This window comes from Centroberyx affinis, unplaced genomic scaffold (genome assembly GCF_046629955.1).
Source record: "Centroberyx affinis isolate AG114_WGS23_722 - 3 ecotype Tasmania unplaced genomic scaffold, CSIRO-AGI_Caff_v1 ptg000948l_1, whole genome shotgun sequence".
Taxonomy (NCBI): domain Eukaryota; kingdom Metazoa; phylum Chordata; class Actinopteri; order Beryciformes; family Berycidae; genus Centroberyx; species Centroberyx affinis.
In genome coordinates, this window is record NW_027279522.1 from 27,247 (window position 1) to 84,346 (window position 57,100).

General features: G+C 41.8%; 1 protein-coding gene across 1 annotated transcript; it reads right to left on the minus strand.

Moving 5' to 3' along the window:
• Window positions 1-9,329: 9,329 nt before the first annotated feature.
• Window positions 9,330-50,778, minus strand: mtmr11 (myotubularin related protein 11). Its single transcript, XM_071521992.1, has 17 exons — window positions 50,278-50,778; window positions 42,006-42,075; window positions 34,692-34,828; window positions 33,970-34,039; window positions 33,153-33,292; window positions 31,670-31,754; window positions 28,697-28,844; window positions 27,985-28,072; window positions 27,248-27,336; window positions 25,831-25,958; window positions 22,193-22,271; window positions 20,916-20,986; window positions 18,796-18,968; window positions 17,540-17,710; window positions 16,428-16,646; window positions 14,433-14,756; window positions 9,330-11,773 (listed from the first exon to the last, which is right to left on the minus strand). The coding sequence occupies exons 1-17, from the start codon at window positions 50,332-50,334 to the stop codon at window positions 11,321-11,323; spliced, it is 2,502 nt and encodes an 833-aa protein (XP_071378093.1). The 5' UTR covers window positions 50,335-50,778; the 3' UTR covers window positions 9,330-11,320.
• Between the last annotated feature and the right edge of the window lie 6,322 nt (window positions 50,779-57,100).

The window sequence follows — 57,100 nt, forward strand, 5'->3', positions numbered from 1 at the left end:
TCTCATCTTATCTCCTCTCCTCTCCTCTCCTCTCCTCTCCTCTCCTTGCCTCTCCTCTCCTCATCTCTGCTCTCCTCTCCTCTCCTCGCCTCTCCTCTGCTCTCCTCATCTCATCTCTCCTCTCCTCTCCTCTGCTCTCCTCTCCTTGTCTCTCCTCTCCTCTCCCCTCCTCTCTTCTCCTCTCCCTTCCCTTCCTCTCCTCTCCTCTCGTCGCCTCTCCTCGTCTCTCCTCTCCTCTCCTCTCCTCTCTCCTCTCTCCTCTCTCCTCTCCTCTCAGTCTGTGGCCCAGTTCAGAACAGATAGTGAGTCACTCTTCACCTTACAGTGATAAAACAGCATAATTGAAAGTGGCAAAGTGACAGATTATTTGCAAGGAGGGAAACTGAAGTTTCCCTCCTTGGAATCTAAAATCTAAAGGAAAAATCCACCCTACAACACTTTAACACTGTTAAAAAAAAACAGCTATTGGTGATGTACCTTCCATTTCTGGGTCCATTTTGTTATTTTGTGATGTATTTTTCTTGTTCTCATGGATAACTGGCCAAAATTAGATGATCTGAGATATTCGCTACAATGGAGTTTGGTTAAAAAAAAATGTTCAGCGATCCTAATCATCAACAGTAATCGTCAGGTTTTGGTGTCAGTCCCTCAGAATCAAACAGCGAGGGCTTCTTTCTAGAGCCGCCATTTTGCACCGATGTTCAACAATCATACATTTCTCCACTGACAGAAGCCTCAATAGACTAGAATGCAATGCAGCCACAAGGCAGATTGCATTTTGAGTATTAAGATTCTCATTTTTTTTGACTGGTAAAACTCTTACTATGCTATTGCTATCACTATTGCTCTCTCTACCTATCGCTGATGGAACTGGCACCATCCAAATGCTGGTAAAACTGGACTGGTAGCTGATAACTTGGTGGATGGTGGCTGGTTAATTTCCCACTGTGATTTAGGTAACAAACATGCCAGGTGATTAGAGTGACTGTCCCATAATCAGAGGTCAAAAGCCCAATCCTCACAAGAGCCAACAGATGAATATCAGATCCAAGAATGCCAAGTCGATGCTAATGTCCTTGTGGGGAACGTTCTGCCTCGGACAGAACAAATTTATCAAGAATGTGTGAGAACAGTTTGAGCTCAACCAATTAAGACACACACGTCTTCATTTTCCCATCTGTTTCAACCGGCTCAGTACTCGACTGTTGTGCTGTTTGGATGTGATACGTCAGTCTCATAATGAATCTTGGGGCTTCCCATATGTTTCTCGTCAGCCAAGTCACCATCCACTGCATCCTGATCCCTTATCCAAACTCGTTCCTCACTTTCTTTCATTTGGAATCATACCTCAGTCATTAAATATTACATCAACCACATTATAGAGGAAACAAGAACGCACTAAAACACATTTTGAGAAAGACTGAATGTGTGTGTCTCTCTGTTGAAGTGTCCTACTTCCTCATGTCTGCTCCTGCGCTCTGACCTTCATGGTGGAAATCATGTACTGTATGTATATATTTCTCAGAGGAACACATGAAGAAATTCCTAATTACACTGTGAGTAATATGACAATTTAAGTACTCTAAAATAGTGAGAGCACAGCGCAGGAAGGGACAGCCTGCCACCTGACCTTTATTGATGTTTTATCTCCTGCCATGTCCAGGAATATATCTGCGATGCTTGGCATCATGTTACCGCCCCGCCCCTCCCCTCCCCCAGCCTCACCACACACATGGGGGATTCTCTCCTACTATGCAGTATGTACTACGATGCGGCATGTATACGCACCACTTGGTCTACCAATCACATGCTGCACTGTTGGCGGGTGAGGAGTGTGATTGGCGGGGGTCAACAGATTCAGGCTCCCTGGGTGATTTAACCCACCACAACACACACACTGATGTGAGAGATTCACATGAGGACGTTGCACTCACATGTTACTGTAGCTCTAACTAGCTGCTGCAGAGCACACAATTAGGGTCAGAGAGGATTGTCTGGATTGCATGCACACACACACACACACACACTCAGGCACAAGCAAAAATGCACGCACACACACACACACAAGTGAACACACAAGAGCAGAAACACCTATGTGCCTGCATTTCATCAAGGCCTCCATGGTGTCAGTTAGTATTTTTTTTTTTTTTTTACCAGACAGCTCTAGTAAACCTGGAGCTCCAATAGCTGTGAAACACACTGTTAGCAAAATGTCAGCGTTGAATTTCAACACTATGTCAGTGTTTACATAAGTTCACATCCATCAGAGTTAATTTAACACTTTTAGATCATGTTGAGCAGCCGCCCCAGAGCCATATCAGCTCTGTGATTGGACAAACAACTCTCCAAACAACGCTTGTCAACGCCAAATAAATGTCACAGGAAAATCAACACTTATAGTAACACTGGAATCTTTGCTGTGTAGTGTGGATTTGGTCCGATCTTGGAAATCAGTCTTGATGACAGATTGTAGTTATAATCAGAAATGTACGCAGCAACTAAAAAAAAGTATCTAAAAGTGTTAAATTAACTCTCATGGATGCTGAATTATAGAAACACTGGCATAGTGTTTATTTGTACACTCTCAGAGGTCAGTTAACACTGGTGATTTTGGTGTGTACAGTGATTGCATGAACACAAGAGAAGGTGTAAGATTTTGGTTTGTATACTTTTAAACGCTCTATCTAGCTGTACCAGCTGTTTTTTGGCCCGAGAAGAATGAGCCATCCTGTTTCTCCCTGAGACATTTTCCACAGATGGCATGAGCTGCAGCAAAGAGAGAGAGAGAGAGAGGAGGAGGAGGAGGAGGAGCAACACCTATCCATCCCCAGCCCTGAAGAGGAACCTGTTGGAAAAGTGACGGAGCAGATCAACACTCCCACACAGCTGCACACGGTTCCCCCTGCAGCAGCCGGCAGCTGGCCCGGCTGCACACACCTGACACACCACATTACCGTCTTCACAAGCCAAAATGCACCTTAGAAATAAACTGCCCAGGCTGAGGCAGCTCTCAAGTGGCTGACAGTGAAGGGTTGGGTGGCGTGTGTGTGTGTGTGTGTGTGTGTGTGTGTGTGCGTGGGCGGTGTATTGTTATCTCCAGCTGTTGACTCTAATTGTTTTTTAATTATGAAAAATGTTGTCCTGTGTGTTCTCTACCTGCCTCGACAAAAGCAGAGTCGTGCCACTGCCAGGTTGACGCGTAATTTAATTTCCAAAGGGGATCCAATTTCCTGGGCACAATAAGGAAGCCGGGGGCCAATTTAATGACATCCTTATCTTGGGTTGTAAATGCTGTAATGAAATACAGTAGACTTAACTTTGTATGGATATAAGATTGTACAGGCTTCATGTGTTGAACAGCTTAATTAAGCTTGTAGCCTCAAAACTGTCTCTTAAAATCACTCTGAATATCAACCACGACAGAATATGACTCATTAACTCCCATTTCATTTCAATAAATCCCCTACAAAATAAATCACCATAATATTCTTATAATATTCCTATGATATTCTTTCTCTCTCTAGTACTCAACAGTGATTTTATGGTGACCTAATTAAACTTTATGTTATGTTTTTTTTTTTCTCATGCAGTATAAACATAGTTCTTTTTGTTAAGGGAGGAAATGATGAGATGTCACTGTAGTTTAGGCTCCTATTCCAACCTCAACCTCAACCTTGAATTTGCTCAGTTGCCGCTTGTGTTTTAGGACAGCTGCATGTCGCCACCTGCTGGTCATTTCAGGAAGTGGTGCAGAATCAAACGCATCATCATGGCCTACACGCCTACGTAAAATAACGACTAATCCAAAAATACATGGGTACAACACAAATATCACAGCAAAAATGATAAATATATGTGGGGAATATTATTAGAATTTTGTACTGACGCCACAGCAGTGGAGCTTAAAAATGCCTCAGTGTATGAAAATATAAACTTCGTACTGAGTAACACAGACATAAGTCCCTATATGGCAATGGGAATATTATAGGCTAGTGATACCATAGGATGTAAAAAATCATGTACGGTAAGGTCACTATAAACCAGTGGTGGAAAGTAACTAAGTACATTTACTCAAGTACTGTACTTAAGTACAATTTTGAGATACTTGTACTTTACTTGAGTATTTCCATTTTATGCTACTTTGTACTTATACTCCACTACATTTTAGAGGGAAATATTGTACTTTTTACTCCATTACATTTATTTCACAGCTATAGTTACTGGTTACTTTTCAGATCAATATTTTATATTTAAAACATTTGATCATCTTTATAAAATAACTATAAAATAGCATTGTTATAGATTAGACAACCCAAAAGTATAGCTAAATTGTTAAGATTAGCTTCACGTTGACAACTTTAAATTGCTGCTTACATGTATGTCAATAAATCAGTATTGATATTCCAATAATTTATGAAAAATATAACTCTCTAAATGGGGACAGTTTGCATAATGAGTACGTTTACTTTGATACTCTAAGTACATTTTGCTGCCAGTACTTTTACTTAAGTAAGATTTTGAATGCAGGACTTTTCCTTGTAATGGAGTATCTTTACATTGTTGTATTGCTACTTTTACTTAAGTAAAAGATCTCAGTACTTCTTCCACCACTGCTATAAATTTAGGCCTATTAGTGAGTGCCACACTTTAAGGCCAATACTGGGATTTTACTTGACTAGTGCAGTGCCCGTTCGCGCCGCTGCTGCGTTGAGCGCTGTTCGCCTGTTTATCCAAAGTTTATTAATATTGAACGTGTCGCGTGTCCAAATTGCACCAAATCCGACACTGCACTTCCTTGGGTCCCCAGCAATACACCCGCCAAGTGTGAAGTCGATCGGACAAACGGTTCTCGAGATATGCGACAGACACACAGACAGACAGACAGACAGAGATTCCTTGCTTTATAGTATGATGATAGTATGATGATTGGGATATGTGTTTGCCCTGCAGTAATATTATAGTGACATTATAGCGATGCATGCCATTGGAGCTTAAGAGGCCATAATGTGTCAAAATGTCACTATAAACTCACTATTGAGTTCCACAGACACTGTAAGTCCCTATAGGAATAATATAGGAATGTTATAGGAATACCATAGGAGATAAAAAAAGACTATTATGGGGATTACTGCTATAGGGAACTAATGTAGGCCTATGAAAAATTCACTAAATCAATAGATTACCACAGACACTAATGATTACTATTAGGAATAATATGGGCAAGTGATATACCGTAGAAAGATTAAAAAAAAAATAAAAATATGGTAAGGTCACTATAAAGTCACTATACACTATAAATCCAGCAAGTCAAGTTTCAATAGGAATATTAGGCTATATATGATTATATATTTGATAATGGAGATAAATAGATACCATAATGTACGGTTAGGTCACTATAGGCTACAATTATAGCCTACCACATACACACTATAAGTCTCTACAGGAATATAGTATTACAGACTACCCTGTAAATTAAGTATTATGGGTATTTTTCTTTTCTTTTTTTTTCTTTTTTTTCGGGAAATTCACCTTTAGTGCGCTGCTAGCACAAAAAAGACCAGTTTGGTGGGACATTATTAACACTTCGTTGTTGTTTTTTTCCTTTTCCAGGATTGGAGTTATTCGGGCTACTTCCAATCTCCTGCTCCACTTCCAGCTCATTGGCGAGGTCCGGTCAGGCGTCTCTCTCCCCTCTTAGTTGATGCAAATTAAAACACCTCAGCTGCGCCTCTCCGCGTCCAGTTTCTGTGCGCTGCGCTCCCGGGGAGACAACGGAGGCGCTATCGAAAGCAATTGAGCAGCGAGAGCGGGCGGAATGAGATGAGAGCGCTTTGTTTACCTCCATTCAAATGCCTTCGGATGGCTCGTTCAGTTCATTCGCATCCTTAAACGGCGTGTGAGTGTTCGGTGGGAGGGAGTTTTTTTTTTTATACAGACTCCAGTGTCGTGGTCTCTAAAATATGACGCTCCCCACAAAGCAGGTCGATGAAATCTTGGTTGTACCATGAGAGGAACCGGGATGGATCTGCTGTGGAGGATCCTCGCTGCTCTCAGCTTCGACTGCTTTAAAGATTCGTCGTCTTCGAGGTGAGCAGTGATTAGAAATGTTATTATTATTTTTTTTTACTCTCTGCATCATGTTGGCCATAACCCGTGTGATGAAAAATCACTGTATATATTCCTGTGGGGGAGTTACAGCGTGTCTGCAATACTCAATGAGTTTATATGGACCTTGTCGTCACTGAATGGATTTAAAAAAAAATCTCATATATTATCACTATAATATTCTTATGATATTGCTTTAGGGACTTTAAGTTTTACTGTGATATTTGTATAGTATCCTTCTAAAATTTTGCATTTCATTACAGTAGCTCTTTCTCTACTCTGGATAATCCTTAATTTGATCACTGCAAACGCTCAATTAATGAATGACTTTTTTTTTTTCACTGAGGGTAAATGTGAAGTGAATATGGAACAAAATGAAAGGTCAGTCCAGGCTTCGACTTGCCCATAGAGCAGCTTCCTGATGGCAACAATGGATTTTTGAATTGTGAGGAAAATATCCTCCTTCACTTCAGTTGTTATGACAACAGGTTTTCTGAGTCAGTATTTGCATTCATGCTGTATTCTCCCCGTTTGTCTCAATGAAGGCCATGTATGGTCTACAACCTAGAAATTGTAAATCTGAAATCATTAAGGATAACTAGAAAATGTTTAATTTATGCTCCATATTCCGTGTACATCTTATTGGAATTAAATGGAGGTCGGTGAATATTACCATAAACGATTTTTCTTGCTCATTAAAATGGCTCGAAGGTAGTCTGTGTAGCAGCAACCTACATTTATATTTCATGTCATATGTCATTTAGCTGATTTTCTCATCCAGTTCAGCTTAAAATGAGGGTAACAGTAGCCTAGAATAAGGTTCAATTTCTCAACAGGCAACATTACAAGTATCCATTACAACCATTAATATGGACAGCAAGGGTCAAAGGCAACAGATGTGACAGATATCCCTGCTTCATGAAGAAAGTCAGAGCCTAAACAGAAAGACAGACACAGTATACCAGCAGGGCCGTAGCTAGGAATGATGGGGGCCGTGTACATGAGGGCACTCTGGGCCCCTCTACACTATTCCATCTATGGAAAACATCTATGTTGACCCATCTACAACTCAAACACACCTCCACATATTCATTTACTGATCAATTATGGGACACATTCATAAGTGAAATTATGGATTTTTGGGTGCTATCCTGATAACTGGCTGCCGTGTCCAAACTTTCAGCAGTAGTCTCCTGTTCAAAATCTGTCTTTAGGAGGGCAGATTTGTTTTAAGTCTGCACAGGAAAATCCTTGCCAGACTGTAGTCCTGCTTGTTCCAGTTTGATGCAAATAGCTTAACGCAACAGTTGCTGTTTGATATTTCTGAGGATGTTTTATTTGCTTGCAAGTCAAGTCGGGTTTACTTCTACAGGCCTTTGTCACAAAAGCATGTCTCAAAGGACTTTACAGAAGACTAAACCTACCTAAATCTCAGTAATCAACAATCAGTCACAAAACAAAATGATGGAATACAGCATTAAAACAAAATCAAGCACAAAGAAAGAAAACAAAGCACAAGACACAAGATAGCATGTTGGACAACAACAGGCCGACCCAACCTGTTAGGTTGGGTTCTAGACTTAAAACTTAAATTTTGTAGATATCAACCAAACCCTGTTTCCTGAAATATTCATAAATACACTTGAGGACCACAAAATGCACTCTAGTTCAAGTTCAAGTGTGTTTATTTCTATAGCCCTTTATCACAAGCATGTGCCAAAGGACTGCCAAAGGATACAGAGAATGAGCCTAACTAGATCTAATTGATCTTGATTGATTGTTTCAAGTTGAAACAATCAACCAGAGAACAGAGTGATGCACCAGGAAGACCGAGACACACAAAAACAGATTTTTAGCAAGATTCTAGTCCAGTCACTTCAGGGGCCCTCTGTCAGCTTGGGGCCCTGGGAAGTCAGTAGGTACCCCTAATTCTCCCCCCACTATGGCATCTCAGTGTACAACCCTAACTGTTTCCCTCCACCCTCACCCCCCCCCATCAGGTCTCCCACCAAGCTGAGCTCCAGCCAGGCCGGCAGCCTGGAGAGCAGCTCCCTGACCGGCTCTCTGTCCCTGGGGCCCGACCTGCCCCACTGCCAGTGCTGCATCTCCTACGAGGCGCGCCTGAAGCGCCTGTCCTGCGGCCACCTGTACTGCGACCCCTGCAGCGACCAGATCGTCAACCTGGCCTTCGAGGACATCGAGGGCCTGTCCGACTACCCCTGCCCCATGTGCAAGTCCATCCGGCAGCTGGGGGGCCTGGGGCCGTCCTCCTCCGGCTTCTTCTACGGGCCCTACAGCATCCTGCAGCAGCCGTGTACGGGGAAGGAGCACGGCAGTCGGTGGGGATAAACCTGAGGCCGGGATGCAGAGTCTCTCAGCTTCTGGTTTTGGACAGATCCTTTTCGTTTGTTCCGCTGTGACCTGGTCGATTTTTAATGCACTGCCACGACAGCCATGTGGTGACTGTGGACTGCAGCAAATGGCCGTCCTAGCTCATTCTGTCTCCTTCGCTCTGTCTGTCCATGGTGGTACAGGTGAAACTAGTGGGAATGCATGACACTAACGTCCACACATCAGGATGAATGGTAGGAAACTTGCACGCGATCATAATAAATGAGGATGAGGGGTTCCTTATAAATAAGATGTCGGCCCATTTTATCTCAAAGTGCAGTGAAGCAAACGTTCTGATAAAGAAAAAACATCTTCACTACACACCTCTCATCCTAATTTTTAATAGCATGCAGGTTTCCCACCTACTTTCATCACCTACATACATAAAACCACTGAACTTAAGACATCAATTAAAACACAGTGAGTTTCATTCTACTCGAACACAACATTGGAAACTGGGAAGACCAAGCCAGAGCTTTACATGACTTAATATTGGATATTTTATATATTTAACAGTTCCTGTCAGGCAGTTCTTACTCTGTGACTTAATTTCCTGTGAAAGTATTGGACATTTGCACCTTATTCTTAAATTGTCTTATTCCAAGTGTACATAACATACCAGATGGTGGATTTTTAATTTTAACTCAAGAGTCCTATTGTACAGTGCCATGCTACTTGTAAAGTGTTCCAGATCATATTGTAAATATTTATTTTGTTAAAAAATAAAGTTTGTGAGCTGTGTAATGACTCTTAAAAGTGAGAGATTCATTGCAGTGATACAAGAGACTCAGATTATGAACACATTTGAGAGAGATTATGAACTAATATTGCCATTTATTATTCAGGATCATAACATGCTGATACAAAAAATATGTACATCTGGCAAATTGAAGTGATATTCGTACCAAAAACATTGAAATATACAATGATAGTACACAGGCTTGCATGCTTTAGAGTTCTTATAAATTTTAGAGCCACATCTTGACAGTCCATGCAACTGGATAATAATGACGTTGTGTTTTTCCATGGAAGACAAGCAAATGCATTGGCATCACATCCAGAAAGCTCTCGATATCAATGTGCCTTGATATTCAACAATGGATATTTACAAAAAATTAATAATTCATAGTGCTATCAAGTGAGGTACCTTTTGACATGAGAGAAGGTAAGCATCAGGCATACATCTCTGTCAACTATTATCCTACTTAAAAATATAGCAAAACGCATGCTGTTTCGATTACATACACAAAATTCATTCATCCACGGGAATGACGCCAGTGTATCTGCTTGACACCCACATCATGCAAACAACAACCTGTTTGGATTTAAAGGCGCAGGACCAAATACTTCCCTCTGTGCTTTAAATACAGTCAGGCACTTCCAAGTGCTTGACCTAAATGCCAGCTGCATACTAATACACCATCTGGCAGGAAAAGTGACGGAATGAAAGTAAACACTGGAGAAAATAAGCTTCCCTTCTCAACGTACCTTCCCAAGGTAGAGATAATCAATCGGCAGAATGACTGCTTGTTTCAATTCCACCACAAAAAGGATGGAGAAAAAAATGCATAATAATACTCTCAATTCGGTCAAAAACTATCATCACATTCATCCATTACATCAGAAATGGACCGATAATGGTCAAAAATACTTAAATATTCAATAAAGATGAAAGTTGAAATCAGATTGGTATAGATATACAACTAAAGCCGTGGCCCCCGTCGATCTCAGTCATGCACGCACCGAATCAAACTGCAATATTCAGCGGCTGTGGCCATATTCAGACACATACAGGCTAATATAACACACTGAACTGAATATAGGCCTCTCGCTGCTCCCAAGCATCCATGCAAGTGGGGAGATGTGAGAACAGTACCAAAATAGCTCTCATGCCCTAAATTCCACATTAAAATCACTGGTCACAGCGCCTGGAGTTCAAATATGAATTTTGGTTGTTGTTTTTTTTTTTCTTGGTGTTCACTTGCTGAACAATATTCTACTTTTCCATTTGGGCTGTAAACAACAGGGATGAATGTGTCTCTTTTTACACATTAGCACAAAATGTCACAGAGAGATTTAATAAGCTATATGTTCAAAAATCTAGGTCTGCTGCTGATCCAGTCAAAAGCTGATGTGTGTCCATCAGCAACACACTGAACCCCTATTCTGCTCACTCATTTTAAATTGTTCTGGATAAGAGCATCATCCAAGAGGCAAAAAATGTGATCTACAAGCTCTAAAAGCCTCTACAAACTTTCCTCCTTGAAGACAGACAGGAAATTCACAGAGATGTGTCAAGACAGTTTCTACTGCATTTTAAGATACTGCAAGATGTGCTTATGAGGCTTTTATGTCATACATTATTAAGCATCTTCAGCCCTTATTCATTTTGGGTCTCAGCTTCACTGCAATTGGATACATTTCATAAGTGGAATACTGAGTACTAGGATTTTTGTGATATTCACAAATATACAAAAACAGTTGTCACATTTTTGAATACTTTACAGCACAGACGATAAGTAGCAAGAGTCAAGAGCCCTTTTCGTGATGGGCTGCCCCAGTGCTTTGCAATTATCATTTCAGTACAACTGCGGCTCAACCTGCTCCCACCCAAACGTGTCTCCTTGTGGTTCGTATCACCCTTTAGTCAGTGAAATGGGCTTTGACAGGAAACTCACATCTGGGTCTCCTCAGTGTCCGATACCAGCAAGGGGATTGGTCAGTTTCACCGTTCAGAGGCAGGTGATTTGGTTATCGTCCCGAGTCATTGGGTGGGATGGTCTGTATCATATTTGAAAAAAAGCAGTAACGGGGGGATGAAATCTCAGGAACCTATTGAAGGCCCGTTGCTTTTAGGCAGCTTGACATTATTGGGCGCTGGGTAGTAGCGCTGGTCGGGACGGGCCTCTGTCACCGAAGGGTGCCCAAAGAGGAAGGTGTGCTTGTTGCTGCCGCCGTTGTCCTTGTGTCCGGGCCTGGGCAGCGGGGCTGAGGAGGGTGGAGCGCCCCTGGAGGTGTGGTGGTTGGTGGAGGTAGGAGGGGGTGCCGCTCGGGTCACACCCAGGCCCTGAGGCCGCGACGCCGGGAAGAGGAAGGTGCCGTTGTTGGTGTTCTGGTTCAGGTTGGTGTCGGTCCGCCGGGACTCGGCTCTCTTGGCGGGCGGGTTAGCGTCCGTGCTGGTGGACGCTAGCGCTAGCTTGTCTCTGAGCTGCTGCACCTCCCAGGCTAGCTGCTCCACAGGATGGAGGTGGTTGGAGGAGATGGGGTGGGAGAACGCCTGAGGATGAGAAGCAGCATGGTGAATCCCTCTGGGGCGATCACTCAACATAACAATCAGACCGGGGCTAGTTGCATTAACTTACACTAGGCTTGCATTCTCAGATTAGACTAGTCTAATTAAGACTGTCTATTGCATACATATTAAGACTGACTTATTTTGTGGTAGGAAAGTTAGCCTTCCCCCTGGCTAAGCTTGGGTTAAGAACTTGCTATGGCAGTGAGTAGGCCTAACTGTCAGAGTGAGAAATTTAAATACTATAGCTATTTCATACAAGACCTTAAAGGATAACGCTGGTGTTTTTTAATGCATTTCTTACCAGCAACAAATCCTATGAAAATAACAAAATCAACACTGCGTTTGCTCTACTCCCGTTACTTTCTGACTTCCCATATACCGTTTTTAGCCTTCAACCCGGAAGTGATTGGCTCCAATTGTAAGCTAAAAACCTTGAAATACAGCTCACAAAGACAGTTTCAATTTTAAAAATCGCTAACTGTTACCACGAAAAGTCAGGCTGTTGTAGTTATTACCAAATCAAATTCAAATGGGAACAAATTCTTCATTACGCCGGCGACTATTTTCAGTGCTACGGAACTACTTTCCTGAGATCGCAAACATGTTTACGGTCGACTTATTAAGTTGTTTGAAAAAAAAAAAAGTCGCCTGGCCCGGTGCATCGCAATGATGAAATATGCTGCCCAGAGCAACGGCATGGCTCTGTGACGTGTTTTTAATAGTTTTTTTAATACAATGGAGTTCTATGGCTATTGGGACATAGCTTCATTGGGCACCGGCTACATGGACGAGACTTGTTGGCAAAACAAAATCATTGCTAATTTTGTTATTTTCATAGGATTTGTTGACGGTAAGAAATGCATTAAAAAACACCGGCGTTATCCTTTAAGAAGAGAGCGAGTCTGTAGAGACAGAAGCGATCCATTATCTACATCTACAACAATCAAGAAGCAGTGGAGCAACTGTGATTTCCTAGAGAAACTATCCTTAAATCTGACTTAAAGTGATCATTGCAAAGCACTAAATCTAACTTAAAGTCAGATTTAAGTCTAAGACTAAGTCTGTCTTAATGCAGCTGGCCCCTAGTCATAATGATCATAGCTAGTCATAATGATCACAGCTAATCATAATGATCACAGCTAGTCATAATGATCACACCTAGTCACACCTAGAAAGTTAAGACATCTGGAACTTTTCAGGTTAGAGAGAAGATTACAAACCAAGACATTTTACAGCAACAGCAGCTCACACATTCAGGTAATCAAAAAACACACTACTTTCCCTACTCTCTCTATATTAGAGAGAACTATCTATAGTATATTTTGGAAGGTCTTCGTCCCTGTACAGCTCCCTTGGCTTTGACTAAAATAGATGAGCGCTCCCACCCACACACCACTAGACCGCTCTAAACATCACCATGGGGACAGGGCGCTGATGTACTGACAACATCACAAAAGCTCTACCTCATCAAAATCGGAAGTTGTCAATTAACACCTCCGAATAATCTGCACGTCAAAGAGTCGGCGTCATCCACTCAACATACAGTCATGGTGTGAACGGATGTAAACAGAGGAGGCGATCAGGCTGTATAAAGCCAACTCCAAAAGGTATAAAGTAGTGTTTGTATGCTCCCTGTTTGTTAGCAGTATGTTCGCTGGTATATTGGTTGTGTTTGTATGTTGGTATAGGGGTTTGGCAGCCTAATCTTATCCCTAACCCCCCCGTACTCGTACCCCTCCCCTACCTTCATCCACACGTACACACACACACACACACACACACACTTCTCTTTTTCTGGTAATGCAGCTGTATTGAGCAGGTAGACGTTACGCATTCAGGTATAAGGTAGCAAGTGTTGAGTCTGCTGAGAGCGGATACTGTTGAGCCTTCTTCAGGTGTTTAACAAAACATCAGTGAAGGTCGGTGCCCGCTTGATAAACCCAATGACAAACACGCACTCACACACTCAACATTTAGATTAGGTGGTGAATGCTTCTGCCTGTCTGATGGTCCTGTAGATTTCATCACTTCCACGTCACTGGGCTTCTGTATGAACGCTCGCCCTCGTTACATCACATCCGGTTTACTGGTGAATGTTAGGACAAGTGGCACATCCGCTCTGAACTCGTACTGCTTTGAATGTGCAATGATTTCACACAATGGCTCTCGGGTTGAAGTGGACACTGTCAGCTTAAATGTGAGGGTATTTTAAGCCACATCACATGAGGAGTTAAAGTGCTTCGTCCAAACCAGTGGGAATAGCAAGCAGCTATTATACTCTAGTCCATGGTTGCCCAAATTAGTGTTGAAAGTGTTTTTTTGGCCTTAAAAAGGTTTCCAGAGAGTCATTCCAGAGGGATTTTTTGTTTGGTCAAATTGAATGCAATGAATTATGCTTGAATTTTTACAAGGCACATAAACAAACACTCTATTGATATAGTAATTACAAAGATAATTCCTACTTGTCCAATAGATCCAAATCCAATATAATTTTTTAGTCTGTGGCCCAAAACCAACACAGTACTTAGCCCTACATTTCAAACACTTTAGGCACTTCTGCTTTGATAGATCTTGGGACTGTGTATACTTTGCTTCTAATGAACTATCCCCACCCGCCTACAGTACACTTCCCCCCCAATACCTGTGCATGAAGCGCCCCCCGGAGGTAGCACTCCCTCCACACCCCCACACAGGGCCCCAGGAGGAGGGGCAGTAAGGGCTCGTAGGGGTCAAGGGGCCCCTGGGGTCCGGAGGTGGAAGGGAGGCTTTGGGGATACTCGGTGAGGGCCCAGGCCTTCAGCAGCCGGTCCAGGCCGGGCACGTTCTCGGAGGACGGCGCCCTCCGGTGGCTCTTCCTGTAAACGCCCGAGCTGCTGCCGCCACTGCGCCACGGGAGCAGGTTAGCGGGACAGGTGAAGGTGCCGCGAGAGAGGAGGAACACCGAGCCGGGGATGGTGTCGCTCAGCTGAGGGATGGATGAAGAGGAGGGGGGAAGAGGGGTGTGAAACAAAACGGAAGGAAAAGTGGGGAAAAAAGAGGTTGTTAGGAATTTAAGTTAATGACACCTGACTTGAGTGAAAACCGATTCATAGTTTGATTCATGGTAACAAGCTACTGTCTAAAGTCAAATATATATAATATATATAAGTCAAATAGTGCATTATCACCAACGGGGGTCTCAACACACTTCACATAATAAAGACAGCACTAATAAAATAAAAAGTGCATATAAAAGAAAAGTTAATACACACACATAATACACACATATATTTACATACAAAATGAGACAATGTACATACATGACACATATCAGTCTGTCTAGTACAGAGGTTCACAGCCATGTGTCATCAAGGCCCAAGAGTCTGCAGGCTTTCATTCCAACCAATCACATCACTGATCTACATACCTTCAGCCACAGAGGAGGAGATAATCAGTGAAATCAGCTGATGTAGCATTTGGATGGAATGAAAACCTGCTTTTGTGCCTCACTGTGCTTTGTTCTTCAGTATGAATTGTATTCGTTGTTGATAACCACCACAAGAGGGAGCAGTAGTCTTGTGCAAAGACTCTGGAGCCTTTGTGGGAGCTCAGTTTGGTAAGGAGGTTAGACAATTTCCCACTAACAAAACCTTCAACAATCCTTCATGCTGATGTCCAGTTCCTAGTTACAGACTTGGTTTTTACCTTTATTTGTCATTGGAAGGTTTTCTGAGGACATACAGTGTGCTGTATTCTAGCAACACCCTCCTTCATGTTCATAAATTTACACACCTTCACATCTGGGTGTTGCCCTGCACAAACAGAGTCTCATACCTTTAGCCACTAATCATCTCCAGTGAAGCAACTGTGGGTTAAATGCCTTTCTCACTCACATTACTTGTTGGGGGAGGAGAGGGCCTTCACTGATTCACTTTCCCCATCCAGATTTTGCTAGCTGGTGCAGGGTTTCTAAAAAAAACGTGTCACAAGTCTCCTAGACACTACATCTGGCGCCAGCATGGAGGTCCAGGGGAGAACTGACTGCACAAATAATGTCTGGATATATAACGACTGGGCTAGAAAAAGAGATGTGGGTGTAGGTCAATTCAGTAATATTATAAGTAAAAATGAATTAGTAGATTTGTTTCTAGATTTATCTAGATTTGTTTCTAGTCTTGTTTTGCCACTATCAACACTAGCTTCTACTAGATAGTGCTAGTGCAAAATCAGATGTGTTTACAACAAGACAGTGATTGTTAGCTGACCTGTGGTTAGCTAATTAAGAAACTAGCATTATCTAAACACAAAATCAGTGGCAAACTGATCAGTTCCCAGTCAGAAATGAGCCACGTCTATTCAGTTCTGTTGAGATATTTCTAAACGCAATTCCCAGCCACTGTTGCCCAAGAGCTGTGGACCTCCACTCCGGCCACTAGAGGATGCACTGCGTCACCAAGAAGCCCTCTATAGGCTACTGTCACCAGAGAGAGACAGAGAGAGAGAGAGAGAGAGAGAGAGAGAGAGAGAGAGAGAGAGAGAGAGAGAGAGAGAGAGAGAGAGAGAGAGAGAGAGAGAGAGAGAGAGAGAGAGAGAGAGAGAGAGAGAGAGAGAGACAGAGAGAGAGAGAGAGAGAGGAGAGAGAGAGAGGCAGCCTTACCCTGAATGCGTCTGGGTTGGTGTTGAGGTTGCCGTTGAGTAGCGGCTGGAGCGAAGGGGTCGGGGGGACGGGCTGGGTGAAGCGGGTCCGTTTCGGGCTGCTGTACTGCAGGGCCCAGTCCCACACCGGGGGCAGGGGGGGGTCCGACGGGTCCTGGGACGAGCCTCGAGGCAACACGTCTCTCCAGCCGTTCACTGGGGTGTAGGACTGGGACAGGTGCTGGGGAGAGCAGAACACAGGGATAGAGGGTTTATTTTTGTATCAGTCATTTATCAGTTATTACTTCTGTTACACAAAAGCTGCCTGTTGGATGGAAATAGATGTTTTTCAATTAAATGTTCTCATTTATATCGGCTGCACTCATTTGGAGAGTTTCTCTAGGACAGCAACTTTATGAGTTGAAGATATTTATATGAAAACTAAGCAGTGTTTTTCCTTGCAAATACAATCTATGACATACAGAAAATGTGATATCAAAACATCTAGCACTGCCAAAGTTTATCAGTTACCTCACCAATACAGCTGTAGACCCAGAAATACCTCTACACACGTAGCAACTGATAATAATCACCAGTTCACGTAATAATGCGATGTTGTCAACGCATTTAGAGCTATATTTTTATCCCAAAAAGTATTACATTATCTGGCACTTATGGCATTATCAGTTGCTACAACACATCAATCTACCTTTTCAGTCACAATCATCACTGGAATTGGAATAATATTGAGTGCCATATCTTGTTACCTATGGTTCTCAGATATACAACACTTTATGATACTGTAAAAAATGGCAAGATTACAACTCAAAAGACAAAGCTTGACACAGGCGGACAGGTTTTAAATGTAGTCCTTAAAGGGTTAATTGCAAAGTATGTTACATGCCCCAGGAATTAGTCCTGTCTATGCTCAACCGATTGATTGATTGATTGATTGATTGAATTGAATTGTATTTGTTCAATTAAAATACAGTACACCAACATGCATAAAGGATGACACAACAAAGCTGCATGATCAGAGTGTTCATCAGAACGTTTCACAGACCAGCAGGCCTCGCTGATTCCTATAAATAGAGGCTGCAGGTATCAAAGCCCCCCCCACCGGGCGTCCAGTACCTGCGTGCGTTTGCATCTCTCCCGCTGACAGTTGGCCAGGAAGCTGGAGAAGAGCGGCAGGTGGACGCTGTCGTGGAGCGCCAGCAGGAAGTCACCTGTCAGCTGGAAGCGGGAGGGATACTGGGACCACAGCTGCCAGACACAGTCCAGGAAGAGCAGGAAGACTGGGGCCTGGAGGGAGGGAGGGAGGGAGGGAGGGAGGAAAGAAGGGAGGTGGGAGGGAGAGAGGAAAGTTGAAGGTAGAGAAGGAGGGGAGGAAGAGGAGGGATGGACGGAGGAAGGGTAGAGCGACAGAGGGAGAGAGGGCGGGAAGAACGGGGGAAGAAGGGAGGGAGAGGAAGGAAAAGTTGGAGGTAGGGAAGGAGGTAGGTGCATTGGGGGGATGGATAGATGGAGTGAAGGAAGCAAGAGGGAGGAAGATGGGTGGGAGGGAGGAAGGAGGGAGAGAGGGAGGAGAGAAGAGAGAGAGAGGTAGGGAGAAAGGAGAGAGGTGGGAGACATAAAGAGAGGAAGGAAAGGGAAGAGAAGTTGGAGGGGGGTGAAGGAGCAGGGGGAGAGGGAAGTTAGAGGGACGAAGCACGGCATAAAGATGGAGAGGAAAATAGAAAGGAGGAGAGAGAAGGGACAGGAAAAACAGGAAAACAGAAGAGATTGGAGAAGAAAGAGAGAGAGAGAGAGAGAGAGAGAGAGAGAGAGATGATGATGATGATGGATGTACAGAGTGCAGTAAAACTCAGAGGCAGGTGTCTTAATTTAGCCTTGAGGAAGCAACAACCGCAGCAGTTCTGGAACAAAGCCATGCTGATACAAAGGACAATAAACATACACACACACACACACACACAAACACAACACACACACACCTACCTACACCAGGCAACAGTTATCAGGTTTCAGAAAGCCAAATTTAAGACTTTTTAAGACCTATCTGGAATTGGATTCAAGTCCAATTTAACAACCAATACAAAGAAACAAAATGCTGGCAAAAACAGACTATTTCTGATTGAACATAGCTAATGAACATCCTGAAACTATCTCAAAACCACCAGGATACCAGGAAATTAAACTTTTAGGTGATGATAAATGATGCCCAACATATTTGGCAAGGATGATAAACACAAATGCCAGTGCATGTCAATGAGGAGGAAATTACATCTGTGCCATAGGGCATTGATCTCTCTCTCACACACACACACACACACACACCCCCTACAGATACAGACCCACCCTCCTCCACCTCCTCCCGGCCCGCTCACCTCCTCCTTGTCGTTGTCTCGGTGGTAGTTGATGCGGCTGTAGAAGCGATGGCCGCCCATCACCCACTCCTTCTGCACCAGGCCCTGGAAGCCCGGCTGGGTGCGGCAGTGGGGGTCGCACATCACCTGCACCAGGCTGGACACCACGCAGCTCAGGTCCCGGTCCTCCGCCTCTGTAACGTTAAACAGAAAGGGGAAAATCAGTCTTTCATTCATTTACCTAGTACTTCTTTTATTGTACATGCATTTTCCAGGGATGCAGGAGTATCTGTTTTATCTATGGTCTGGATGCTGTGGCTTTGTTTCTGCCATATGGGAATTTAATCTTATTCTGGTGTGGCACTTCTAAGTTTCTTTGCATAAGAGCATCAGCTAAATGGCTAAAATGTAAAAATGTACATTATTGACAATATGCAGCCAAAGTCTATATGTCAGTTACATATTTCTCAAAACATTTTGCTGACACAGAGTTATATGTAGCATACTATTGATTAATGTCTGTTACTGAAATGTCAGATTAATCAAGCTGTATTTCTAGAATTCCTGGAAAAAAGTTTAAAAAAAACTTTGATAACAGAGGTTTAAGGCATCGATACACAGGGCAACTTTTTCAGCAACTCAGGTGGGCAATAGTGACTAAGGAGTTTCCTTTCTTGTTTTAATCCAACAGGAACATCTTGCTCCCACTAAACAACTGAATAGATTTGTGACACTGTGGCTCACGCTGTTGCCTGTTGGTGGTAGCATTGTCTATCTGCATTGGCCAAAAATTGCCTAGTACATGACCACCTTTATGTTTGCTAACTGTGATGAGTACGAAACGAAACACTTTTGTTGCGTGTTCAGCCCAAACATTTCTCAATGTAATAGCATGTCTGGTATCCTCCACCCCTCAATTCACAACCTAGCATCTGGTGACCTGCTTATTCCTCTTATTCCTTGTTCTCTTCTCTTCAACAACAGAGAGAGAGAGAGAGAGAGAGAAAGAAAGAGAAAAATAAATAAGAAAGAGAGAGAGACAGAGAGCCAGTTCCAGACACCACAAGACAGAGGGAGAGGGAGGCAGGGAAAGAAAGGGTTTTGCTGGGCCAGTGAGTCATTTCTGAAGCGGGTTATTTACTGCTGGCCAGGCCAGTGGCAGCTCTGCGGCTTGGAGGAGACTGACTGGGTCTGATATACGAGCGTCTCGGCCAAACAGGCAGCGAGAAGGCCGGCCTGCCCGTTTGTCACTTACAGCTGGAGAGTTGCAGAGAAAATCAAAGACCAGTAGCGAGCGGTAAACATCCTTGGATGAAAACAGCCATTGTTTGAGTAATGCAGTGTTGGGTCTGTCTCTCTGTGTGTTTATTCATGCACATTAGGCAGCCAGAAACAGACGATTAGGAGCGAACAACAGCCTACTGTCTGTAAATTGAGTCAGAAAATGGTAATTAAGGAGGACTGTAAAATATTCTAAATGTTTAAATCAGCCTTCTGTTATCTACAATTTTTTTATCCCCATTGCTCTGGTTTAAACAACGGCTCGCATTGCAACTTGGATACCAAACAAGAGTTCAGCAACGTTACTGTTTCTTGCCAGCTGAGCAATGACACTGTCAGCTTTGGTGTCTAAACGTTGTTTTTACTACAGCCAGTCACACCGATGAGACACAAACTCATCTGTTGGCAAAAACCATAACAATTGAAAGGTTTCACTCCAAAATCCTATATATACATTTTGGATAAAACATTTTTAGCTTATGATTATTTCTCAATTCAAAGTACAGATGATTACATCCTCTAAAATGAAACTATTTTATGTGCAAAGGTCTTCAACAATATCCAATCATGACTTTTACTCTGATGTCGGCAATCATTTTGTTGGTGTAGGTGTCATATTTTTCAGATGGTTTCTATCTCGTATCTCATATGAAACACTGTAATAGAGTCTTTAGAGGCGTGTTGTATTGAATTGTATAGAGGCCTATTGACAGTGTGCATGTAGGCCCACTGGAGTGTGCATGTCCCCGGTGCACAGCTACTTCAGGGCAAGCCCTAATGTGCCTTTAATGAGAGGGAGGTGGCGTGAATAATGAATGGATTGAATAATCCGAGCTGGGGTCGGGGGTCACGTGACTCACCTTGCAGCGCCACAGTCAGGTGACCGATGCGAAGCAGGCAGGCGACCTCCGCTGCTTTCCTCAGACAGGACCTGCAGACAGAAAGCAGGAAATTATGCAGTATGTAATGGGATCACAGTAATCTGATTATATTATATGTTATAAACACAGTAATCAGAGTACAGATATTCTTGAAAAAAAATAAATAAAAAAAAACCATGATCAAAGTAAAATGCCATTAGAATTATGATATTAGGGCCACTAACATCATTTTGCACATATTGAAATAACAATATATAATATATATAATAATGATTATATGATAATAACACCACTCAAATTACAATCTATAAATAGGGATATTTGTTCAGCAACATATTTCAAAGATTTTGGAGGTATCAAATCAAATGTAATGGATTACATTTTGAGAGTAATCTTCCCAAAACTGTGGATGCTAAAGCTGACTCAACACTACACTAGGCTGACTTTACACTATGTGCTCTCACCCTCCTATGTGCAGATCTGACCTTGTCTGAATTATTAACTCGTATGTTGGGATTGTAAAATATGAATGGCTCAAGTGTATCCTCCTTCCCTGCTAAGATAAGGAAGGAAAACTGACAGCTTTATGGTCAAAAACAATCATCTGTTTCTACTTGCGAGATGAACGAGGCACAGTCAAATCCCAGCAGCATCACAGAAGTTTAAATGATGCATCAAGACTTCTACAACGAAAAAAGCTACACAGGTGCATCATGCAGGTTTCCCATACTCACTTGGGCATCAAATTCAATGACTTTTCAATGACTTTCTAGGTTTTGAGAATTCAAAATTGTCATGTTTTGAGGTAAGACATGATATTGGTCAGAATTAGACATTATACAGGCCTCATCTACTACTCATGAACTTGTCAGGTCAATAAATCATGGTGAAATAATTTAAAAACCGCTGCTGCATCAACACAAATCTCCATCACAGGGTTTTTCTCAGGATGTGAAGTATTGATCCTAGGATCCTAGGATGAATTTGGGTGACATATTTTAATTCAATTATTCAATTTTGCAAACTTTGATGGCCTTATTTTATTTTTCTTCAAATCCACAAACTTTCAAGGATTTTCAAGGCCTCTGGGAACCTTGATCATATTGCTTTCAAGTCCTCACAGTCAGGCACACTCACAATGGACCTGGTTAATGGATCTGGTCAGACAGCCAGAGTTTCACTATGCTCAGACCAGATTGATTGGTTTTCACTATGGATGATTAATCAGCCTGAGACCAGCCAATCAGAGCTGTTACCTGGTATAGTCCAGCCAATGGGTGCTTTCGAGGGTAGATAACCATTTGTCATCAGGCACTGACACAGACGTGGAGATATCTACAGGCCAAGACAGAGAGAAAAGACTCATTGGATCATATTCAGACATTATAACTACAAATGAATGAAAGACTTAAAGAGTTCCTTTCCCAAATGCTGCATGTCCATTTTGTAAAAGCAATCATTACATCAAGTTTTTTATCTGTTTCTAAAATGCTGAGGATCCAATGTGTAAACATGTTATTTTGTCATCCAAGGACCTAAGTTAAGTACCACAATTTGTTTTAATGCGCTTTAATGTTCGTGCGCAAAAACAAATATTTTGTTTGAATGAATTTTAGCCATTTAGCTGTTTTTCACCAAACGGTGCACATCTCATTTTGAAACAAACCTCTTCCTTTGCATGTTTATTAGTGTTTTCCCAAGAAATCATTCTTGGAAAGGTGGAAAGTGAGTGAAACAGCAATGAGACCATATGACACAGATTTGGGTCAATTAAGTTTCAATTCAGTAAAATTCAAACAGTAAACACATATGGCAGTTTATTTGTTAAGGATAGAGTCTCTTTTATTATGAGTTGGACTGGACAACCTTTTCATGCCAATTCAATATTTGAATTTTGAAGAAAAGCCTTCCAAATTGACCAAATTCAATATAAATTGATGCAAACCCTGAATCAGAAATTAGATGTAAAATCCACATGATCTCAGTGGGATTAGCCATTAATACAAACCCAATCTCTGTTTTCATTTTCTATCTGTTTGTTATGATGACCTAAAGCCCGTTGCCAGAAAGCTGACCAAAGACATCTGAACGGGTGTTTTTGCAGGCCAATCCTTTGAGCCATGCAGAGCTGGCACACAAAAGACAAAACACTCTGAGCAACCGCTGAGAAATGTGTGAACCATGAGAACTGCTAACCTTGAAACTGTGTGTGTGTGTGTGTGTGTGCTTGTGTCAAAGAGAGAGAGAGAGAAAGAGAGAGCGAGAGAGTAAATGTGTGTGCTATCATTTAGTGACCCTGACTATATTCTGGCGGTGTGAAGTGTCAGTTAACTGTGGTCAGCCGGTGTGAACTCACAAAATGTGTGTGTGTGTGTGTGTGTGTGTGTGTGTGTGTGTGTAAGTGTGTGATGAGAGTTAATGACCCCGAGTGTGTTCTACATGTGCTGTGAAGTGAGAACATGGTGTGTATTAGTGAGAGAGAAAGAGTGAGAGAGAGAGAGTGTGAGAGAAAGATTGAAAAAAAATCTGTGAGCCATGTGAGTTAGTGTCCCTAACTGTGGCCAGCCTGTGTGAGCTAACAAAAATGTGTGTGTGTGTGTGTGTCTCTGTGTGTGTGTGTGATGAGCGAGCATTTCACAGTTTCAGGGCCAGCAGTAGACGACCATGGGCTTTGTCTAGTCTGTTCTTACCCAGCCGTGGAATGTGCTGTGTTCGCCTACGCATCAAAAACAACAATAAGACCGTCCCTCAAAGCCTGTTTTGACCTGCCACTATATGATGGGGGAGGGGGACCCAAAACGCTTCTGAAAAACAGTAATTACACGCTTTGAAATAATACACCAAAAAAAAAAAAAATACCAAAAACACCATAAAAGTTGTTGGTAATGGACTGGAAATGATGCATCAACACTTAAAAAAAAAATCATTAAACACCAAAACAGGGATTCCCAAACTTTGTGTGTCAAGGATGCTTTAGACGAGTGGTTCTCAACCTTTTCGGCCCGTGACCCCTTTAAACAAAGCAGTGCCCACCTGCGACCTCCCCATCAGAGGCGTGCGTATGCAAAGTGGTAAACAGTTCAACCAAATGATTTTCCCTTTTCAAGTTGTTTCATTTGATTAATTATCAGAAGAGGCAGAGAAGCTGAAAACTATGCAGTATTTCACAAGAAAAAAGCAAAAACGGAAAAAAAAAATAGACATGATAATGAATTGTATCTTTTTTCCTATCCCATAAATCATCTCATGACCCCCCCGAAATTATCTTGTGACCCCCAGTTGAGAACCATTGCTTTAGACCACATACTTGTCCCATCTGAGAAGATGTTTTTTGTCTTTCTGTGTCTTTAAATGTCTACAGTGGGTCGTATGAAACCTTTTTATACATTCTGTAGTCATGCTAACTTCTAGTGAATGAAATAACAGTGAAATCGAATCAATTCTCATCTCGCTGGAGATTTCTTTCGCCTCCTTCAAGGTCCCCTAGCGGTCCCTTGACCCCAGTTTGGGAACCACAACACTGAAAGAAGATACAGCCCATAATTTGTAATTTGCTTGTAATTAGATTTCATTTTCATTGTATGCGCCTCTTTTATTCTCTCCTGTTTTTTAATTCATGTCAGGATTGTTTATTGTTACCTTCCCTTTGATTTATCATTCTTTCATTGCTCGTAAAGCATTTTGTAACGCCGCTGTCAAAAGTGTTGTATAAATAAAGCTTACGGAGTCTATTAATAACAGTAATTCCTCTGATTTATGATCTGTTCGGCTTCCATCCAGATCGGTGATGAGACGAGGCCCATCACTGTGAGGTCTTGTCATCTGGGTGTGATTTACGAGCTCTTCTCCGCTCCCGTTTCTGTCCCAGTAGCGTTGGTAATGTGGACCACATGGGAGCGGATTAGCGCTGCTTCATATCAGCCATAAACCCCTGCATGCCCACTGGCCCTTGGGGCGAGGGGCCGCTGTGACATGCAGGCTGTGTGTGAAGTTGAAGCTAAACGGTTTGTCAACAAAACAAGAACTCGCATGGCTGGTGGAGAGGCATGTTAACCTGTTGAGACCTGCGGATTGTTATGCTGCTGGGTTGCTTTCACTTAACCAAATGAAGTGTTTTTAAGGCTGGAGTGCAGACTACCATTAGTATTAATGGTGGGCTGAATAAAGCTGTGAACTGTGTTTCTGAATGTGCTACTTGACTGCATCAACAGAACAGAGGTTAATTTCTGTGCTGTTTTTGAGTGGGAACAGAGAATTTTGCTACTGATCCATTTGATTGATTTTGTGTTTAGATGTCAGTTTGTTAGTTAATCATAGTATATGATCAACTAGCCATCAAAAATATCACTAGCTAATGTATCTAGTAGCAGCTGTAGTGTTAGTCACATAATGTAAATATTAACATCATTGGTTGTCGTGCTGCTGGCTTGTTAGCTAGCTAGTTAGCTAGTTTTTTAGCTAGTTAGCTAGTTTTTGGTCAATTCATGTGAGGCATGTTTATTGTTACCATACCTTTAATTAATAAGGCATTTTGTAACACTGCTGTAAAACGTGCTGTATAAATAAAGCTTACTAACTTTTACATACTTTTATAACATTACTGAATGGATCTTCATCCACACTAAAACCATCTTTTTCAGGTATCTCTCTTTTTTTAAGCCAGGTTGTTCATTTCACATTTCACTATTGTTTGGGCACAGCCAGTTTTCCAGTGGACCTCCATGATGGCTCCAGATGTGGTTGCTGGGACATTTGTGACGCAAACGCCAAGCCTCTATCTGCTGCTCATATGTGTTGTGCATGTGTGTGTACTTAGATGTGCTTGAGTGTGTGAATGTGCCCTTACTGTATGTGTGTATGTGTGTGTGTGTGTGTGTGTGTGTGTTATTCCCACCTCCCAGACAAAGGGTGCGCAGGCGGCTGTGTGCCAGCTGGATGTCGGCAGGTGAGGGCATCTCCTCGCCGAGCTCCACCACCACACACAGAGAGGACTGACCGCCGAACAGGATCAGCTCCAGGTTCCTGCAGAACATCACCCACAGCTAGCTGTTAAAACAACGCTGCACCAGCAACAGGCTTCATTTAGCAACATTTGTTTGTTAATGTGTGTATTATTTTGCAGTCAAGTTGAGCTGTATGCCTTTGGCTGCTTTTTAGTCAGAGGGGAACTTCATCTTCCTACGCAGTAATTTTCATACTCAAAGACTTGAAACGTCAAAGTCAACTCCCTTTAAAAAATAGACTGTTTAATAAAAAAAAATCTATCAGAGCGGATTCCCCACAGCTCAGTGTAATATTTCCCCACATTATGGGTTCAAACTTGCCACAGTCTGAGAAAAATTGGGGAAGCTCTGATGTAATTTGTTAATAGATGGTGAAAGATTTTGCAAAAGACAAACTTATCTAATTTGCATCTATATCAATGTTTTTTATTCCATTTAAAAAAAAATGTTTCATGTAAAACGTCATTAGAGCATTGCTTGATAAGTTATGCACGCTGTGCAAATTTCACTTTCCATTACTTTCTAACTGTAGCCTCCAGCTACTGTAACAAACTTCTTTAGCCCAAGGCTAGATCGTGTTCCAGAGCGGGGAAGCTGGGATGTTAGGCTTCCTGTGTTCAGACAGCTATCAGCCGCTGCACGACTCTCCAGAGGATCATAAGTAAGCTGATTGTTAGTGTCAATGGTATTTCAGAAACTGTTTTTTTCAAGTGGCTGGCAGTCTGAATACACTGTGAGGCAAGCTACAATTAAAGCTGCAATAGGCAGCTTTGCACATTGGCAGCGACACTTAACCATTTAAAAAATGTAAACGTCAATACCCAGAAATCATGTAACGCGACGTCCGTTAACTGCACACAGCCCGCTCATGTTTACCAACCCAGCTGATCTGTGATCGCTTTACACCAAAGGAAAGCAAAGGGACGAGATGCAAAAGATCTAACGTTTGTGAGTGCTGGATGAAGAATTTCCTTTGGGCGAATCTATAATCTCAATAAGTCTCAATTAGTGCAGATGCGATGCTATTTTCTGTTGCAGCGCCACTTTGTGATTCAGACTGATAAGACGGATGGATTTTTACATATAAAACTTGCCTAGTGCAGCTTTAAGGCATAACATGAAACATATTATTGGTATATTGAAGGCTGATGTATCCCATGCTTTGCCTTGTGATAATTATAGCCTACAGTTAAAACTGCAGTATGGGTGATACCATCTTAAAACACACACACACACACTTACACTAACAGACAGGTGTGCACAAATCCATTTGGGCCCCGCAAAATACACACAAACACACACACACACCTGATGTCGTCCTTCTCATGGTAGATATTGTTCTGGAAGCTGGCCATCCGCAGCAGGTCGCTGCCTCGGGGGTGTCGCCAACACCAGCGCTGGAACACAAAACACCGTTTAAACCTGCACTGTTTCAACAAGATCCTCTATGATAGCAGGTTCCATACAGTCAAAACTCAGCTCATGATTCATGTCGTGTGAATGATAATAAGCAGGGAGGGAATACATTATGTCTCTGAGATTATTGCGTAGTCGTCTGTTGTATAATACAGTACACTTTAAAAGGAATACCACTAATTTTAAGAATTTGTTTTCTCAAGGACAGTCCCACTGTTATTATTGAATGTGAGCACAGCTTTCCTAAAGCTAGAAACTAGAGAAGTCAAACTTGATGTTATCAGGTATTCAGCCTTCACTTTGTTTGACTTTTTAAGACACAAATGTGGTTTATTCTGTGGCAGTATTGTCAGCTCTAAACCGTAAAATGTGATTTTATCTCCAGAAAATCCTTCTGGGTGCTGCCTCAAGCACTTTTTCGTATGTTTTCTAATTCATTCTCTATGAAGCAGCTCCAGACGTTTATACCAGATGACATTACCAGTTTGAGTCTTAGTTCTCTGGTTCTCAAATACAGTCTAGACTGTCCAGGGCCATTGGAATAATCTATACAAAATAAAAACTCCTATTCAAAAGCATTCCCCTATAGGTATACTTAAAAAATGTCTCTCTGTAATAAGTGCACTCACAGGGATGCGTCCTTCGTTGAAGTGGGCGAAGGTTTTCTTCAGCTCGGTGTCTAGAACCTTCTGTGGAACCACATTGAACCTGGGCAGACTGACAGTAAACAGAAACAAAGATGAGGTTCAGTTTTTATTGCTAGTATAAAGAGAGGAGAGAGACAGGAGCAGTGGAGGATGGATGAGATTTTTTTTTTAATTCAAAACGCTAACAGCTTTTACCTTTTAAGACACATTTACTGAATGCATTAAGCGGTCTCCTTTATGGTTATGGTTCCTTTATGGGAGCTTAGCTATTGGCTTTACCTCACATACTCTTTTGTTAAACAGGGCTTCGGAAAATGCCTTATGTCAAGGACCTCCAAATAGATGTGTATACAATAATGGAACTCCTTTTGATAAAATTTGTCCCAGGGAGTGGAAGAGGAGAGGAAAATCTATAATCAAAAAGAGACATTCGTGTACATTTCCTCTTCTTGCTAACTTCTTTTGCATGAAATATTACAATAAATATTAAAATTAGTCCTCTTTGTATGGGGATCCTCTAAAACCACATTAAGGGAAATTCCCCACCTTGGGAAATGCTGATGTAATAGTCCACATTCAAACCTGGGTCTAAAAACCACCCAGACAGCCCAAGGGGAATTCCAGAGGCTAAATAAAAGATGTGTAATTACAGTGTGTCAGATGGGGTTACTCTGCTCCTTGGCTGCGAATTTACCTGGTGGCCATCTCGAAGCGGTCATTGACCGAGCTGACTCTCCAGCCGGTGGCCCCACACCTCTCCACCTCCTGCTCCCAGTCCGCCGCAGACTCAAACCAGTTCATGTTGGCATCCCGGCGACGGTTGCTAAGGAACTGCTTCATTTCTGGAGGAGGAGAGCGAGACACGGACGTTCAGAAACACTTCGACTGAGGTTTGTGTTAGAAATGGGGGAAAGTATCTGGGTGCGATTACTGCTTTGGTGAATATTGTGTAAAAAGAAACGACTGGATATAATATGATTTTGTGACTTTTTTTATTGTGTTCGATAGTTTCTTCAAGAATAAAGCCTTGCAGAATGGAGATTGTTTTGAATTATTATTATTTTCATCCTATAATAGGCCAGTTAGTTTGACTGTGGCCCCGATATTTGCAGTAGCAAAGTAGTTTTGATTTCCTCTTATGATATCAATCCTGTTTGATAGCATATTAAGGGTTTCCTTCCAAAACGCTATATCCATTTTGGGGGGAAAACGTTACAACTATTTTCTAAAGAGAGGGCTCAGGATTGTTCATAACTTCAATAATATTCAATAGTGAGTCTGAGCATGGCAGATGGTATGGTTACAGCTGTGAAAGCTAGCTCAGTGAGTGGCCAGTGATTATACTGAGGATATACAGAATAGAATGAAATGCATGAAATAATGATGAAATGTCCACTGGGAAGCTCAGCAGGCGTTCTACTGCTAGTTATCGCTCCCATATGATATAAAGACACTAGCATCAAACACAGGCTGACAGCAGACTGTGAGCTGCTCTTGCCAAATCAAGTCTGAGCTGTTTCTTTCTTCTCCATTGCACTAAATCTGGGTGGAGATGAAAATGGCGCAGTCATGCCAAGTCACAGTCAGAATCATTTTACTCTCTAAACACAATAAATGTACAGGAATGTGAGACTGAGATATACCAAATCACATCTTGTTTCTCTCAGTAACGCCAAGCCGCTGACCACACACTGGACACACTTGACCCTCGGGGGAGAGGTGAGCGGCGGGTCATCTGGAGACGCGTTTCAGAGTGTGTGTGTGTGTGTGTGGGGGGGGCTTGCATTATTTATCCTACAGCTGACAGACATCCACAGCCTGGTCAGCGTTGCGTAGCTTTAACATAGCATAATGTATTGTACAGGCAGGCTCATGTTTCTCTATATGGTCGAGGTGAACAGCCAATGCTAATACACTGAAAGGCTGGTTTAAAGGTAGGCGTAGTGGTGAAAGTAAGTGTCTGACTTGCAATTGAAGAATTCCATTCAAAAATGAGAGTGGTACCTACTCTCTTACCAAATGACTGATGGGACATAATTAAAAATGAGTTACGGTGGCTGGATTTTTCCGAAACTTTCCCAGAATTCTGTCAGGATCAGCCACTGAAACCTTTTTTGAGAGTCTGGATTTCATACCGCTGCACAAATAAAGATATTTCCTCACATCTGGCCATGGTTTCATTTCAGGAGAACATTTTCATGCCGTCACCATGAAAGAGAATGTTTCTAATTTTCCCAGCCAGAGAGGATGTGAGCTCTACATCTCATTATGGTCTGCACAGAAACCAAGCTATTTCCTGTTTGATACTCTCCCCCCCCCCGTCTTAAGGTTTTAAGATCGCATACTGATAATAAACCAGGATGAAAGCGGGAGAGACAGAGACAGACAGAAAGAAAAATAGATGAGAGAGAGTGATGGCATGAGAAACGATGAACGTAGATATAGGTGTATCCCTGGAGCTGGATTGGGTGAGAAAAACCCAAAGTGAGAGTAGATTTGATCAAGGTTCACTAGGGCAGAGACATTGTCATTCTGTATTAAATAAAACTGAGCATAGTGTTGCAGTTCCTATGCTTGCTTTCACATGAAGAAAATGATGAAAGCTTCAGAAAGCAAGCAAGGCGGATGACTCACATATAACATGCTGCATCACTGACTCATGTGGACATTTGATTCTCACATTCAATGAGCTCTGTTGTTTCAATGAATATTCATTACAGACCAAAAACTATGTGCATAAATTAATAGAAAGTCAGACAGTCAGACAGATTGACTGAGACAGTAGAAACGTTTTTATGTCACAAACACCCAAATAGACCCACATGAGGAACACTGACCCCCATTTGATTTTTTCCCCAGAGACCCTCCATATGGAAAGATTTTAGTTGATGTTGATGTAGTATTGAATTGTACAACTGTCTACACCGTACATGATGAAATAATAGTGGTGAGAGTGAAACCTTATTAGAAGAGCTGTTCTTATAAATACTCAAACTGCAATAATATGTAGTGAATTAAAGGTGCCCTATTACAGGAATTCATTTCCTTTATTTATATGCATATAATGTATATAATGTAAACATTGTTTAAATTTGACTTTGTTTGAGTCATTAAATGTAAAGCATTTGCATATTCAAATATCCTTCCTTTTTTACCAGCAGTTTCAGACTGACTCCTGTCAAAGCATCAGAACTGGACTTGGTATTGATTTGCTCTCCTCCCTAAAGAATTGCTAAAATCCTTCTAATCAGGCAAATTTGCAGCATTTGAACTGACGCACCCACTGGAAAGCCTCCAGTCAGCAGGTTTACTTCATTTGAAGTGGAGGAACTGGCTGTCGGCCAATCAGGGTCCAGTATTCTGACTGTTCTGCCTGTGAGGACTTAATGTTCAAATTCATTCAATAAATACTCTTTTGACTAAACTACATTTATTTGCAAAATGTCATGAGAAACATTATTCTTATCCAGAAAACAAAATCCTGAAACTTAGTAAGTGAAATTAAACTATCTCTCATTTTCTTGGGGACCCCCTGGAACCACCTCAAAGACCTCTGGGGGCCCCGAACCCCACTTTGAGAACCACTGCTATAAATAGACAGACAGACAGACAAGATAGATATTTTGTCACTGTATGTGTGTGTGGACTCATACATGAAGCTACTCACCCACACTTCCAAGAGCAGCGTTCTGGAAGGACAAGACTGTTCCTGGCTTGAGAGGCTGGTAGGTCTTGGCGATGGTGTAGGTTATCTGAGGAGGCACAACACAGCGAGCCAATCAACATGACAAAGGTCATCAGCTTTCAGCGCCGAGGCCCGGCAGCGTCAGATCAATGGCTTACGGCACAGATCAGCTTCTCCAGGCAGATGGCTTTAGGCTGCGAGAGGACTGAGGTATGACAGCAACCGGAGCCCTGGACCTCTGCCTACACACACACACACACACACACACACACACACACACAGAGCTATGCCTGCATGCACACACGCACCAACGCTAGTACACAAATACCAAGTCACAGGCTATAATAACCTGATATGAATGCTCACCTTGGATTATGGCACAAGGGAGAGTAACATCATATCCTGTATATTGATAAATATTAATAACAATAACAATAATAAACTTTATGTGTAATTTCTCTAAAAGCAGAGCATAGCCATAAAAACAGGGAAGAGTGAAATATATGCGGAGATAAATTTGGGAACACATTCAAAAGAGATTAAAAGAGATTAAGAGATGGGCAAAATACATAATCGCATATAATGGCATAAAAACGAGTCTATAAGAGTGTGTTTTAAGAAATTATTTAAAAGGCTGAATTAGGTAGAGCAGTGGTTCTCAACCTTTTTCATATCAAGGACCCCTAATTTAGTCCACATTAGGGCCATTAAGGCCCCATTTGATTAGATTTTGTCTCTCTGACCCAAATCTGAGAATATTTTTATTGTCAGATATGATTTTGTCCAGAATTCCATGACTATCTGTACTGTAGGTAGAGAGATAACAGAGAAACTATGATCAAAATAGTCATTCTAAAATTACAAAATAATGAAGTTTAACAATTCATCAATTTGCTGGGGACATCCTGGAATGCCCTCAAGGACCCCTGGTGGTCCCTGGACCCCACGTTGAGAACCACTGAGCTAGAGGTCTACGTGTCCCAACGGTAAAACCCCAATCACTCACAATTAATCTGTCTTAAAGCGAAAAAGTCTTCAAGTCAGTTGATTGTTTGAGTTTCTGTAGCTGGCGTTTGTCTGTTCAGCCATGGTGGCCATCGCTGCTCATGCTAACTACCCAGTTCTTCTTCTTCTGTTTATTCCAAACAAACCGCTGTTGCCCAAAACGTAAAACACATCACTTTCTGTACAGCAGATTTTTCCAGGGAAAGACCTATCAGACACTGGGGTTCAAAAGTCTTCATGAACTAGCTATAAGTTGAATCACAATTGTATTCTATGCCTGGGTGATAGAGAGTAGCATAACGGACATTTACTTGAAGAGAATTACCACTTTAAGTCTAGACTGCAGGACATCTCAGGCTGTGCTCTGGCTCACAAGGGACTACAAGGTCTGTCACGTAGCTTGTGGACGAGGTGGCCGTGCTTTAAATGTCGTCAGGAAAACCTCGAAATAAACACCCACCTCTATGGCCTGTGTGTCAGGGGTGAGGCGGTCGAAGAGGAAGCAGATGACTCGCAGGTCCCGGCAGTAAAGCACCAGCTCCTCCGGCGTGAACTTCAGCGAGGAGTTGGGGGTCACCAGCTTGGTCCTGGACGGGCCCACTGCACCACAGAGGAGAAGAAAGGGCCTAATTAATCAAGGATGAAACAGACCCATTTGGAAGGAGACCAACAGGCCCGGAGCCAGACGGGCCTAAGTAGGTTTTCATTGTCTTTACAAGGCAAGACAAAATACTTGTGCCTCTTCAGTGAAGTGCTATTTAAATATCTTAACATTTGGCCGCCTCATTCAATTTCAGTCATTATCTCAGTGAAGTGCTTCCGTTACTTGAGTGATCCCATCATTTCTGGGATAAAACGGCACTTTTAAGCCCTTCTGGATCCACGCCCATTCATTAATAACATAAGCAACCAGTCTGAAATTATACCCAGTCTTTACAAACAGACATACATAATTTAAAGCTACAGCTCAGCATTCCAGCGTCTTGAATATAAGATTATAACTCTACAGAAATATTGATAAGAGAGGTACGACTTGAGAGGAACTTGAGACCTTTCTTAGCATCAATGGTATTGCAGCAATAGGAGTGTTATATAACAACACTTGCTCATGTGTGGCTGCTGTGGAAATGTCACAAAAAAGTTTAGCTGTAGCCTTGTTCGCTGGCAAAACTAATGAGTCACTGTGTTCAAGATGAGCCAGTGTATCTCTGGTCATAAAATGAATGGAAATGCTACAACCGGTTGGAAGTAGAACTCGGGTATGAGGTTTCACTTACCAGCCACAACCTTCTCTATGGACGCCAAAGCCACATCATGATCTCCTAAAAGCACTGGATCGGCATTGTCCTGCAGTGTTATTCAGAGGAAAGTTTTGAACATACAGTACATACACTGATAATGCTAATGATAATATATGCTAGCAAGGAAGGAAAGTAAATTTGCTCCACTTTAGGTGTTTTAGGTTTTATTTATTCGCACCATAAAAAAAGAACAATAAAGACAATACAAAACAAAGAAGAAAAAAAAGAAAGTAGGCTTATAAAAAGTACCTCACCAAGAAAATAGTAAATTATGTGTCAGTGTGTGTGTATGTGCGTGTGTGTATGTGCACTTAATACAGTTTATATCCTCTGTGCTAGTAACTACATCATCTTAAACTTACACTCATGTGTCACACACGGACAATGAGAACAATACAGACAGATAGATAGATAGATATATAGATATATAGATATATAGATAGATAGATAAATAGATAGATAGATAGATAGATAGATAGATTGTCACTGTACGAGTACAATGAAATATCGTTTGGAGCAAGCCTATAGATGCCTAATTAAGGATAAAAACGATAAGAAAATATAAACACTATAGAGTATAAGATACAAAAATATAAAATAGATAAGAACGAAATAATACTGTAAAATACATAGGGTAGTCTAACAGCCAATTATAAAACCACCGCACTCCACCACAGCTGGAGTTCAGAGGGACTCACGTCAGGTTTGGGGCCGTCCTGGGGCACGAAGGCCACCCTGAAGTGGGTGCAGAAGAGCGTCCCAGCCAGCCAGCCTCCTCCCTCCCTGGCAGTCAACTTCTTCCTCACCAAAACAGCCCTCTGCAGCACGCACTCGCCTGGCAGGGACACATGGGAGGTGTAGTACAGAAGGTTACAACTTTTTTTTTGCACGGCCATCTGTGTAAAATTGTGTGTGCGTGTGTGTGTGTGTGTGTGTGTGTGTGTGTGTAGGGGGGGATGGATAGTGGGTGTATATAACAGGAAGTGTACACGCAGACAAACCTCAGCATGGATGTAACAAATACCCTTTAACAACTTAAACTATGTCCTCCAGTGGCTTAGGTCAAGTGGATGTGTGGTTTGTATCTGTGAGAACTGAATGTTGCTCATGGTGGTGAAACTTCATACCTGGGTCTCCCATAGAAGAGCAGAGGAACAACAGAGGAAAGCAGAAAGGCACTGTTTCATTGTCATCTTGGGCTTTGGGAAACACTGATCGACATTTTTCGCCATTTTCTGACATTTTATAGACCAAACAACTAATCGATTAATCGAGAAAATAATCGACAGATTAATCGACAATGAAAATAATCGTTAGTTGCAGCCCTATTTGAATGTAAATAGTAATACCTACCAAATTTAAGTATATGAGTGAAATACTTACCAAATTTAAGTATATGAGTGAAATACCTACCAAATCTAAGTATATGAGTAAAGCTTTACACTGTGTTCTTGTCTAATGTACAACTGAAATGTTGGGTTCCGGAAGTAGATTTCCCATTCATTTTTCCCATAGGCAATTTGATTATTAGCCATAATATTTTAAACAATGTAAGATAGACTTACTATGACCTACCAGATTGCCAAACGGCTGTATATGTTCCTGTAGAAGCCATCAGTCAAACTGATTTCAACTTCTTGCCCATGGAAAGTCTAAACCCACAGATGTATTTTCCACAGTCAGAAGCTAAAACTGTATGTTCTACTGCAGGTTTGCCTTAACTCCTGGAAGTCATAGGCTCCCATTGTTTAAAAGAGTCCATTAAAAACTGCTCAGAGAAATACTGCTGCCTCGAGTAACGCAATGCATCATGTTGAACAGCAAGTGGATTGCAGTTTTTCATTGGAATTTCTGAAATGTATTTGGAAAATCAATGGGAAATTTACTTTCAAAACCCCGGCCACTGAACAAGGGGGCGGGCACGTTTCAGCTCTACTATCACCATCTGACGTGCTGATGTATGAATATGTGCCGGACTTCATGAGTCATCTATTCATCAGTACACTGTTCAGAATGATTAATCCTCATCCATGGTGAAGTGGAGAGGAAAGTTGAAGAGGCGTCCTGAATTCCAGGACAATGCTTCCAAAAACAAACCTTTCCACCCGGAAAAATCTCTCACACACAAACACAGATGTGCATAAACATTCTCAAGGAAAAAAAAAAAATGCACCGAAGCATGTGCACATACACACGCACGCACAAACACACACACACACACACACACACACACAGCAATGAGACAGCACATTTGTAACGGTCTCCCGCAGGAATACAAAGCCTTTGCCAGCTAGACAGGGGGTTGCCATGGCAACAGAGTCCGGGATAGAGCGGAGGTGGAGAAAATGGCTTTTTTGTCCCCGACAAGAGAAGTGTGTAGCCAGACGCATGGCAAGGCAAATGTTTTCATATCCACTCATAATACCATGAAATAGACTCGGGGAAATACTGACGGTTCCTCAAAACTAAAATAACATTCTAAGGAAACACAAAATTCCTTCCCAGCAAATGTTGAAGGAACTAGTAAGGTCCTTTAATTGAAAATGACAGCAGTATTCAATTCCAGGTTTGGAGTAGAGCTGAATCCCAGCAGACTGCCACTTTCCACTCTCACTGAGACGAATGTTTTGGGGGATCCCAACGCACAAACAGGAAACGAATTTTATACATGAAACGCTTGTTTATGCTGTGAGAGAAAGAGGAAGTATGGTTGCAATCACAGCCTTTGCTTCCAACACCATAATTTGCCGATTGCACAAGAAGTAGAGAGGGAGAGGTTTAAGTTAAAGTCTTGCAAAAGAAACAACGTAATCTTCCAGGAGTTGGGTGTGCCCAGTGATTACTCTTACGCCAACCTCAGCCTCAAAAACCAGAGCGAGAAAACTCTAGCTTATCAATTAAAACTCGACCACACACAATCTAGCTACAGAGTCTTAAGATGCTTAGTGCAGAACACAAGTGAACCCTTGTGAGCTTGTTTCTCCAAGGACAATCTGTGGCTTTGCATGCTTCGTTTTAATGTCTCCCCAGGGTGCAACAGAGCCAGAAACATTCCTCGGGTGTCGCAGCCTGTAGATGGGGCAGCTGAACGGGACAGGAGGAGGTAGACAGGGAACGGAGGCTTCTGGACCTATTTGCACTGTTTGATGAGACTTACGGAGAATTTGTGCTAGCAGGTAGTTCAACACAGCATGAGTCAGCTGGACAAGCAGAGGCGTTTACAAGACAGTCGTCTCTTAAGGCCATAAACTGTTTTATGTTCTTCCTGAAGAGCTCCAGACCCAAGGTGCAACAACGTACGCTGTGCTAACCCAGCATTATTGTGTACTTACAATACTTTTCTATAGATTAAAGCTACTATATGTAACTTTTACATTAAAATAACAATAACGAAATAGGATATATTATACATTAACAGTCTGCATCTGCATGTGACCCTGTGTGTACCTTCCTAATTTCCCACATTTGCTTGAAATTGGCTTTTTGATGTTCAGGACATTTTTGGGCATAGACCTTTTGTTGTGGGTGCAACCAGTGACAACAATGGTAGACATGCAGACAAGGCCTGTTGAAAACACAGGTGAACAACGCATTCCCTGCGTTTGCTGTCTGCTTCTTCAATGCCTGTGGTGGCTTTACACACGTCGGTTACCTCAACCTCAGGCTAGATGCCATTTCAAGGTAGACAGTTCATCAAGATGAGTGACAAGTGTTCGGGCGACTGAGGAGGAGGAGGGTGGAACTAACCAGGCACGTCTGGCATCAAGGCGTAAAGCTGCATATTGCAGCTTTAATACACAAGTCAATGCACTGAAATGCAGCCATTGCAAAGTAAAATGCTGCTGGTTCTTGAATTAATTTGAAGGGTAAGTTCTCACATGCAGCCACAATATAGGACCCTGACTGTCAGACAGTAGCTGCCCCAATTCAAATTATGCAAAACAGCTCTGAGTAGAGAAATCATAAGGTCATGTCATATTCAAATAGGGCAAATGTGGTTCACTGGGAGGATTCAAGAAGCTGTGTAAGCATGGGTGCCTATGAAGGCCAAGTCCAGCTGTAATATGTTAGCCGTAGACAATGTAAATACAATAACTTTAAACTGAAACATAAATATAGTATTTATTCGTGTGAATATACAAGTTTGAATTTGAGTTTCCCCCTTTAATGTTTCAGTTTCTTCTATTGATGTTGTGATCAGTGACTGTTGGAAATGAGGAGGCAGCGACCCGAAGGATCAGCCCGAGCAAATACAGCTGAGCGTGAGCCGAACCACATGCTCTCCGGCTCCATTTTATTTGTTTTCATCCACATTTGTTTCTCATTTTCATCTGGGATGCGTGCAGAGCTGAAGGTTTCTGCTCTCCTCAACCCATCAGGAGGGAGAGCGGAGACCGAGAAGAGGTAATGTTTGGTCAAGTCATGGACTATACACTGCAAAAAAAAAAAATGTCCGTCTCAAGTCATTTAATCTTGTATTTTGTCTTAAAATTGTATTTTTCTTAAAGCATGTGAAAAAACAAATCTGCAAATGGGGTGAGACAGTCCCCCCCCCATGCTACTCGACACGTTTCAATGGAAAATATCTAAAAATAAGGTAAATCACTCAAATTATTTCAAGATGCAGCTGGAAATGAAACTGGAAATTACTGAAATGATCTGACTGTTGGCAGATTTTTAAGATTTTATGGTCAAATAACTTCTAAGATGGACATTTTTTGCAATGCACTTGTTCAAATCACTGATGCTGAGCCATGAATCTTTGGACGGTGCATTCAAATACAGTGGGACGATTCCCTCTGCAGAATATCTGAGCGACTGTGTGGACTGCACATTTCCACAGCCTTAAAATCCATACAAAATCATAAAAGGGAAAGAGAACTCAACACCGCTTTGACAGTCAAAATCGAAACCTAAGTCCATATCGACGCTCTGGTCTCTTGTCCGTCACTCAGCAAGGCTAACAGCTGACTGACAGCCTTTAAATCCTGCGGTAACATAAGACTGCGGAGAAAGGCGGATTGTGAAGTTGCTCCGAAGGGGGTCCTGACCACTTGGCATTGTGTGCGGACGGACAGTATACCCCCCATCCCCCACCCACCGCATTCAAAAGGTACATGATCTACCTATGGCTGTTTGCGCTGCCCTGACCCGTTGGCCCTCCTGCAGCCCGGCTCGGTTTCTGCGGTCCTGTGTCCCGGTGTCACCTGAGAACGCGGTGAACGCCGAGCAGCGTCCGTACACACCGGGAGAACGGGGAACTGTTTCTGAACACGTGTGTTTTTGATTCTTTGTGTCTTAAAATGGTCGGTATCAAAGCATCTTGCCATCTAGTTTGGGACAGCACACAGTTGGGTGTCAATATACAGGCCTATACAAATGTGTGTTGTCCCGGAGTAGACACATCACACATCCTTTTTAAAGAGTGTGTGCATGTGTGTGCATATGTGTGTATTTGTGTGTGGGAGAGAGAGAGTCCACAGGTACTGCAATGTGAGCCCTTTCCCTCAGTGCTGTAATACTGACTTGCCACTCCATTGTGTGTGTGAAAGTGAACATGTTCTCACAAATTGTGTCAACACTTATTCTGCAGAACGTGCACAGAGGCACGAAATCAGAGTCCAACTTCCCAACATCTGACGAAACAGCAGACTAATAAATATGCATTTTATCTCACACAGGATCGACTATAAGTCTCAATGGAAAAAGAGAACGAGGATTCTGAGAGAGCAAGACAGTGCCACTGATACACATCTGTCTTCTTCTCTGGCATAATATAATACAGGTTCTCATGGACAGCTGTGTTTCTAATCTGCCAGGAATGGAGTGGGGAAAGAGAGAGATACAGAGAGAGAGAAAGAGAGGCAACAGAACAGTAATGCAGATGGAACTGAAAGCCAGCAGGGAAAAAGAAGAGAAATAAAGACAGTCGACATTTCACAGTGAAATGTCGACAGCTAAGAATAGGATCTCTGTGTGCCTTGTCAAGGTCCAGCAGAGCCTGGAAAGTATTCGATAAAAACACACTGCTGGAAAGAAAATTAGACTGGGTAAGTGAATGAAGTGGGGAAGGAAGCGCGTGTGTGTGTGTGTGTGTGTGTGTGTGTGTGTGTGTGTGTGTGTGTGTGTGTGTGTGTGTGTGTGAGAGAGAGAGAGAGAGAGAGAGAGAGAGAGGGAGAGAGAGAGAGAGCAGCCACAAAGTGGAGGTGAGCTGAAAGTGAAAAGGGTCAAGAAAGCATCCCCACCCCCCCCTTCAATCCTCCACCAAAACACACACACACACACTTCTGCACATAATCTAACACTCTGGCTCTGGTGGAGAGTGCTGTGAATAACTGCTGATATGCGACGTTAAAGATTAGCTTGTCTCGGGTCGGGGCCCTCGGTATTCTTGTGTAAATCTCCTGCCGCAGTGTGTTGCTGACACAAGAATATGACCAGGGCCGTGCTGAGGGCCCAGCCTACGTTACAGAGAATAGCAGCAGCCTTTCTCTATCTGGTGCACTAATAACACACTGTCCTCCCACTGTTCTCACGCAGGCTGCAGATTACCATTTACGCTAAGAAGGCTAACCTTTGGTGAACCTAGCATGTTAAACTCTCCCTGCAGCAGGGGTATTACTAGTTGGGGATAAGGGGGGAGAGTGGTTTCAGGGCGACCCAAGCTGGAGGCGATGCTGCTAGGTTAGACACATGGGGAGGAACCAGAGTCACATCTTGTCAGAGGCGGCAGAATTTCTCGTAGTGCCCAAAGCTCTACAGAAAAGGTTTAGTGTTAGAGGCACAAAAGGCACATAATCACTAGGGCTGAAAGATATTAAAGACCCCATGAAATCTTTACTTGATTTGATGCATTTCCTGTTGAAACAGGATGTGTGGGGGCGGGACATAATGCAGGGAGGGATCATTCAAAAGTCTTAACCAATGAAATATGAGTCAGGGAGAGAAAGGCAATTCTATTTGATGGGAGGGGTACAGGGGGCGAGATTGTTCAAAAATCTGATGGTTTTATTGGTTAGAAATGTATACTAGTGCAGCATGAGGTCACCATGAAAGAGACTCTGTTTTCCAGGCAGTAAAAAGTAATGGGAGTTCATTTCATGGAGACCTTAACAAAAAATCTAATGGCGATTGACAGAATATTGCAATTGCGATTTAAACTGCAATTCATATCATCAAAAGTTTTTCTTGTCATAAATGTTCTTTAAAATTGTTTTTAAAAAAAAAGTGATGCTGTTAAAAATAATAGATGTCAGTGTACAGAATTAGCTGAGTTTGAGTATGATGAAAGATTTTCACCAATATTGTACTTGATTCATGGACCAAAGATTACCCAGAGCTCTTCACTTGTTTAGAAATCCATTTTGGACGCAGCCTCAGTCTACGATCTGGAAATTACAGAAGTTCATATTGCGATTTAGATTTTTTTTGTGATTACTTGTGCCACTCTACTAGTCACAGTTCTACGCTGAGACTGAACCACTTACTTACTGTGGTTCCACACTGCGAGCAACATTTTCAACAACAACATCAACCAGGGGAACTTGGTCGATGTGTGGACAGTCAACAACCTTGTCGGCTGTCGACCGCAGATGAACATTTCACAGTCATGAACAATAGTTCCGCCTGGCAAGTGCAAAATGGATTATAGCCATTCAAAGCTTCCCAGTTCTCTTATTCTTTTCTTATATTTTAAAAACTACAGGAATAAATGTCTCAAAAAGCAACACTTGGACAGGTGCATCCATTGTTGGGGTCGATGGTAATTGAGTTTGTTGTGTCTACCGATTGGCTGGAATCGGTACTAGTCAATAAAAGGCCAAAGTGCGTAGATTTCTCAACAGAAATTTAGGAAGTGAAAAAATTTTTAAAAAACAGTGATTGGTGGTGCCATTCTTTATAATAAGAGCAATTAAAAACTATGCCATTGATATTTTACCAGGAATTTTAAAAACCTTCATACATGACACCAAGCATTAGCTCCACCAAGAACAGCCTAAGTGTTTTCTTACCTGGTAGGCAGCGTAGTCCAAACATGTCTCGACTCCTGGCGTTTAGACCAGTCTGACTCAGCATCCTCTCCTGTGAGGGAAACAGAGTTGAAGTGAGCATTGTGTAATTCCTCTTCTTACAAAATTAATTTCCCCATTTTAAATATCACGTTACCATACAGTATGTTAGAAGACAGGAGGAGTCCAGTACTTCAAGGCAAATTACATACTGCTGATAGTACGCAGTATGAAGTAGCCAGGTTAACTTTTGTAGACAGTAAAACACTAAAAATTACCAACTTTATAATGCTAAGTTAACAGAAATAGACACAGGCTGGCTGCAGCACTTCTCAAGTCAAGTTTATTTGAAGGAGAGAATGAGCCTACCTAGATCTGACTAATCAACAATCAATCACAAAACAAAATGATGTGATGCAGTACGCAACAAAATAAAACACAAGGAACAAAGCACAAGACACAAAATAGCATGTTGAAAACTTAGCCAAACCTAGCCGACCTGGAACCACCAACCTTAGATCCCTCAGTGAAGACAAGGAAAAACGTATAAAGTAAAAGAAAATGGAAGAAACCTTTGGTGGGCCAATAATACTTGTGAGTGCTATCGGATATAGGCTATTAGCAAATTTCCTACTAAACTTTGCTACAGTTTTGTTTCAGTCAACAGTAAGAAAACACATACACATGCACCTTTATTGCAAGTTTGTTGTTAGCCAGAATAACATAACATTTGTTTGAATAAAGTTTGTCAGATTAGCTTGTTAGACTGCAAGACATCTGTGTTTGTTTATTTTCTGTCTTTTGGGTTTGATGGTCCGAAATAATAGCGCATGAATGCAACGGCGTTTAGTAGCCGACTTTAAAGTCCCGGATGTCGGACCTTCCCACCAGCACACGAACGCACCATTCGTTGAACCTTGCAAGTACCTGGATTACCCCGAAAGCAGCGTTCTTTTGAAATGAGTAATGTACTGTTTCTCATCTATGCCACAAGCACCTCAGATTGTTTATGCCAAAAACAGACTAAACAACAAATTAGTACAGGGTGAAAGCCATATCTGTCACATCTGGTCTTGTTGATCATATTCATCCATTGGCTCAGCCTGCTTCTCTCATCAAAGTCTAGTTCTTCTCAGTGGGCCCAATTCCCACAGACAAAGCCAACCGCACAATGCTCCGTGATTCTTAGTTTCCATGTTGCTGTTCCTTTCTGCTCTCTCTACGATAGCCATGAAGTCTCAAGTACTTCAGTCTGTTCTGCAGGCAGAATCCAATCCCACAGAACCGCAGAGGTTACTATAACCAGACTGCTAGCTTACTAGCACATATGGATCCACTTAGCTTTGCTACTACCCCCCACTGAAAAACCATTTACATTTATCGGCTGGGAATCACATAATATGCCAGGACGTGCACCGTGAAAGTAGGATATGATTATACAGGTGGCGAACAAGCTTTAGCCTAGTACAGAAATAGAGAAACGGCCTTGAGTCGACGAAGAAAACTGTACATTATAGAGACTCAAACTACTCTCTCAGCAATTCTTTTTGGCCCACAATGAAACTATTCATCATTATGTTTCATTTTAGGCACCGGCTTTATCACACAATACTGCCGTTTCTTCGAGTCAGCAAGGATGTGTGAACAATAACAATGGATCCACTCAGTGACCTGTGTTATGCTAACAATTTAGCAGTGTGGTGAACTCTGTGTTAGCAGCATGCTAATGAAAACCTGAGCGTCAAAGCCTGTGCCCTCTACATGAAAAACCAGGCAACATTTAAACAAAGACGACCTTTGCTCCTTGAAAAGCTAGTAAAATCACACTCATTCATAGCTGGTTGTTTTCTTTGTATGTGAAAGTGTCCGGCCGTTCCATAAAAGAGACCTGCAGACTCTGCAGTTTGCTTCTAGCTTGATGCCACATTAGCACGCTTTGGAGAGCAAATAATTTTTTTCACATATCTGTCAACTTAGGTCTTAGATCTTTTATTTTCCATAACATTTTGGTGTAATGCCATTTTTATGAAGCAAATAAATACACCAATTCTAATTTTTGAGTTGTTGACCAACACAATTCTGTTAAGATTTCCACCAGTTCTAAATGTAAGTGACTTTGTACACTGTTTTTTTCATATGTAAACCAGGGCCAAGTAATCCACGAATAAAGCAATAAAACCGATCCTGAGGTTTTACTCAATCCAAATGATTCTTGCACTCTGAGGATATGAGATTTCTCAAATGACGCTTTCTGGGCAATTTTCTAAATGTCCTATCTGGCTTAATATCTCGCGATGAAATGGTTTGAGCTGCCAAATCCAAAGTCTGTAATAAAACTACTGGATTTAGCCAATCCTAGCTTTGCAGTTTTCCCTCAAATCATAAATTTCCAAGACATTAGGCTGTGTTTATTCCAAGACGTTCAGGATAGGGTTATAGTTCCAACAATTTTACTGACCAAATGAAAAGGCCCCATGAACTGAGTTAGCAATTTTGTTGGTGAAAAACAAGCCTTTTTTTTTTTCAAATTATAAGGCAGGACACTAAAATTTTACAAGACTTAGTTTCTGCTTGCCAGAGCATTGTTCATTTTATTTCCATCTGGCTTTAAACGTCTCATGCTTTCCCTCCTTCTCTCCGTCAACACCCACAGAAAACCCACAGCTGAATTCCTCATCCCCCTTTTCAGAACATCAGAGGCTATTCAGATCTTGTTTTGTTATTCCTTTGATAAGTCAAGTTCCTTGGATCTGTCCTCTGAAAGCTGCCAAGACTGACAAACGTGTGCCTCAGGGCCTTGAGTGGTAAGTGAACACACTAGATAACACTGAGAGATAGCAGCTGAAGTACTACCGTCACTCCGCTGTAAGTTGGGCTGTGTATAAGTGTGAGAGAAGTGGCGGTACCTCAGTTGAGTTAGTGAACGTTAGATTTATGAACTCAATAAGTAGGACGGAGTATAACGATCTAGACGCATTTAGCTGTGACTCTCGCAGGCATTCCTCCAAGACATTAAATCAGCTGTTACGACTTGTCTCACACTCCGCAGGTAAAACAAGCAGCCAGGCAAGAGAGATAAGGAACGTGGGAGTGAGATAATGTCTAGACTAAATCTTTAAAACTACTTGAGGCCAAAGAGAGACTGTCCCCAAACCTCACTGAGTCACACAGCACCGAAGAACCACATTTCTGCTGAGGTTTCACTATTTGACTTTTGCTTCATTGTGTGGCGTCGGCGCAACACCGCTCTATCACTTTCACTGCCTCTTTCTCCCCCCGTGCTGCCTCTCTCTCTCTCTATACTCTGCCCCACTTTTGCCCTCCTCCTCCTCCTCCTCCCCCATCATCCCCCCTCCCTCGGGGGAACGCCGCCAAGGCCTATTGCAGTTTCCATTGCTCATGGCTTCCCCTCGCTACTGCGGCCAGACTTCTGCAGTTAAGCGTGCGTGTTCCTGGGTCTGGAACATACCTCTCTTTTCCCCAAGAAATAGGCCAAGCTCAGAGCAGAGAGCATGAACATGGGTTTCATGGGCAGCACACTAGCAGAAATTGTAAACTCACGTTGCATCTTAATCTCATAATGTGATCTCTTATTAGGCTACGTCTTAAAATATTATTTTACCTGGAACGAGCAAAAACACTGCCAATGGGGTGTGATAAAATCAGTACAATTCAGCTTTTAACCAATTTTCTCGAGGCAATATCTTAAAATTAGGCCGATCCCCTGTTCTGATAACGCCACCTGTTTTGAAATCCTGTAAACAAGTTGAATTGCATAAAAAACAAAAATTCTCTTCCCTTCGGATTTTTTTCTTACACTTGTTTCAGGAATATGATTTCCAGCTCCAAACCAGATTGAATTACTTGAAAAGAGGGACATATTTTTGCAGTGCCGTCCCAGAACCACATAAGCCAATATCATTGTGGGTATTTAGTCTGTTCCGTTGTTAGGACGGACAAGAATGAGCCTGTTTTGGTAGCTAGTTAGTGAGTTATGCTCTCCTTGGGACTTGTAAAATACATGTACGCTTTTAGCTGCTGTTTGCTGTACTGTTCACAGCCTGTTTATTTGTGTTGTGCTGCTCATTTCCTCACATGAATGGGTAAAGTCAAATGGCATATTGAAGCGGCTTTGAAAACAAATAAGGATATGAGGTAGTTTTGCTAAACATGGGCTCACTTTGAAGTGTTTCCCCCCTTATCCCATTCACAGCTACTTCTGAAATGCACATTTTTCTATAGACAAAAGATGGACTGAAACCCTAAACCGTATTTTTGGATTGCCAAGACCTGTGGCTTTGGTCTTCATTCCTTCTCTTTCCTTTGAAAGCAAAGTAATGATGTAACACATTTGCTGGAATAGAAACAGTAGACCTTACATCAAATAGATTCATGCACTGAGAGCAAAACCCCAAGGGCCAAAACAAAAAAAGGCCTGAATGTAATCAACAGTTCACAATGGAATGAGGTACTCAGTGGAAATATACTACTAACTAGATACTACCTGCATAAAAAATACCATAATTGGCTTGAATACCAGCACGGGCTGCATTTCAGCCTTAATATACGCAAAACACAGGATGCAAACGGATTCAGACATATGAGGGAAAATTATCAATGTTTCATGAATTGGGAATTCTTATGGTTAAAGTTTAATGTGAAAATTATTGGATCTCTCCATTGCGGACATGCAGCTTTTAACCCTCTTTTCCTGAATAGCCTGCGGCAATTAGCATAACTCCCCCTACTGTAATTTCTTATCCATTCTGAATGCTTGACAAGGGAATATATACAGCAGTGCCTGCTCTGTTTGCCATCCTTCATCATAACAGCGTCGGTCTAGACTTGGCCCGCAACAAACGAATAATTAACTGGCTGTTTTAATGATATCCCTTCTGAGTGATTTTCAATTCATGTCTCTTAAACATATTTGCATGTTCATTAGCCCTTCCCCCTTAATGTCTGTTTGTACAGTGGAGACAGAGAATGAAGCTGATGTTTGTGCAGTCCATGATGCACTATAGTATGATGTCAGCACAGGAAGGCTTCAAAGGTCAACTGAGGCAAAGCGAAAAGGTGTGTGAGGCTTTGACGGACGTCAGGCTTGTAGTTTAAACAGAGGGTAAAACAGTAATGGCAGTATCCAAAAAAAGGAAATCAGTGCAATGCAACTGGAACTGTACTGAACTGTTTCCATTAGCGTGCACAGGCACGCATCCACACACTACGTGGCTTGATGGCAAGTTTTCATCAGACAGTACATTGCCTGTCAGTGGAGCCCAGAAATATTTGTCACTGACTTTCTTGTTTTAAAAAAGCGCAGCAGGGAAGCCTAGTGGTTAGAGAGACAATTCTGTAACTAAACGGTCACAAGTTTGATGCCCACCACAGCGATTTTTTAGATAGATCGTTTTTAGACAGTCTCTGACAGTTTACAGACAGTTTTCCCTGACGCCGAGTATAATGGACTTGATGTATGATGTTGGTATGTGTGACGGCATGTACGTTTGGGTATTTATTACTGTATGTTCATTTATCTGAGTCTTGCTAACTTGTCTTGTTATTTTTACTACATCTTTGTTGCATCTTGAGCCTGGAGAAACAATATTTCATGTCACTGTGTACAGTACAGTCTATGTATATATGTAGATTTATGCAGCTGTGTCCTTTCAAAGTCTCCTCTTGGTGTTCGGCGCACATTTATGACTCTGAAGTAGGGCTGGGCGATATGATTGAAATCAATATCACAATCATTTGTTTTCGAAATCACGTTAAATAATCAAAAACCTCATTTTTTCTTAGTTTTTAAATAACATTTGCTTGTTATCACCAATTTAGACAGCAGAATTGTGCGTTACGATATCCCAAAATCACCATATCACCACAATATGATTCCACTGAAAGACTATAAACGATAAGATTGCATTATCGCCCAGTACAACTCTGAATCCCTCACCTGCTAAGTCAGTCTAGGTGAGAGTGTCAGCAAAAATAGCCAACATGTAAATCTGTGGCTCATAATAGACTTTGAAATGCTGTTTGTGTTTCGACAGTCACTCACTCTGACAGCTCAGTTCCCACAGGCGGAGTTGTCAAAGCCATTTCATACACTCGAAACAGACAAACGACCTGGCCCCCTGAGACCAAGCCCTTTCTCTATAGTGAATAGTGCTGCTGGTTAATTATCACCAAATGCCAGATCGATACACCCTCTAAAAAAGGGACATAAATCCGCTCTGGCGTCGAAAAAGAGCCCATTGTTGTGTTCAGTTTCAGTGTGGGAAGCTCCGGCAGCTCAGCGGCCGGTAGTGAACGTGACGTCTGGGTCCTGTGGGAGCGGGTGTGGGTGTCTGTGCCGTTTTGGCCCGCTTCTATCAGGCCGGGATCTCCAGCCACTCTGAGGGGAGCTCAGCTGAACCCTCCTCTGGCATTTTCGCTTCTGTAGCGCTTTGTGCTGTGAGCCTTTCATGCTGGCTGCTTCAAAGCCGGCTGAGAGATGCAGATAGAGGGAACTCAAGGGGATACGGGCAGCCAGAATAAGCCAGAATGAGCCTGGTTATACTGTCAAGTTATAGGCTTAACCATCTTTGTTTGTCCTTTATGCATTACTGCAGTTTTCTTTATACCTTTCGGGTTCACAGTTTATGTCGTACAACAGAGCCTACATCAATATTACACTGTTGGTACGGAGTATACATCCTCCAGTACATGAAAGATGCAAACCCGCTGGTTCCAATTCAGCCTATGATTGGATTCATTTCTCTACAGTCTCCACATGGAAGTGAAACCCTGGAGAGTGTGTGGGTGGCCCATGCATATCATCTATACAGCCTACCACTGCACATTACCATATCCTAGGCACAGACACACTGCTCATACCAGGACACTTGGGATTCCAGTGCTGCGATGATTTCAGCCCTGCACGTCTCATTCTGAGGTAATCAAATTCAAAACTCCTGCACCTCCCCGCTGCTGTCTCCATGGCGACAGCCAGATGTTGTGCACATCACCCCCACTACTGCACATGCAAGCAGCGCCCGAGGGCGGAGTAAAGAGGCATCTGTTACCGTTTCCCCCTGCGGCTGCTGAAAATAACCAGGGAGGAAAAAAAAATCCAGGCAACACAAAGAGAGAGCCAAGAGCCAAGAGCCCGGAGGAATTGGCAATTCTGAAAGACTTCACATGTACACATCGCTTTGTGCTGTCTATCAAACTAATGAGCCCTAGCCTCTATCCTCTCAGGTGCTGCTGAACCTGGAGAGTGTCTGATGGAGCGTTTTGAAATGCAGCAGCCAAGGTATTTTGTCTTGGACATTTCACAGCAAGTCATTGCGGCATTTTGTGACCTTTGAAATCTTTAGGAATTAAAGCAGCTGAAACGGGCCGAAACTGTTCAGTGCACAGTTCTCTGGAGATGCTGCCCGTCTGCCCCATTTGTCTTGTCACACAACTAGTGAGACGCCCTCCGAGGCGAGCCGACCCCCTGCCATGAGAAGTGATTAAGATTCACCAACTCTTCCCTCGCCCTTAATTAGGCACGCAGCCAAAGATCCCATTTAAAGACAGGTGACATTAGTTTTCTCCCTACTGTCTGGGCAGAATAAATCAGCAGCCCTATGTGTCCCAGTTTCCCCTGCAATCCTGTGTTGTGCACAAAAATAACACCAGTGAGAGAGGGACCACACTGACAAAAACCTCTGTGAAGGATCTCTGGTGAGAGACCGCAGGTTTCTAATCCAGTCTGCCTGTAAACCACCTGAATTTCACTGTCTGCATTTATAGCTGAACAGAGTGAATGATGGTAGCTGCTTCCTGTATCATTACTTGCTTCCTGGCCACCCTGCTTTCTAATCACATGAGGAGGGTTGATGAGTAACAGCACTGGCAAGGCAATATAATGATGGGTTGTTGGTGGGTAATTAACTTATTATAACATTTAATTCCACTACCTGGCAAATCATAACTCAGACATTTCTCATGGTGATTAGGTATTTTGGTCCAAAGTGCCTGAACAGAGACGATATGGGGCTTCAGTGAAGCTCTGGACCATCAAAAAGAGAGAGAGAGAGACAGGAGAAAATTGCTTATACTTTCATACCCAAACGCGTAAAAGTAGGCTTAACTGTGGCTGTGTCTCAGAAGAAACAACATCTTTCTGCATAAATAATCCCATTCAAACCCATATTATATATATATATACGAATTAGCAGCCTTCTCGTTAAAGTTATCCAGCAATAGGTCCGACAGTAGCAGCCAAATTTAAGCTTAAACTTACCTTAATGTCTGGGAGCATCTGCCTCACTTTGAACGTGGTTTTAGATCCTGTCAACATTTTTGACGCTAGCCGACTCTCGAGTTGCTCGGGAAAATATGAGAGGAGGGAGAAAAAAAAACTGTATGGAAAAAAAAAAACTGTACTGTGTTATCAGCGAGGGGACGCAAGGTTATCGCCTCCTTCCATATTTTTTTTTTTTGTACCGAGAAACCCGTTAAAAGAAGACGGTAACGTTACGAGAAATATAGTAACTGAGCTAGCCTGTATCACCGGCTGCTGCTACAACGGAGGTGTTCACTGTGGACAGGCAAACTATTTTCGCTCTTTTCATCGCTATTCCCCCTGACAGCATCCATGTCCCGACCAAAAAAAACAAAAACAAAAACAAAACGACAGCTCACCCTGCTGAAATAACCCGAAACCGGGACTATTAATAATTGCGTAGTTGTTAGTCACTTTGAAAGGGAGAGATGTGTTCACCGCTACCCGCTGCTTTTCTATTTGTTTATTCCCTCGCCATAGTGAAAATGACACACTGGTGAAAGAAGAAAAAAAAAAAAATCACCCAAGTGCACCAGTGGAGCTTCTTAAAGGGCCAGTGCGCCTGGAGAGTCCCAGTCTGAGGGTCCCAAAATTTTATTATTTAACAAGAGGTGTGACCAATTCAACGTTGCTTTGAGTCCCAAGTCAGTCTCAAGTCCCAAGTCTAAATGTAGATTACAAAATCCATGTCATTAGTAGTATATGATGTGTAATATGTATGTTGTGTAGGAAACAATGTATATTAAGTAAGTATATAACCTAGTATAGGATGTATATGATGTGTATATACAGTATGTAGTATGGCAGTGGTTCTCAACGTGGGGTCCGGGGACCACCAGGGGTCCTTGAGAGGGCTCAAGGGGGTCCCCAGCAAATTTATAAATTGTTCACCATTATTTCATTTACAAGAAGTTAACACTATTAGAGAATGTAGAAAAATTACTGTTTTGATCATAGTTTCACTGTTATCTCTCTACCTACAACACAGACACTAAAACAAAACACAAAAAATTATATCAAACAATATAAATATTCTCAGAGAGACAAAATCTCATCAAATGGGGGTCCGTGGCTCTAATGTGGACTAAATTAAGGGTCCGTGATATGAAAAAGGTTGAGAATCACTGTAGTATGGTATATGATGGTATGTAAAGCCCTTTGAGACTTGACTGTGATAAAGGGCTATGTAAATAAACAAGACTAGAGTAGACTAATGTCAAGTCTCAATTCTAAATAGAACACCAAGCCAAGTCAGAACAAATCAGTCCAGTGTTAATTGAATATCTAAAACAAAATATCTATGACTTTTCAATGCAATATGGTTTTAATAGGATAAAAACTTGGTAAGAGCATCATGAGTTTGATTTCTATAATCAGTTTCAACTTCAGTAAATTCACTCATTCCATACAAATTCAGAAAACAGAATTTAAATTCAGTCGTCAATTTAAGTCATTTACACAAACACAAGATCTTTTGTCAAGACTATAGAAACCTCTTCAAGTCATGAAAGTACAATTCAAGTCCCAAGTCACCAGAACCCAAGTCAAGTCGAGTCTCAAGCAATTCAAATTGTGACTTGAGTCTGATTCGAGTCCAAGTCATGTGACTCAAGTCCCCACCTTTGTTATTTCACTATCTTTTCACTCACAAGAAGTTGGCACAATGAGAGAAAGTATAAGGAAAACCCCTCACTGCCTACAGTACAGACACTAAATCCTGTTTAAATCTTCTCAGATGGGACTCCTAAGGACCAAATCTTATCAAATGGGGGTCCATGGGTTAATGCTTATCTATTTGGGGGGTCCTCAACTTGTAAAGGTTTGGGAACCTGGTGTAGCAGACATAGTCAACTTTTGGGTTGAAAGACAGATTTGATGTTCTCATGGCAGTTCCTCCTCATTTCCTCAGGTTTGTGCTGCACTAATTCTTATTATCCCTTGTGTTATACCATCTTCTTTTATCCATATTTGTGTCCTTTGTTTACAAACCAGACAAACCTGTTTGTTATAGAAACGCTTTATGTGTAAATTTGACTCGACTCTCTCAAGCATTCGTTGCACGCATGACCTGTTTGTAGAGTGACATCCAAGTAAACACCTTTTGTTGCACACACGATGAATATAAACAAAATGAATGAGTGCTCGTTTGCTCCTTGATCCTCTTATATAGAAAGAACGTTTTCCCACCCACCACCATATCATCACCCCCTGCCACACTAAAATGCAGCTTTCGCTTTTCATTATTGAGGCAAATTGGTGTTGAGTGTTTAAATTGAATTAGACTAGCTGAGCCAGTCAAAAAACATCAACACTTTCACTGCACTCAACATTCAACTCTTGGCCTCTTTGTGTTGCCAACCTGCAAAAACCCTCATCCAAACCAAAACCACTGAGTTATTTTGCTATTTACAGCCCTGTTTTGTTCAACAGTACCTTTTGGTGATCCTTCAGCGGGTCTGAATGGGGATCGGCTCCTCTTCTCTCTCATCCAAACTGCCAGGAAGAAAACCACCAGCGGCCCTGTTTTAGACAGACAACACAGGAGGCCGATTCGGAGGAAATTCCTTCCAGTGACAACAGGGAAAGTTTGACTAAATCCTGAGCCGAAAGTCTGTCCTGCTGCACAGGTGGGGAGAAGCCGTCCTTGTGAACTATAATAGAGAGGTCTGGATTTTTTACCACATGGGAAACTGTTCAATATTACATAAGGGTCTCCGATTTCTCTAATACATAAAACAGCCCCAGACACAGGACCTTGCATCATCTGAGCTGGAGTTATTCTGCAATGCATAATGCAACAAGGTTAGGGTAATGCGGCATGACACATGACAAATACATATAAACAATTAAATCTTTGTCAAAGATGCTAATTCTCTTACTATCTTAAAACTACTGGATTAGTTTTATTACTATTTCATTGCAATGTATCCACGTTTGTTTTATATGTATGCAGCTCCACTTTAATAATGATAATAACATGATACTTTATAGATGACTGTGAGGAAATTCTGTTTTCTCATGCACACCCACCCCCCCACAGGTCAGAGGTCAGAGGTCAGCTACAGAGCAGCACCTCTGGAGCTGGTAGGGGTTCAGTGTCTTTCTCAAAGACACTTCAGCAGGTCGGATGTTTTCTGTCAGTCTTCTAGTGAAAGAACAGTCTCACTACGCCACCCGGCTGTCCCATTAACAGTTACATTTAATGTTATGGGTGAGTATAAAGCAACTGTGAAATGTTGCCTATTCCAAGCTACTTCACACCGTCCAGCTAGTGCTTTGGCTTTACAAAAGGAACATAAAGATGCAAAAATACTTGTACAGTAATGATTTTATTGTGTATTTTTGCATCATTATGTGCATTTCTGTTGCAAAAGGATGTATATTAAGACATTTTAATATTGATTTAATATGTATATTATTTAAGGAGATCTTCAATTATATTTTTATGGAATCTTTAGCATACCATTGGTCACATGTTTGCAGCTTATATGAACCTGAAAGAAAACTAGTTGTTTTTTTTATATGAAACTGACAGAGTGAAGAAACACAAACAATGTTCTTGAAATACAATGAGAATTTATTCAAACGGTGCAAAAAAGAAAATTAATAATAATTATAATAATAATAACCTAACATAAAATCTGATGTTCTTTCTATCCAGATTGCACTGTCACACAGCCTTAGGGCTCTCCTCTCAAAAAAAAAACATTAAAACGATAAAAAACAAAAAATAAAAACAACAGATCAGAATACCAGGACAACTGAAATCAAGTCAAAATAATGCACAAATTTGGTAAAATGGATTGCCATTTACATGCAACAGTTCCAGTCCCATGCAACTCAAAGTATCCCGTGTTAATGTTGCCGTTGATGACTATTCTGTCCCACAGAAATGACAGCGATGTACAATATATAAAAAAATATTGGGTCAGGTATGTCGCAAAACAAAATCTGAGCCATTTCTGTTCTGATTTGGTGGAAACGAGCTGGGTCAACAAGATCATTACTGTCATGTTTTAGCATAGCACGGATTGGTGGCTGTAGAAAAAAAAGTAAACAAAACTTAAAAATCAAATAAAAACAAACAAACAAACAAACAAACAAACAAACAAACAAATAAAAGCCAGTCTGCTAGACAATTAGCCATGTGAGAAAGAACATCCTAAATCGTCTCAACTAAACATTCCACAAGGAAACTTCTGAAAAAATCTTACTATAAATATATATTCTCAAATCGTATCTTGTCAGGTCAGCAATGAGGAAATTAGTTTGCAAACGAGAGAGCCTCGAGTTTTAACGAGGCCGGTTCGGGAGTCGCCCTCCACAGCCAACATGTCACCTTCTGATCAACACTGATTCCACCCCAAAATTCAGCCTCTCACAAGCTTATCATCCACACTTGTTTTAGTGTCCAACAATATACATTCTTACCTTTTTAAAAACACTGTAAAACTTTGGGCTTACAAAAATAACTTGAACATATTTATACAACCTCTCACTGTAATTTTTTCTTAAATACAAAAAAAGTGTTTGCAGTCTGTAAAGTCCAATGTTTGACATGTTCTCTGTGAGGCATCCATTTCCTTGCAAAAAAAAACAAAAATGGACCTGTGTGGTTGTAAGCTAATTATTACATTAATGGGAGAGGAAGAGAGTACACATAGGTACACATTTTTAAAGACAGGCATCAACTTCCCACAGTAAGGGAACTCTGTGTCTTATTTGAGCTGAAATACTAGAACGTGGATTCATTCAGCATTAGTGCATCAACACACGTCAACACACACAAACACGGCACACGCAAATGTTGTTTGGGATATAGCATAGTGGTGCAGTGACGGGGGAATTGGTTGGTTCCATTTTATAGTGTCCATTACCTTTAAAAGCCTAGTGTTACTTTAAATGCACAGCAAAAAAGATGCCCTCCTTTCATGACCAATTATTGCAAAGTGGAAAATAATCAGTGTCAAATTAGTAGTCTTGTAAATCATCTTTTTTATTTGTAGTTCTGCTATAGGGCATGACGACCTCCAACACTGACTAAAAAAAGAAAACAAGGGTGCCATCCATTGGGCAAGGCAGTGAATTGCATACTCAATTGTGCTTTAAAAGAGACTGATCAACTGATGTCAAAGAGTGGATACAGTCAGAGGAGTAGAGCAGCTACTTCTATTGAATCTCAAAATAAATTCCCCACCAGTTAAAATGGCTTATTAGGAATATGGGAAAAATCACAAATGGCAATTCGTTATTTTGACGTAAGTACAATTAATACAGCCTGAATTTAGAAATTAGAGCAAAGCAGACTCAATGAAAGGAGCATCAGCCAATATCAAATACTTAATATGAAAAATATAATGGCATAAGTTCAATAGCTTCAAAGGTAACAGAAAAAATGAAAACAATTTTCATTTGTTCAATTTTTGGGGGGGAAATAATAGTAGAAACTGCAGCCAAAAAAGCAAGCAGCGGATACTTGATGTTCATCTTGCACAACATACAAACAAGATTGTGATGCCACAAGGACAAAGACTGAAAAAGGCAACTAGGAAACTGAGTTAGATGGTGACACTGGCACCAAAATGCTGTAGCTCTATGGTAACCGAATCTTTAGAGAAAACCTTCCGGCCTGCGCCCCTGATTTCCTGCGAATGGAGGTGGCAGTGTCTACAGTTCTGACGTGAACGAAGGACAACAGTCAGGCCCCTTCAAAAACAGTAACAACATGTCTATGGACATCAGGAAAGTGCTTGAATTTGTGCAGAAAGAGGTTAAGCGACTGGTTTTGGAGGTACGAACGCTTGAAATTGAGAAACCGCCTTCAGTAGAACTGAGCGACTGAGCGAATACCAATAAGGTGTCCCATTTGTCAAGATACCATGAAGGTATAACTTAGAAGTAATATTTGTGTGATCATGACACAGGCCAACTAAAGAGATTGTATGAAACATGTTTCACATTTCTCAACCATCAGAGTAAAGAGGTTTTGTCAGTTCATAACAGAATTGAGCATTCTATTACCAGAAAATGTTAATACAATGTGAATGTGATTTTTGAGTGTCAGCATCCAACAAAAGTGCATGCGGCACTTAGCAGCATGCAAACAAAAATTGGAGACAATCGTCACTGCTGGAGACATCCTCCATGCTCTATTAGCAATGTTATGTCAGTTGCTTAAAAACAATCCTTTAGCTTCCTCTCCAAGGAGACTAAACCTCTGCCTGTCACGAACAGAAACGTATGAAAAAAGATTTCAACAATTTAACATTTAACATAATAGCACGCCATGCATGTCATCCGTGATGACGGGTGTCTCCAAAATGTGTTTAGAAATATGCAGGATGTGACATTTTGACTTCTGTTGCGTAGTGTTGCATGCCTCAGTTGGCCACAATAATGAAATGCCACAACACCAACCATGGATACAGACAGAGGAAGACCCAACTGAGAAACAGTAACATTCCAACATACATAGTAAATACTCTGGGTCAGGCTCTGGGAACAGGATCTATCTTAGTGCTGTCTTTGTTCTACAACGCCTGGTCAATAATCTGATCAAATATTCTTAGTCTTCAAAAGGTTGACATCTTGACAACATCCAGTAAATATATATGGTTTGGACACAATGTTGAATTTTGAGGTGATGTTTGTGTTTCCAAAACGATATCACTAACAGTGTAGAGCAGATGTGTTGAATGCATGGAGATTTATGTGTTGCATTCTGTAACATTAGCACCACAGCAGCTCACAGAATGCTTACTCATTAGCATAGCATGGTAGC

Excerpts from the sequence above, each read along its gene's own strand:
- mtmr11 (XM_071521992.1), bottom strand. The coding sequence starts at position 50,334 with ATGTTGACAGGATCTAAAACCACGTTCAAAGTGAGGCAGATGCTCCCA. Across the intron at positions 28,073-28,696 it reads CGCTTCGAGATGGCCACCAG|TCTGCCCAGGTTCAATGTGG; the intron begins GTAAATTCGCAG and ends GTTTACTGTCAG. Across the intron at positions 20,987-22,192 it reads CATTGGCTGGACTATACCAG|GTCCTGTCTGAGGAAAGCAG; the intron begins GTAACAGCTCTG and ends TTCTGTCTGCAG.